The sequence below is a fragment of the Physella acuta genome, unplaced genomic scaffold, assembly GCF_028476545.2.
Source record: "Physella acuta isolate Inbredline_101_S28 unplaced genomic scaffold, ASM2847654v3 ptg000135l, whole genome shotgun sequence".
Lineage (NCBI taxonomy): Eukaryota > Metazoa > Mollusca > Gastropoda > Physidae > Physella > Physella acuta.
In genome coordinates, this window is record NW_026731654.1 from 6,370 (window position 1) to 78,458 (window position 72,089).

At 34.8% G+C, this 72,089-nt stretch overlaps 1 protein-coding gene, 2 long non-coding RNA genes and 1 pseudogene across 3 annotated transcripts; all 4 read right to left on the bottom strand.

Annotated features, from left to right (window-relative positions):
• Positions 1-4,778: 4,778 nt before the first annotated feature.
• LOC131935197 (uncharacterized) lies at positions 4,779-20,174 on the bottom strand. The gene is made up of 7 exons (XM_059291571.1): positions 20,047-20,174; positions 13,573-13,629; positions 12,478-12,632; positions 8,949-9,070; positions 6,296-6,455; positions 5,506-5,600; positions 4,779-5,095 (listed from the first exon to the last, which is right to left on the bottom strand). The coding sequence occupies exons 2-7, from the start codon at positions 13,622-13,624 to the stop codon at positions 5,029-5,031; spliced, it is 651 nt and encodes a 216-aa protein (XP_059147554.1). The 5' UTR covers positions 13,625-13,629; positions 20,047-20,174; the 3' UTR covers positions 4,779-5,028.
• A 7,230-nt stretch (positions 20,175-27,404) lies between these two features.
• On the bottom strand, positions 27,405-30,548 carry LOC131935192 (uncharacterized). Its single transcript, XR_009385908.1, has 3 exons — positions 30,398-30,548; positions 29,275-29,378; positions 27,405-27,688 (listed from the first exon to the last, which is right to left on the bottom strand). It is a non-coding gene; the product is annotated as an uncharacterized LOC131935192 (long non-coding RNA).
• A 2,252-nt stretch (positions 30,549-32,800) lies between these two features.
• Positions 32,801-42,063, bottom strand: LOC131935193 (uncharacterized). The gene is made up of 4 exons (XR_009385909.1): positions 41,923-42,063; positions 37,310-37,375; positions 36,327-36,493; positions 32,801-32,925 (listed from the first exon to the last, which is right to left on the bottom strand). It is a non-coding gene; the product is annotated as an uncharacterized LOC131935193 (long non-coding RNA).
• Positions 42,064-58,115: 16,052 nt separating this feature from the next.
• LOC131935198 (large ribosomal subunit protein uL1-like) lies at positions 58,116-58,746 on the bottom strand (annotated as a pseudogene).
• Between the last annotated feature and the right edge of the window lie 13,343 nt (positions 58,747-72,089).

Sequence of the window (72,089 nt, forward strand, 5' to 3'; positions counted from 1 at the left end):
AGAGGAAAGCAGGTAGGCAAAAAAAAAAAACAACTTGTAAATGGTCAGCAGAGCCCCCCCCCCCCCCCCAGAAGAGATGCCTGGAAGAAATTCTGGCCAAAATGTCGTGGACCCAAAACCGAGAGACATCGGAAGGTGTGGTTGCATCCCTTTGATTAACAAGAGATCCACAAAAATGATGATGTTGATGATGATGAGAATGATGATAATGATGACGATGATGATGATCGTAGAATGAAAACAATATTTAGTAAAGTAAAATTTGTTACACGATGTTGTAAGAATGGAGAAATAAGTTGTACTGAGAGGCAGTGGCGTAGCGAGGTCGGGTGTCACCCGGTGCGGCACTTAATGGTGTCACCCCGCAGAACGTAGCGACCCTCCCTTCCCAGCGCCCGGGGACAAACTTTCAATTTTAGATTTGCACCCTCCCCCTCAAACTTTCGATTTGCACCCTCCTCCAACTTTCGATTTGCACCCCCCTCAAACTTTCGATTTGCACCCCCCCTCTCTCCACCCTTGTCGGGATTTGTCAAATTTGCTCTTAAAAGACTTTTTAACACTCCAATTAATCACTTAATTAAGTGGAATTATCATTTTTCTCCATATATTTTGCTATTTTTTGGCCTTGTTGTCATCCCCCCCCCCCCTAAATGGTGTCACCCGGTGCGGTCCGCACCCCCACCTTCCCCTCGCTATGCCACTGCTGAGAGGAGTTTCTCTGCTCTGCAACATAAAATTAACACACACAATTATTGATAAGGTTATAATTATACTTTGTACATTTTCTAATTTTTTAAATGTACATCTGCATATGTTGTTATAGTTTGTTATAATACAGTGTATTTTATAATCAATAATTTAGGGAAACAGCTTCACACACAACATTCAATTTTTCATCAGCTTATCTAGGGATAAGTAATGCGGGTTAATAAAGAAAGAATTTGCGTATGACCTTTTGCTGAACTTGTCCATATGGTCCCTGTAGAGCTGAGATATGCTCTGAAATATATAGCGACGTGGCAGATATAAAGCCAATGAATTACTTCTTTTTCTAACTATATTAATTATTGTCAATTTTGCAGTGTTTACATTGTATGTTAAAACTTTGTTTTTTTTCTTCCAAATTTATCTCACGTTGTTAGATTTATTTACCTTAGATGCAAGCATTGCCTAAAATAATATATCTACACATGTAAAACGTCCATGAGTCTACCCAGCTCTGAAAGTAAAAATTTGGGAAAGTAAATGCGGCTGGTCATAGTGCTGACCACACTATCTCTTTATGTGCCGAATCACAGAAACAGGTGAACTCTACTTCACTAGCCCCATACACCGTCATGTTTGGAAGGGAAACATTTCTTACTTAACTTACACATGCAGAGGTGAAACTATTATGACGCCATCGAGAGATTGAAAAAGGTGTGGGTGTTGTCGTTTAGCATGCCCTAAAAGTTCGGTCTTAAAATCCAATGTACATAGTGCCATATTTTAGAAGGAGGACTGTAGAGGAAGCACCATGGGTTGCCGAGCTTACATGGTCACATATAAAGAGAGCTGCCCGAAAACTGAGTCCGGTGGAGTGGTGTGGCTGCAGCATTTTGCTACCCAGGGGCCAGAAAGGAGTAATAATATGAGGGAATGGTAGTGTGTTCGTCTGCTGATCCGGAAGTCTCGAGTTCAGATCCATGGCTAGAGACGTAGCACTTTCCAAAGTCCACCCAATTCTGATAGGTACCCTTGGTAAGGGAAGTAAAGTTAGCTGGGCATAGTGCAGACTACACTATCCCTTTTTATGTCGATGCCACAGAAACAGTTGAACTCTACCTTACCTGCAGGTTCAAAAAGGGTAGTTGACTTTCTTACTTTATAGATTTGGAAGCAGATGGAAAAAAATCATCAGAAAGACCAATACCAACGGTGTTTATTTAATACGATTTGTTTTTAAAATGCCGCTTTGTTAATTAGGGGAAAGATCTGCTTAAAACATTATTCGTATTCCAGTGTTATGCCTAGCTGTACAGTGTGGTCGATTTGAAGAGTGTACGATTGTAAACCCGAAAGTCCCGAGTTCCACCATTAGGCTCGTCAGGATGGGACAAAACCTATCTAGTTGAGGAAAAACCCAAAAGTAAAACTACTGCCTTGCAGATTGTATTTGATTGTATTTGATTGAACCAAGGCTATGGAACAAACTCCAGAAAGAAAAGTCCAATGAAGTCGTAGCCAACGATCCATTTGGCACATAACACAGTGATACAGCTATTGGGCCTTTTCTGCCCGTGGTCCGAACTCAGGACTATCGATGTTAGCAACCAATCATTCTTCTTCCCGACCACGCCGTCCCCCTTGTTTTCAAACTGGCTAACTAACTGGCGAGAAATAATTAAAATATTTAATCTTCCAGACTTAACCATACAGGTAATCATACATGAAAAAAGGATTATAATTATAATGCAAAAGACAACACCTGTTACATACTAACCGTCGTATATCCGATGAACGCAATTGAACACATAAGTATATCACGTAAACCTTTACTACCATACATAACACTCAGCATATTAAAAAATCTTGATTAAAAACAGAACATAATTTATTGATCGTCTGAGTGGGCTACAATTAGTCATGGTGGACCACTGGACCACTGGTGGACCACTGGACCACTCGTGGACCACGGGACATATAAATCAAAGCACCGTTTTAATTCTCCACCGAATGGGATTGGAGTCCCATCAGAACAGATGCACTTATTTTCAAATTACTAGTTATACCAAAGATGTTTTTTTTTTTAGGAATACGACTTGAATTTATCAAGCAACATTTGACAGTAGTTGTTCCCTTCCATACCTGTAGGAAACATTTGATAAATCGCTGACTCCTTACCCCCACCACACAACCTTAAGAAACATTTGACAGGAGTTTTCCCCCTTTCTCCTAGCACCGACGGTAACATTTAATATTTTTCTAATAACTTTGCTGTGATGTACGTTTTTTTTTATCAGTGAATTTTTATTTTTGACCTCATTTTATTTATTTTGTCCTATTTGTCTTGCAGTGTGTTTTACAAGCTTTTAATTAACTCACCAAGTCAGTTTGTTTGTGGTGTTGTGGTAAATCTTGTAATCCAACTTTGACGGAGTTCTAATGCAGCAATTTCGTTTAAACTTTCTATATAAAATCTTCTTTGCTGACAAGCCAAGAATATCTAATTGTTATGTTATTGAATAGACAATTTAATTTAAAAACTACTATATTCAAAAATAATAATGGAAAGAACAATATAAAAATACTAGCAATCACGTGACTATGGGCCGTCAAGGGTGAACTGTTTGTCACGGTTGGCTGAGTTATTCCCTGATCGCCGACCATGAGCGAAGTAGGGTCAGATAAATGACCTTCAGATACCGCAAACCACTGGTCGGGTCTTAACGCAAATATTTTTACTTTCTCGTAAATACTAAGTACTAAGTACTAATAATATTGCGCACTATTATGAACATTTTGTTTTGGCGTTCGCTTGGTGCGCTATTCTTTTTTCTATGAGATTCTATTCTATTTTTAAAAGTTTAAGTAATTAAAAATCATGTCTATATTCCAAGTTATATAAGAATATTCGAGAAAGTTTAGGGGAGTTTATTCGTCTTAGCTGTAGTAGCAACAATTGTTTCGAATGACGAAGCAATGGAAACAAAAAACAAAGATAAAAAGCTTTATACTAACATTGAAAATAGGAAAATGATTATCGGGTATTTGGTTCCTTTAATAAAAGCTGGCGTAGCTCATGGGATCTTTTACATATTTTAGTTTTAGAGATATAATGTAAAAGTTTTAAATTAAATAAAGCAAATTCGTTTTATTTTCAAATTTTCAGTGCATTTAAAAAATGAAAATTATTAAGTTTTTTTAAATTATTTTTTTTTCTTAAATTAAACTAGGGTGCAGTTTGTGTACAATTTGAAGTTTTGACATTATATTATTCTGAAATATTGATCAGTGCTGTTAAAACGAGACCGAAGATAATTATTAGTCTGAGGAATTAAGTCCTATATATCATGTATATTCTCATAAGACATTTTTACCACATCTTTAATAGTTTACCAGACCGAAGATAATTATTAGTCTGAGGAATTAAGTCCTATATATCATGTATATTCTCATAAGACATTTTTACCACATCTTTAATAGTTTACCTGTTCAGCTGCAATTTACATACTTATACAGGTCTGTGTTCATCCATGTAATTAGAGCAAATCCTTGTTTTTGACTTTATTATCAGCATGTAAGATTTCTGCCCGATTTTCGTCGAGAATGTATTTATTTGAAAATAAAGATTTATCGTTGAATTGTACGCATATATCAAGACATCGAGGTTATTTTCTTTTTTTTTTTTACATAATCTGTATCAACTTTTCAGCAATTTCCGGTAACCGAAAGTGGAAATTATTCTACTTTTGGATTTTCAAAAGCCCATATTTTGAGTACTGTTTAAGGTAGATAAAAATTGGTAAAATATCTAATTTTCTGCCTTCTTTCAAATGAGTAATTTCCTTTTGACCGGAAGTAGTACTTTACGCTATTTCCGATTTTTCAAAAAGCGCAAGTGAATTTATAAGGTACTAGTGTTCCACACTATTATAAACATGTTGTTTGCCGTTCACTTTGTGCGCAATTCTTTTTCTAACTCGATAATATCAAAATTATACAAAAGTAGAATTTTACAAGACACGCCACACTAACACAGCTTACTTGCTTGAAAATACAAAACAATGTGCAGATTTTAAAAACTTTTTTTTAATCATAGAACAAAACAATCAGCACACATTTTCAATTCCTATGATAATTACTTGACAATTTACATGTACTTTAACATTTTATTTATTCACAAACTTTATTTTTTATTTCTGTAAAAAAAAAAATCAACAACTTCAAATAGTAGGCCCTATTTATTTTTTCCGGTGCTTTTTTTTAAAAACATGCGCCAATAAAAATTCTGCCAAAACCTCTGAGATTACAGATTAAAGTCTTCTATTGGTATCTGCAGGGTTTTCGTTTCATTATGTAAGCGTGAAAGGTATCTGGCCATGTAAGACTCCTGTGTAACAGAAAAAATGTTTGTTAATTGTAGATTCAATTATTATGAAGTTTTTTGCTAAAAATATATTTAGTATATTGTTTTAAACTAAACGAGGGTAGTAAAAAAAATTAAATTCCAAAACACTTAAAATTTATAACGGTTCTTAGCAACACTTGAATAATTATCCCTTAAGCGCACCGCGTTGCATATATGCAACACTCAAATATACAGAAAATTAAAGAACATAAAGCATGGAGTTCTAGATATTACCATCCGTCCACATGCCTAGCATAACTTCATGTTAATATGAGACAAACTATACACTATGTAGTTAATTTAAGACATGCATACTATAAAAAAAATCACGCATGCACTAAAGGGTTAGAATCAACTTTATGTTAAAAGTTAAGTGAAAATCAAGTTATTACGACAGTGGCGTTTTATTTGCTTTGAACACAACTCCATCGGGCAGATGTAAAGAAAATCCGGTGCAACTGAATTCGGCTTTTAGATGAGGCGGGGCCTAGTGAAAAAACAGACTTATTATAGCAGTAAGTACAAATAAATATCATATATATATATATATAACTCTCTTCTTGGAGACAATAGAAAACACCAAGCTGTAAGCGCGCTCCCTAACACCCCCACCCCTACATTGTCTGGTGAGCTGTGGTTAACGCTAAATGTTTACAATCGTAGAGCCGGGTTTAGTGACGTCTAATAGGGGCAGATAATTTAGTATGAAACGATTTTAAACTTAGGGGAGGTAACTAAGAGGAGTTTACTTTCACGGGGGGTGGGGGTGGGGTTGGGGAAAGGAAGGGGGGGGGGGGGTTCGTCCTTAACAGCTACTGACAGTGTTTTATAGCAAATATTTTCAGTGGCAGCGTTGGTACTGTCGAATCCACAAATTATGAATTACTGAAAAGTAGAAAATAAAACAACTAAATAGCGGCGTATGAAATGCCGCGGGTCGGCTCGTTATTATATCATTAAAGAGTATCATTGATGCAAATATATATATATATATATATATATATATATATATATATATATATATATATATATATATATATATATATATATATATATATATATATATATATATATATATTTATCTTTCCATTATTGCGGTTATTGGGAATAGAAACGGCGGTGTTGAGTGACAAAAATGTTAAAGTTAAGTGAGGTAAATAAAAAGATTCATAATCATTTTACCGGACTTTTTGTTATTGTGCACCCCGGCCATGAGCCTCTGAATATATCGTCAAAGTGATCTTTCCGAGAGAATATACGAGTGCACTCAGGTTCGTGATTAAGCGAACTTGCTACCAGTGTGTCTTTGAAATATCGCTCCAGTTGTGTACGGCTGGTTGGGCTTTTTTAAAAACATTTATAAATATATATATATACATACATACATACATACATACATACATACATACATACATACATACATACATACATACATACATACATACATACATACATACATACATACATACATACATACATACATACATACATACATACATACATACATACATACATACATACATACATACATACATACATACATACATACATACATACATACATACATACATACATACATACATACATACATACATACATACATACATACATACATACATACATACATACATACATACATACATACATACATACATACATACATACATACATACATACATACATACATACATACATACATACATACATACATACATACATACATACATACATACATACATACATACATACATACATACATACATACATACATACATACATACATACATACATACATACATACATACATACATACATACATACATACATACATACATACATACATACATACATACATACATACATACATACATACATACATACATACATACATACATACATACATACATACATACATACATACATACATACATACATACATACATACATACATACATACATACATACATACATACATACATACATACATACATACATACATACATACATACATACATACATACATACATACATACATACATACATACATACATACATACATACATACATACATACATACATACATACATACATACATACATACATACATACATACATACATACATACATACATACATACATACATACATACATACATACATACATACATACATACATACATACATACATACATACATACATACATACATACATACATACATACATACATACATACATACATACATACATACATACATACATACATACATACATACATACATACATACATACATACATACATACATACATACATACATACATACATACATACATACATACATACATACATACATACATACATACATACATACATACATACATACATACATACATACATACATACATACATACATACATACATACATACATACATACATACATACATACATACATACATACATACATACATACATACATACATACATACATACATACATACATACATACATACATACATACATACATACATACATACATACATACATACATACATACATACATACATACATACATACATACATACATACATACATACATACATACATACATACATACATACATACATACATACATACATACATACATACATACATACATACATACATACATACATACATACATACATACATACATACATACATACATACATACATACATACATACATACATACATACATACATACATACATACATACATACATACATACATACATACATACATACATACATACATACATACATACATACATACATACATACATACATACATACATACATACATACATACATACATACATACATACATACATACATACATACATACATACATACATACATACATACATACATACATACATACATACATACATACATACATACATACATACATACATACATACATACATACATACATACATACATACATACATACATACATACATACATACATACATACATACATACATACATACATACATACATACATACATACATACATACATACATACATACATACATACATACATACATACATACATACATACACACATACATACATACACACATACACACATACACACATACATACACACATACATACATACACACATACACACATACACACATACACACATACACACATACACACATACACACATACACACATACACACATACACACATACACACATACACACATACACACATACACACATACACACATACACACATACACACATACACACATACACACATACACACACATACACACATACACACATACACACACATACACACATACACACGTACACACATACACACATACACACATACATACATACATGCACTTATACACATGTACACACGTACACACATACATACATACATACACACATACACACGTACACACGTACACACGTACACACGTACACACGTACACACGTACACACGTACACACGTACACGTACACACGTACACACGTACACACGTACTCACGTACGCGCGTAAACATGTACACACGTACATACATACATACGCACATACGGACTTACGCACATAAGCACATACGCATATACGCAGATACGTACATACGTACATACTCACATACACACATACGTACATACGCACATACGTACATACGCACATACGTATATACGTACATACGCACATACGTACACACGCACATACGCAGATACGTACATACGTAAATACTTTTATGGGAGATCACTCCCGGTTTATTTTTTATTTAATTCCTGTTCACCGGCTATTATGAGACTTACAAATTTGTAGCTGTAATGTTGTACACATTCGCGTAGATTCTTCCTAACCATGAACTGAGGCCAATTAACGTTTTTCGAACTCGAGTCCCATGTAGATATTCATCAAAAAACAGCACGATACTCTAATTTATCACAAGCATTTACAAATGTAAGTATGTATATGTAAGGATATATATATATATATATATATATATATATATATATATATATATATATATATATATATATATATATATATATATATATATATATAAATATGTGTGTGTGTGTGTGTATATTTTATTATTTATTTTTGTGTGTGTGTATATATATATATATATACATATATATTTATATTTATATATATATATATATATATATATATATATATATATATATATATATATATATATATATATATATATATATATATATATATATATATATATATATATACATTCATGAAAATAAATTTGTGAGTGGTACATCTCACAATTTCTAGCATTTAGCTTGTGACAGTCTGACGTTTGATAGACTGTCGTTGACTCCACAATGTAAGGTTACAGTTGTGGTGCTAGAGTCACGTGATCGGCTACTAATAACGTCCCTAAAATTTTCAAAATTTGCCCCAGGCAGCGCTATTACCGATACACGCTCGTAATGATCCGTGGCCATTATATCAGGATGGAGACATTTAAGTGTAGAGTCACCAAGGATCAAATGGTGTTTCGTTGTTTGGTTGGTGTAGGGGGCGGCGGCATGTTGTGTGCTATCTCTATTAGTGCCGTAGTGAGTAGAGCGTTTGACAACTGGTGCTAGGACAGCCTTGACCGTTGGGGCGCTGTATTGTGTAGAATCACTTTTAGTGCGTGGTCGTTGCAGGGTGCTGGGAGTCGAATGTTCCGATGGTTTGGATAAACGCACTCTGTCTTCACGTTGTGTTATTTTGACAGGGATTGGGAACGGAGCTTCTTGCAGTATGCTTCATTTATTAGTGGTTGATTATCCTCATATGTTGAGGTGGATATTGTGCTGCAAGAGGGTTTCTTGGTTGTGAGGTGTTTCTTTAGTGACTCAGAATTATTTTCTTGATCAATCAAACGCTTCTTAAGGTTGACGTGTATATCTTTGTAGCTATGCACTTCATTAGATAGTCTCTTGACTTCGTCCCTTAAGAAAGCGTTTTCGACTCGGAGTTGTTCTAGTTGGCTGTTAAACTGCAATTTCTCCGCTTTAAAAGATTTTTTAACACAGGTGATCTCATTCAGAATAAACGATCTGAAGTTATTTTCCAGTTGTGTGGTTTGATGAAATGATATTTTTGGACTATGCAAATCAGTTGGTTGAGATAGGTTTTAAGAAAATGTATAGTTTTTTATAGGTGTTACACAATCTAACGAATTGGTATTGATCGTAACCTCTGCACATTGATTGACACTGTTGGAAGCGGGCATAATCATGGGCGGTGAAATGGGTAGCTCCAATACATGGGTGGGGACAGTGAAGGTGGTGGTGACAGTGACAGTGGCGGCGACATGGGTAGAGGCATGTCAATAGCTTTGTCTGTTATAATGAGGATATTTAAAATACTGCAAAATTCCGTATCCACCCAAACAGACAAAACGTTAGATTTTCCATGTACCATAATCTTGTTATTCGTGTGTTATAGATGGATAGACAGCCCTGGTAATTTATAACATTGGCGCCATCTTCATCTCTTCTTTCCTCAACAACATCAGCATATTTTGTTTTGATCATTTTTTTTATAGCTAATTGAGTTTTTAAAAGCAATAATAACGCATTGCCCTCCATCTTTCTTTTGAATATGAATATCATCTGCTGCATAAATGTTAACAATCTTTTTTGATATAGCTTTTTCTTTATTTGAACAATACTTCTTAGCCCTGCTGCTCCTGGTGACAACACCAGTCCCTAACATTTTCACCTACCAGTAAAATTAAAATATCATGCTGACATCAGTAGAAATAGATTAAATTGAAAACGAATCATCAGTAGATCTACAACAACTAAGAACATAGATATCCGGTTTACATTTTAACAATGGATGAGACAATAAAATCAAAACATAAGATATCACAATAAGAACCGGCTAGTAAATTGGTACTAAACAACATACTCTACCCCAGGGGTCGGCAACCTTTTGAAGCAGAAGAGCCAAAAGTTACAATTTTCAAAATTTCTCTGTTTTTAAAGAGCCACTAACATTTGTTTTATTTCAAATATTTTATTTTTTTATTAAGAGCCGCATCTTGATATCAAAAGAGCCGCATGCGGCTCGCGAGCCGCAGGTTGCCGACCCCTGCTCTACCCTATTGGATGAGTATTACTTCCCTTAGATTATTTTAGATTTAAAAGTGAATAAAAACACTAAAAACTATGAAAGAAAGTTGACTAAAATTCCTGAAGTTAACAAGCCGACGCCATTTTTTAATAGATCTCCATTAATTCTCCATAGAGAAAAATCACACCTCCCGAGGCGCCGCCATTGCGAAATTAAAAAAGTTTTTTTTTTAACAGAAACCTCACCTGGAGTGTTATAATCAACTCCCCAAAGTTTGATGGCGATCGGACGAACTGGGTGAAACCGCATTCGACTTTTATTTTTATATACCGTATACAGAGAAAAAACAAATCGCGCCCTGTTGGGGCGCCACCCCTGCGAATTCGATTTTTTTTTCACAGAAACCTCCCAAGGAATATTCTCAACAACATCCCAAAGTTTCACGGCGATGTGATGAGAGGTGTAGTAATACATTAATGCATAAAAGACAAACAAACATACATTTCTTTTAATATATATAGATTGCTTTATATATATATATATATATATATATATATATATATATATATATATATATATATGTATATATATATATATATATATATATATATGTATGTATATATATATATAAGCACGCATAATGTATATATATATATATATATATATATATATATATATATATATATATATATATATATATATATAGATATATATATATATATATATATATATATATATATATATATATATATATATATATATATATAATTCTAAATACTTTAAATACTTTGCCCGGTTATAATGATTTGAATTTATAATTTGCTGAAAATGAAAATTGATTTTATAATATAATTATGCTTACGCATACACATACATAGACACATACATTTACACATGGAATACACACATACACCCAATTACACTTCAACTAATCAATCAAACATCCTTTGTGTTGTTGAGGGACTAAAGCTGTCTTTCTAAAAAAAAAAATAATTGGCCAACTTTCTTCATCCTCTGCTGCTTAGTGTATACCTGCTACAGGCAGCCCAGTCCAATCTATCATGTCATCCATCCATGGACGTTTTGGCTTATACTTTAGCCAGCGCAGCTGGGTGCGTATAATCATATGCCTCTCGCATACTCATTTTCATTCGCTAAAGGGCATGCTTGCATGTGTATTTTATTATTTATGCTTTCAAATTTTGAACATAATTTTAGAAACAAGCAAGAAATGCCTCACTCACTGACCGTGTTCAGAGTGTTAACTCGCCCGAGCTTCACAGGACTAAGTATACCGGTGAAGTGTATGTGCGTGTTTGAATAGTTTCCGACAAGTATTTCGATAAAGTTGGAAAAAGCTTGTCCGTCATGGCTGTTACATTGGCTTAATGAAGCTTCTAGAACTAAAGTGGATAGAAAATTGTTTAGTAAGTCTTTATAATATTAGATTTATTACAATTAATTATGAAAAATAATTACAGTATTAAAATCCTATTATTTGAAAAAAAAAATATGTAGAAAAACATGTAATATTGCATTTATACATGAAAAAAGCAAACAAATCAGATTTTTAAAGAGGAAATACGTTTTCTAAGCATCTATTCTTAGACTAGCAGAACAAAAGGGAAAAAAAGTGAGCTCCCATGAATGTGTCAATAAATTCGAATTTAATTGCAATGGTTCGGTCGCACTTTTCTTAAAAAGTGTACGTTAATTGTGACAAAAACAAGTTATTTTACAATTTCGAGATGGTTCAAAAGTTGACACACCTAACTCATTTTGAAACATGATATGTGTGTCAAGACTTAAAATGAAATTTAATATTAAATTACTTTAAGAAAAACGGGATTAAACTCCCCTAAAAATCCTGATAAATTGCTATAAAAAGAGGGGGTGATGGCCCTTCAATTTCACTCGGTTAAAGAAATATAGAAGTTTGTGAGAAAATTGCAGCTTGCTTTTTTAAGGAGACACGCAGAGGCGAAATAAATTAAGAATAAATTTAAGTTTTATCTGAATATTCCATAACGTTATCAAACTCTAAAAGTTTTTGAGAAACCAGAAATAAAGAACCACTACTTTTACCGAAAGCGCTCAAAAGTACGTCAATCCGAAACGGAACTTTACTTCCGGTTAACGGAAATTTCTCAAAAGTTGATAGAAAACAATTGTATATAACACATATATGACAATTTTACAACCAGAGTGAAACGGTACTCAAGTTGTCGAGTTTAATTAAGTACATTAGATTGATCAAAATCTCGATATTTTTTGTTTTTACAATCACACCACTTCCCCAAAACTCTATACGCAAGAAAGTAAACAGCAGTAGAAAATACTTACATTCCGTTCCAAAACCAAGGACTAGTGTTAGACAAATCAGTGCGGTCTTCATGATCACTTTTCAATAGATCAGAAACAATTGATAAAAGAAGATACACTTTTATTAAAGAAACTTTTAATAAAGAAACTTTTATTAAAGAAACTTTTATTAAAGAAACTTTTATTAAAGAAACTTTTATTAAAGAAACTTTTATTAAAGAAACTTTTATCAAAGAAACGTTTATTAAAGAAACTTTTATTAAAGAAACTTTTATTAAAGAAACTTTTATTAAAGAAACTTTTATTAAAGAAACTTTCATTAAAGAAACTTTTATTAAAGAAACTTTTATTAAAGAAACTTTTATTAAAGAAACTTTTATTAAAGAAACTTTTATTAAAGAAACTTTTATTAGAGAAGCTTTTATTAAAGAAACTTTTATTAAAGAAACTTTTATCAAAGAAACGTTTATTAAAGAAACTTTTATTAAAGAAACTTTTATTAAAGAAACTTTTATTAAAGAAACTTTTATTAAAGAAACTTTTATTAAAGAAACTTTTATTAAAGAAACTTTCATTAAAGAAACTTTTATTAAAGAAACTTTTATTAAAGAAACTTTTATTAAAGAAACTTTTATTAAAGAAACTTTTATTAAAGAAACTTTTATTAGAGAAGCTTTTATTAAAGAAACTTTTATTAAAGAAACTTTTATTAGAGAAACTTTTATTAAAGAAACTTTTATTAAAGAAACTTTTATTAAAGAAAATTTTATTAAAAAAACTTTTATTAAAGAAACTTTTATCAAAGAACCTTTTATTAAAGAAACTTTTATTAAAGGAACTTTTATTTAAGAACTTTTATTAAAGAAAATTTTATTAAAGAATGGAAACTTTTAGTAAAGAAACTTTTATGAAACAAGAAAGATAAAAACTACAAAATGCATAAAAAATAAATAAGATATTTAAGTGTAGTGTACAATACCGTCATTTACTAAACTCTGGCTTATCTGCGTTTTAATGTATTAAATGTTTGGTTCTGTATTAAGTGTTGTTTTAATGTGTACTGTATTTTACTGCACAGTAATGCAGATAAGTTAAATTGAACTATAATTTTCTGGATGAAAGGGGTAGGCTCTGGATTTTTTTTTATTATGAATAATTTTCTTTGCAATTTAAAACAAGTACATCAACATAACATTCTTTACATAATATTATATATAATCTTGAGCAGCTTACTTAATAAATAATGGTCACAAACATTACCATGCTCATCTAAATCCTCAGTTTAAGTGCCTAACATCACGGTTAAAATCATAATGTCTGTTGCAAAATCTCAACAGTTTCTTTTAAAAATTCGTAATTTTATCTTCTTATAAACGTATTTAAAATGTGCAAGCTAACTAATGACAATATGCTTTGACAGTAATTAAAAAAAAAACACCCACTTTAATAAATAAATAAATGAATAAGTAAATAAATATAAATCTCTCTCTCTCTCTCTCTCTCTCTATATATATATATATATATATATATATATATATATATATATGTATTATATATACATATATATATATATATATATATATATATATATATATATATATATATATATATATATATATATAAATTATATATATATAATTTTTTTTTTTTTTTATTTATTTATTTTTTATTTATTTTTTTCTTTTTTTTAATATATATTTATATTAAATATATATATATATATATATATATATATATATATATATATATATATATATATATATATATATATATATATTTTTTTTTTTTGCCTCAGACATGTAATTTACAGCGTCAGTTGTGTGTGTTCGCTTTAGTATTACAGTTTTCATCACCGGCTTGTGAGGACTGACACAGATTTACAATAGTAATATTTCTTTCTTACTTGTAGCCTACTTTCATTCATTTAAGATGGTTTACTTATACATAGATCTAATACAAAACGTCTAAATATAAAGAAAAAATTAAAATTAAAAACCAACCTGAAACTGAAAATGCAAATGTGTAATTAAATGATGATTCAAGGGATTTTTTTTCCATCAGCGTGGTGGGCTGAGGGGACGAGAAGGGGGGGGAGAGGGTTGAATTTTTTTTTTTTTTTTTTTTTTTTTTAAATAGAGCTGAAATGAATTTGGGATTACAGAGAATTAAAATGATACAAATTTTAAGCAATCGGAAAAGTTATGTTATTACAACGAGACACGTAAAAGCAAACACTCTTCCCTTTCAAACATCTATATCTATACAGTCCTCAATTAGTTTTTTTTTTTTTTTTTTTTTTTCTTTTTTTTTTTTATTATTATTAATTCAATTGTTTTAAACCTTTAAATCAGTAATAATAATTTATTTGATAGATTTTACACAGCATCAAAGACATGAACATCAATTGCATATATAATAATCAAATGGAGAAAATTAAATGGCATAAGAACTAGACTAAAATAAGGTGTGCAAACTAGGTTTCTCTTGACTGCTTAGTTTACTGTGCGCTGTCCTTAGCTGAGGAGTCAAAAGTTCACATCGTAGACAGAAATAGAAACCACCGTGGGAGAAGTGTCTCTGTAATACACATTACTGATCTATCATTCCAAAACTTTCCATGACATACAATTGACCCTTGGCAAAGAGGGCACGCTACCTTGAAAAATCCGCCAGTCCGGTTGAGTGGAGGGAAGTGTGTGTGTGGGGGGGGGGGGGGGGGGGGGAGGGTGAGGTGTGTATCTCTTTCTACCATTCAGATTGTGCACTTTTAAAAACCTGGGAAACAGAAGACTGTTCTAATGTTAAATTACTTGGGGGCTGATCGAGTGATGTTTTGCTTGAGACTGTCGATATTAATTATGCATCTAGTTTATTTGCTTCTTCTGTAGTTCCAATTTTCGTTTCCTGTAAAAGTAGGATGTCAATATTGTGTTTATTTATTATGTTGTTTATATAATGTGTTTTGTCCCTAGCCCCCCTGATGTTCAATGTTGCCAGAGTTAGCATGAATTATTTGAGGTTTTCTTTCGAACATCTGTTTCTGGAGGGCTGGATGGTGGTGGTCTTTTAATTCCAAACCTTCCAGCCGTTGGTTTGCTATCCCGTTGGGCCCTGGTCACGAACCTTTGAGGTGGCTTTACTATAGGTAATTGATTTTTACTTGAACTGATTGCTTGACTATATGACAGTTGACCTGATACCTTTGTTGCTGACATACTTTGTGAGCTTTTAATTTCCTTTAGCGGTTTCGTTATGTTTTCTGAACTAGAGTTATCTTGAAGAATATTAGTTATTGTTTCGTCGACAGCCTCCAAATTTTCGTGATTCCCATCTTTTTGAGACCCGGTTACTATGGAATTCCTGGTTGCTATTGTCTCCATGGCTTCGGCCTCTATGGTGGTTTCTGTTACGCTTTCGTTAACTTGCTGCCGTGCTACAGTAGTATGATGTGCTTCAGTTTGGCCATCTACTTCAAAGGCATCTTGTACCTCTCTGTGCCTTGCTTCTCTAAGCATTTCATTTTGTCTTTCTCCGTCAACATCATAACTGTCCCAATGCTTTAAGAAATTTCTATTGTTACTTAGATGCTCCCTAACTTCTTCTTTATCATTTGCATCCCAAGGCTCAATTGCCCTGTACTGTCCATCTACTAGCTGGACGCCGTCAAGAGCGCGAGTCCTCAAATGCTCACACATTTTAGGCAGGTGCCTGTCTGTGTTGCAGTGGCAACATTGCATCCTCCTCCCATTGAGGATTATAAGGACTCTGCTCTCCTTGTTGGCCTCATTTGTAAGTATAATATAGTGTGGGACACTCTCCACATCTTCTGCTCTCCTTGTTGGCCTCATTTGTAAGTATAATATAGTGTGGGACACTCTCCACATCTTCTTTCTCCAGAGAGATGGTGAATTGGACCACATTTGATTGGTCTATTCTCTTAAATGTTGGTTTTGAGTCCTGACTGCTTATAGATTTCAGAATCGTCATTATATCATCGTCACTTGTCTTGGAAGGCAGCCATTTCAGCATGCCCCTTTGCCCAGATTTATCGGCGTGGGTTATTGATATTCTCTGCACTCTGTATCTGGATGTTACTCCAGGTGGCAAATCTCTGTGAAATTCTTTTAGGTGCATTTTCTCATATAGTTCCTTTGATCTAATGGTGACATACCATTTACGCAGTGTCCCATAGTTATACAGACCTTCAAATTCAGCTGGTGATAGGCTACATAACATACATAGCATTCTTTTTAGTTCGTCAGCTGTGAGAGTAGCTAAAGAAAAACCCTCTTCTATGAAAATCTCTAGAGTTTTTGGCGCATGTCCTGCCATGCCGAACTTAGGCAGGAATAGCCGTTTGATGTATTTTTCCGACATAGTTGTGCGTGAGGCCCACCCGGGGCCAGGCAACACACACACGAAATAAAAAAGAAAAAAGTACTTACAATGTATAAAATGTGAAGAAAAAAAAATAACACACACACAATGTTCCAAATGGAAATACACACGAGTTTAAATAAGTAGAGATGAAATTAATCCAAAGTCACTGATTATATAATCTTTAGAAAATAGGTAAATTCTTCAACATCCAAGTTCGTGATAGATTTATATTTTCATAGCCTACCGGAAATTGTGAATACCCTTCAATGAAAGTTTGTGATTAAGCTCAAATGAAAAGAGGACATGACCAGGCATATTAAGGAACCATATATATATATATATATATATTTTAAGTTTCCTGAAGAACAAGATGGGTTTTTAAGTTAAAATGTAAATTAGAACATTGCTATATATATATATTTAAAGTTAAATTCTGTATGTGCAGGAGGACGGATTTCGGGTGGACAGCGGATTCCAAAGATATATATTAAAAAATTAAAGATTTCATTGTCATAGTGTTATACATCTAAAGTGCTTATCGTCTAAATTAATGATTTAAACATTAATATTGAAGGTGTTGCAAAACAATTTTCATTTTTCAAACTTAAAATGATAATTGTCGGCACGTCCATCAAACACAATTTAAAAAATGTATCACCTTTCACAAAATTTTTAATTCTATCTGAAAATTATTTCTATTTAGTTCTTTAGCACTCATTACGTCCCTTGATAAATTAGGGAAACACAATTACTTCCCTTTACAAAAAAATTACATCGAGAAGGAAAATGTATTTTTATTACTTTGTTTTGGTGTTGGGAAAAAATTACATTATTAATTGTTATATATTATGCAATGATGTAGGTATTTTAAATACTGTCTTTTATTTATTTTATACACTGAACGTACGGTTTACTAATTATTTTAAAAAAATCAAGAACAGTTAAGAAGCCAGCTCCTAAATGTTCTCTATGTTTAACTAGCCATCTGTACCGTTTCACGTGAATTATAGGCCTATATATTTTAAAATGTTGTACATGTTTGAGAAAAATAATGAATGAAATATTTCATTTCTTTATTTTATTCTAAACTCGGAAGATGACGTCATTAGTTTCGTGCTCTTTCCTTTGTGAAAATATTAAGCGACGTCATTGTTAAATGCGTTCTTGTCCCAAGTTTCCGGTTGCATAATTAAAATTGTTTTTTTACATTCGAATACGCCTTTATTTTTTATTTTTCTTCTTTAAATAAAATGTTGGTTATACATTTAAAATATCTACCAAATTTTTTTCAACAAAATTCCGTATCAAGTTCTCCATATATCGCTAAAGATTATGATGTGATATCCTGCGAAAATATTTTTCGGACAGAGAGAGAGAAGTGCGCACTTTGGCTTTTATATATTAGGATTCTTTCCGTTTGTGGATAAGCTTGGGTTATTACATGGTTCGATTTGGCGCCCTGGACTATCCTGTGAGCGCTATGGTGCATAATTTTGTTTTAAACAGTACGATAGACTATTGATATGAAAGGTTATTCTAGCCTTTAACTGAATCGAATCCGGGCGTCTTCCTGCGTCACGACAGGGAGCTATTTGGCACCCCGGGCCTTCCCGTGTTAGCTATGGCGCCTACGTTCGTTTAAGTGAATGCAAAAGACTATAAATATGTTAGGGTACTATAGTCATTTATTCAGTTGAATCAGGCGGTTTTTGCGGCGCCACATTATGGTGCAGTTTGGCGCCCCGGGCTAGACTGTCAACATTTTGCGTTTATGTTTGCGTTTGTGTTTTCTTTTGTGTTTGTGTTGGGTTTGCGTTTGTGGTTGGGTTTGTATTTGTGTTTTCGTTTGTGGTTTGTATTTGTATTTTTATTTGTATTGCTTTTATATTAAGTTTTTTGTGTTTTGGTTTTGGTTGGTTGTGGTTAGGGTGGGCAAGACCGAGTATATGCTCATAACTAAACACACAAGTCATGGTCCAGTGCTGGGCCTGGCCGGGACGGCTAGTGTATTTATAATATATATATATATATATATATATATATATATTATATATATATATATATATATATATATACATGTACATATTTTAGGTAGATAAATAAAAACAAACTCACAGTGTTGAATCAGTAAAGTTTTCAGATAAACTCTGCTTAACGTTGGTGAATGTTCTGCTATGAATCAACACATTGTCTACCCAACCATCGAGGAGCTGCCCTTAACGACTGCGTACCACGCCCACAAGATGAGCAGCGAAGATAGACTGTGCAGCTATCCAATGGCATGGAATCATTTACAAAATTAGATTCAGAATACAGCTTGCCTTAGGCCGCGGATTGCGATTGTAGCTTCATCGTTCGACATTTACAGTGTCGCTACATATCACGTATTCTTTCCGTTAGCACCCAGTGCCCGCCCATCCCTAGGGCCCCACCCACTTACATGAACGTATTCAATTCACTCTCGTTCACCTCCCGTCTTCATCCTCTCTCTGTTCCAAGGTGGGAATGCATGCACGCGTCATCTTGATGAAAATTAAGAAATTTGCAATGATTATGTAAATCAGTTACCCTTTTCATAGTTGAGAAGTTACACTTCTAACGCCTTGTCGTAAACCTAAACCTAAACCTAAACCTAAACCTAAACCTAAACCTAAACCTAAACCTAAACCTAAACCTAAACCTAAACCTAAACCTAAACCTAAACCTAAACCTAAACCTAAACCTAAACCTAAACCTAAACCTAAACCTAAACCTAAACCTAAACCTAGACCTAAACCTAAACCTAAACCTAAACCTAAACCTAAACCTAAACCTAAACCTAAACCTAAACCTAAACCTAAACCTAAACCTAAACCTAAACCTAAACCTAAACCTAAACCTAAACCTAAACCTAAACCTAAACCTAAACCTAAACCTAAACCTAAACCTAAACCTAAACCTAAACCTAAACCTAAACCTAAACCTAAACCTAAACCTAAACCTAAACCTAAACCTAAACCTAAACCTAAACCTAAACCTAAACCTAAACCTAAACCTAAACCTAAACCTAAACCTAAACCTAAACCTAAACCTAAACCTAAACCTAAACCTAAACCTAAACCTAAACCTAAACCTAAACCTAAACCTAAACCTAAACCTAAGCATAAGCCTAAACCTAAGCCTAAGCCTAAACCTAAACCTAAACCTAATCCTTCACCTACACCTACACCTACACCTACACCTACACCTACACCTACACCTACACCTACACCTACACCTACACCTACACCTACACCTACACCTACACCTACACCTACACCTACACCTACACCTACACCTACACCTACACCTACACCTACACCTACACCTACACCTACACCTACACCTACACCTACACCTACACCTACACCTACACCTACACCTACACCTACACCTACACCTACACCTACACCTACACCTACACCTACACCTACACCTACACCTACACCTACACCTACACCTACACCTACACCTACACCTACACCTACACCTACACCTACACCTACACCTACACCTACACCTACACCTACACCTACACCTACACCTACACCTACACCTACACCTACACCTACACCTACACCTACGCCTGAACCTGAACCTGAACCTGAAAATGAACCAAAACCAAAACCAAAACCCTAACCCTAAACCTAAACCTTAACCTAAACCTAAACCTAATTCTGAATTTGACGATAAACCTGACCCCAAACTTAATATTAACAAACACCATTTTAATTATACATGTTTGCTTATGCCGGTTTAAGCCCTTTTAAGACTACAACGGATCCAAAGACTGTAATATTAGAGTAGAACAAAATTAAATATTCCAATACTTGTTAGTGTAGACCTGTATTATTCGCGGCTTATCGTTATGTTGAATAATTTTAGAAAAACATAATCCCCAGCAATATTATCTCTCTAAATTAACTTAGTTGAAAATGTCATTCATGTTATTACTCTAGCGGGTATTTTTTTGGACATTATTTTTCTGCCTACTTTTAATTTAGAATTGGAATATCTGAGACTAACTCCACAGGATAATAATGTACACAATTGTTTCATTGTGAATTAACTCTATGGTTGTGTACATGTGATGATAGATCTGTCAAGAGATAAGTTTACCTGTATGAAATACCTACGTGGCAAACACTATTTTTACTTAGAGCCCACACCCCACACACGTGTCGGCCTCACCAAACATTGATCTCCCTCCCTAAACACGGACAAGCCTCCCCAAACAATGACCTCCCCAAAAATGACCTCCCCCACTCCAAACACTGACCTCCCTCCCCGAACAATGACCTCCATCCTCCCCAAACACTGACCCGCCTCCCCAAACAATGGCGTCCCCCTCTCCACATACTGACCCACATACTGACCCACATACTGACCCACATACTGACCCACACTGACCTCCCTACCCAAACACTGACCCCCCTCCCCAAACACTGACCCCCCTCCCTACACACTGACCTCCCTTCCCAAACACTGACCCCCCCCCCCCTCCCTACTCACTGACCTCCCTCCCCAAACACTGACCCCCCCTCCCCAAACACTGACCCCCCCTCCCTACACACTGACCTCCCTTCCCAAACACTGACCCCCCCCCCCTCCCTACACACTGACCTCCCTCCCCAAACACTGACCCCCCCCTCCCTACACACTGACCTCCCTTCCCAAACACTGACCCCCCCCCCCTCCCTACTCACTGACCTCCCTACCCAAACACTGACCCCCCCTCCCTACTCACTGACCTCCCTCCCCAAACACTGACCTCCCTACTCAAACACTGACCCGCCTCCCAACACACTGACCTCCCTCCCCAAACACTGACCCGCCTCCCTACACACTGACCTCCCTCCCCAAACACGCCTCCAAAATACTGAGGTCCCATCCTCTATATTTATGTGATATAGCTATAGGGGACGATGTGGTCGGATTGTAGAGTATTCGGCTGCTAAACCTCGAGTTCGAATCTTCATGTCAGGTCATGCCTGAGTCCACCCTTCTCTGGTGGGACTACGGTTAGGGAAAGTAAAGGCGGCTGGGCATAGTGTTGGCCACACTATCTCTTCATATGCCGATGTCACTTAAGCAAGTAAACTCTACTTAACCTGCCAGATGGACTTCCAAGTTAACCATAGCTTAGTTCTTTATTGTATCGGTGCATTTGATCAATGACAAAAATCTAACACAAATTTTGAAAGGGACTATTTTTTGAGGGGATGGTGTGGTCGAATGGTAGAGCGTTGGTTCGGATCTGGGTTGGGACTTGTAACCTTAGAAAGTCTCCGAGTCCAACCAGCTCTGCTGGAATACTCACATACGCTGGGGTAAGTAAAGGCAGTTTGGCATAGTACTGACCACACAATCCCTTCATATACCGAGATCAAGAAACATACATACGCACTTGTTTTTCCCCAGGGATAGCTAGGTCAAAAGGGGAATCTCTTCTTTATGTTTCTTAGTTCTTCATTGTATTGGTTCATTTGAGCAATGACACTATCGAACACATTTTTTAGCCGGGCTAATTTATTCTAGTTACTTGTTACATCATTTAATCAGGAGCCGGACGTTTTCCCGAAAGACACTTGCTTGAATGCAGTTTGCATGAAGGCCGATTTCTCGAATGGACACTTGCCCGAATGCGTTAAATGTCCGAATGGACACTTGCCCGAATGGGACAAATGCCCGAATGGACACTTGCCCGAATGCGTTAAATGTCCGAATGGACACTTGCCCGAATGGGACAAATGCCCGAATGGACACTTGCCCGAATGCGTTAAATGTCCTAATGGACACTTGCCCGAATGCGACAAATGCACGAATTGGCACTTGCCCGATTGCGACAAATGCCCGAATGGGCACTTGCCCGAATGCGACAAATGCCCGAATGGACACTTGCTCGAATGCACTAAATGCCTAAATGGACACTTGCCTGAATGCTTCAAATGTCCAAATGGACACTTGCCTGAATGCTTTAAATGTCCAAATGGACACTTGCCTGAATGCGACAAATGCTCGAATGGACACATTTACCCAAATACGACAAAGGCCCGAAAACTACTTGCCCGACGGCTGTTTGCCCGAAAAAAATGCATTTAGGCAAGTGGCTTTCGAGTGTTTAAAGTAGACATCTTTTAATCAAAGGCCCAGATCTAGAAGAAGCAACACGCAGGACCTTCTTGTTTTTGTACACACCAATGTGCTCGTGATGAACGATCCAATGCTTCTTGAAGATATTTTTATCCAGAGGTGGCGTCCAGTGTTTCTTTTAGACTTTTTTCTTCCGGTGGGTACTTTAAATTTATTTTATTTGGGGGGGGGGGGGGGGGGGCGGACACGTAAAAGTATATCTTTTCTTTTCGTTCGGGGGGGGGGGGGGGGGGGTTGTAAAAAAAATTTGGGTGGGGGGGGGGCGAAGAGATGCATGGAAGAAACGCTGGTGATGAACCGGGCTTTTGAAACTTTCTGGGAAGGGGGGGGGGCAGAAGATGAGTGAGGAGTTATAAGTCTGGATTAAAAAATTACTTTCTGTTTAAAATATAAAAAATAATTATCTCGGGAGACGATGGGGGAGGGGGTTAAAGGGGTTTGAGGGGCGGACATTCTCCTGAATTAGCCATGCTCCCCTCTTCCTCCCACCCCTAGGAGAGATGCTTGAAACGAAACCCTTATACTGTTTTTTTCCCGTATCATCTTAGCTAAACTCCTTCATATTGTTGGCCTATCTCTAAAATGAACAAAGCTTCCTTCCTAAGTAATGCCCAACACAGTAAACTTCAGTCACCATAGCCGCACCTTGTTCACCGATTCACATTGTAACCTTATGGACAGCTTAAAATTGCCACGTCGCTATATTAGATACATTGACATGCGGGGCAGAATTTTGTAATAAATAATGTTTAGTTAACCCACAAATTTAATTAAACCCGTATACATCGTACACAGGCAGTGCTTAAAATTGTGTTCTCGAAGATAATTAAGATATTATATCCAAACACAGTATATCCTGTAAACAAAACAATCACACATTTTTACTTTTCACATAGCTGGATATGTATACGTTAAACCAATACCTTAGGTAATGCTATCCATTAATTGAGCATATACATGTTGGTAACAATTTTACAGCATTCTGTAAAATGAAACAATATCCTGATTTATTTATTTTTTCGCTTGAAAACAACAGATTGCCTTATTAATACGAAACAAGAAAAAAATAATATTCAACCGTATGAGAAATACATTTACAGATTTTTGTTTAAATCTTGAAGGGTGAAATCTAAATGACATGTATATTGTAAAGATCTCACATTTAAAACGTAAACGATATCTATCCCGTCTACAGAGGCGTAGCGATGGGGGGCAGGGAGGGACATATGTCCCCGGGCGCCGAACTTAGGGGGCGCCAAAATGGGTTGTAAAAAGAAATTAAAATGTCAATTTAGCTGCATTTTTGCAGTTTGAGGGGAGGGGGTGCAAATCGAAAAGTTGAGGGGGGGGGTTGCAAATTGAAAATTTGCTCCCTAGGGGGGCGCTAGATTAAAAGTTTGTCCCCGGGCGCCGGGAAGGGTCGCTTCGCCTCTGCCCGTCTATCCCACTTGTCTGTCTTTCTTTATGTAAATGACCGGTGTTGGCCTTAAACGTAAAAAAATGTTTTCAAGTACTCTACATTCGCAATTTTTAAAACATTAATTCTTAAAATTTAAAATTTTGAATTCTTAAAATTTTAAAATTATTTTTTTTAGTGCCGGTATGAAGGCGAAATTGACAAAAACATGATTTTTTTCCCCTTGTCAACGATAATGATGGAATGATTTCTCAACTCGGTGATGTCCATTTCGTATTGCCCGTCATAATGCTTTTCTGGATTCGAATTCAATTTGCGTTATATACATATATATGTATATGTATATATATATATATATATATGTATATATATATATATATATATATATATATATATATATATATATATATATATATATATATATATATATATATATATATATATATATATGTATGTATGTATATATATATGTATATATATATATATATATATATATATATATATATATATATATATGTGTATGTATATATATATATACATATACATATATATATATATATATATATATATATATATATATATATATATATATATATATATATATATACATATATATACATACATATATATATATATATATATATATATATATATATATATATATATATATATATATATATATATCGAAAACCGTCTAACTCTGAAAATGTAAATTTTACAGGAGAGACAAAAATAATAATCGCCATACATATTTCTCTATCGCGCCGTAGTATTTTCATAAGACAATAATGTCTTTTTGTTTTAGATACAGAGTTTTTTTTTTGCAGCATTACAGTTTCTGATACAATGGTGAAGATCTTTACAATGAGATTTTTTTTAAGCAAGCTATTTTTATGTAGGTAGCCAACCTACGTTTTGGACCTCGCTGTCCTTGAGGGAGATGAAGTAGAGTTGATATTTTTCTGTGGGCACGGCATATTAAGAGGGAGATTGCTAAGTGCTGGTAACAGTTATTTCACTTTCTGTAAATTATCTCGGGCACTCATCAGAGCTGGGTTGACTCAGAGACATACGAAATCATATTTTGGATTCTTCTTCTTCGTTCTCAATTTTAGAGCTTGAAGGGATTCCCCCCAACACAAGAATACGTGTCAACTGGCTAAGCGCCATTGAGGCCATTGACTATGATTTCAGCCTGCTTTTCTTTTTGGATTTGCTTCCATAGCCTTTGTCCAACCAAGAACAAAATACAAGGCAGCAGTTGTTTGATTTTGGAGCTGTCTCTCCTAGAAGGGTGGCTGTTCCCAGCTAACGAACCTCATCTGCCCGAGGGTTCGAATTAGAGACTCTTCGGTTTAACAACCATGAGCTTTACCGACTCGACCACACCAACCCAAGTTGGGATTCGAACACCAGCCATTCGGAGTTACAAACAGCGTGTGTTATCTTCCTATCTCATCGTCCTATATGTTTTGTAATTCGTGTAAGCAACACATTCATGCCTTTGTTACATTTGTCTTTTTGAGCATTGTGGATGATATCGATTTTTAAAACACGCATTTTTGCACATTCAATTCAATTTTGTGAACAGACATCAGCTTATGAAATCAACATTTTAAGACTCAGTTAATTCTCAAATAGGTAACAAATGATACTATCTCTACGATTAAATTAAAATATCTTATAGACAACATACGACAGCGAACTACTTTTAATCTGTTTTTAGACCATGAAAAACTCAATGTGTTGTATTTGCAATTATTATCGGATCAAAATATTCGAATTTCCAACTTTATGAAATATAACAACATCTCACAAAGTACTTAACTAAAAGAATAATTACAATATTTTAAAATATCTTTATTGATGAAAACAACGCACAAAATAAATGAAATACTTTATTTTCAACGATTTTTTTTATTCATTGGAAGTTTTCGTAAATATCAAATTTTCATCAAGTTAGTCATTCTCTTTCTTTGAACTCTACATTTTATCTTTTAATAAATGTGCACATTTTATTTGCCAAAGATCTAACATTAAAATGCTTTTGTTGTTTCTTTGTTTTGATTTTCCATACACTTGGATAGCCAGAATGTTCAGGCGCTTAGCGTATATCCACAAGGCGCACGCTTCACTAGAACCCCAAGAAAACCTGCGGGCCAATCCGATCTGTAGAATTTAAGTCAAAATTACAATGTAGAAAATATTTCAACCAAGAACAAACTACAAGGCAGCAGTTGTTTGATTTTGGAGTTGTCTCTCCTTGAAGAGAGGCTGTCCCCAGCTAACGAGCCGACCCCCTATTATTACCTTGCTATGGAGAAATTAATTAGGGATAAAGACAAGTCAGGAGCCTATGACTGCAAATAAGAAGGAGCAAGTGGCGCTGGGTGGAACACACACTGCAGAAGGCTCGGCCAAATGTGACACGCCAGGGCGCTTGAGTGGAACCCCCATGAAAAGCGGAATAAATGGCGCCCAAGGCAGACCTGGAAGTATAGTGTTCTTGAATAACTGAAGCCAGCAGCTATGTCTTGGATATGGTGGAGGCCATATGTCTTATAAGGAACAAAGAGGACTAAAGAAGAAGAAGAAGGAGAACAACTTGCTATAGGAGTGAAAACGCTACTCAGCAAACATTGGAATGAAACTCTCAGGGAAAAAGTGGGAAGATCAAGAACAGTGGTTCTTAATCTGGGTTCGATCGAACCCCAGGGGTTCGTCGAGACAGTCCGAGGAGGTCAAGACAACACCCGACTCGCATGAGCCATGATCGGATTTTGTTAGTGCGAACGATAGAGCTATTAAGAATGGTTCGTTGAATACGAATATGAAACTGGTGGGGGTTCGATACACCAAAAAAAATATTAAGAACCACTGTACTTGAACTTCATATATAACTACTGTTACATTCGAAGCAAGTTTTGGGTTGAAACCCACAGTGAAAGAGAAACGTGGACAGAAATCTCGGAGAAGGACTGTTGAAAGGGAAACAAGGGATGCGGGATTTAAAATGGACCAAGTATTTAGGGCCGCCCAAAATACGTGTACCTGTAGCCCTTTGCTCCTCGATGCTTCATGGGAATAAGTCTAAGTCTATTATATTGTGGTTTTTTTGTGTAAATAAACTAACCAAATTTGTTTACAATAACAAATGTATTTATAAATAAAAAAATAAATTTAAAAAGAAATGAAACAATATTATTCTCTTTTAAAAATAAAGTATATTAGTATTAAGGATACAATATTGTTTGTATAACTATAAAGAGAAGCAATGTTTACTATATAAATTACTGATTGCCCATGCTTATTATGTTTTAGTTAGTTATATAAATCATTTCCATTTATTTTTAATTTTTTTATTCCTTTATCTAAACTCTTTTTTTATTTTCACTCAAATTAAATATCACAACTAAAACACATTCCCAGTAAATGAACGCTGGGTATTATGTGCAATGAGACTAAAAGAATCATGCTCTATTTAGAAATCTTAAAGTAATCGTTTAAAAATTTATTAAACGTTCCATTATCTTAAAATTCACATGCGATTCATAGTCATCTAGTCTAGACCTTTTTGTAAAGTTTAAAACGAACCAGCTAGAAAGAATTGGGTGATATTTTATTTTTTTCATCCACGATGTAGAAAAATAGTCAAAAGAACGAGCAATTAAGTAAATCACAAGCTTGTAATACAATTGGAATGATGCAATTTAAAAAAAAATAGCTTCCAACAATTATTTCTTGTAAGTACTGACTTTTTATCAAAGTGATTTGTTTTCAACGTTTTGAACACGGTTCCACTGGCGAGTTTGATTTTGAATCCTTCGCACGACCACTCGGCAGTCAAGTCTTGTGGTGCCTAATGTAAACAAACAAAGAGATTTATAATTTTATACATAACATTGGCACACATAGTTTCTGAAGTAACAAAGATAAATATGTTGTGATCTTTGAAATTATTCAAAAGGCATGTATATATTGATCTGCTTGCAATACATTTTGCCGCCATGTTGATTGTATTCTAGCAGAAAATATCGCTTCCTTAAAACCAGACTGTTCTGACTCTACTTGTCGAAAATGTTCACAACAAGGTTTTTAAGTTTTATTCCCCTATTAGTAATGTATTAAGGACTTGGTGTTTAATAATGGAGAAAAAAATGGCTTCGAAATTTTTTTATTATGATGCCTTGGAGGATAAAAAAAATACGTGTATAAATCTATAAAACAAATTGGAGTTAAAACAGTGTATTGGTGTGACGTGTATGAAAGGTGTATTTATGTACGTGGGAAGGATCACTGCATGTGTGGTTGGTAAAGTTTGTTGTATTGATGTGTGTGTTGTTGTACGGAGTGAACGAGGGTAACAAGGGAAGCGACTGGTCGAGTGACAGCGTTGTGTTGGCTCGGCAACTCGGTATATAGACATGATTTTTTAAATCAATGTTTAATTACTTAAACTTTTAAAAATAGTATAGAATCACGTAGAAAAAATAAATTGCGCACCAAATGAACAGCAAACATGAATAGTGTGGAATATTAGTACTTTATAAATTCATGTATTTTAAATTTTTTTTTGAGAAATCGGAAATAGTCAAAAGTAATACTACCGGTAAACGGAAATTACTCAAAATTTTACAGAGGGCAGCATAGAATTAAATCTTTTACTTATATGTGTGATTTCGCCTATCTATCTGAAACAGTACTCACGTTTTGAAAAACCAAAAGTAGAATAAGTAAACGAAAGTAAAAAAAGCATGACGTCATTTATGGATTTATGAAAATCTGTAGAAAAGTTCTTACAAAAGAGTATATATACATGGTCATTTAGTTTGTAAAAGAACTGTTAGAAAACAAGTTGTAATATTATTCTATACATACGGGAAATTTCCGTGTGCATCCTGGGTACAAGCCCTTAAATATGTCATCATAGTAGTTATACCGAGAAAATATTCGAGTACAACGTCCTTTGTGAATAAGCTTATTTTTAGTCAGTCGATCTTTAAAAAAGTTTACTCGTTGTGAGTGGCTGTTTGGGCTATGAGAAAACATATACAATTATATTAAGACTCCGGGGAAAGAATAGGGCTGGTAAGTAGGTCACCAACCAGTTCTATGTCTCAATAAAACCTGCATGAGCCATAGAACTGGTTGGTGACCTACTTAACAGCCCTATTAGGGAAAACAACTTTTGTTTAAAGTTAATAAGCCTTCTTTTTATTTATTTGTGCGTATGTAAGTTAAGGTATTTATGGAAAAAAATATTTGCATGCATCAGGGACTCTTCATAATATATGGTCGCCATGGAAACGGAGGCCATTTTGAAAAATAAAGATCTTTTTTGTGGAAGTCCTAGGGTTTGAAAACTAACAAAAATATTGATCATGTGATCGTTGATCCTTCTTTAACTAACTCTAATGGAATCAGCTAACTAGTTTATGTAACAAAAAACACTCAAGGTGTATCTTTTTTCGAATATTTAAAAGTTTTGAAATACCATTACATTTATTATTTATTTTAATAGTGTTTCACAATAGCAAATTTTGAAAATTTGAAAAAAAATATTTCTAGAGTGTTCTTTTTTAACCTTGAGACCTTTACAAAAACGCTGTTTTTTTCAAGATGGTGGCCGTTGCCATGCAAATATTTTCATCTAAGTACTCTAACTTAGATAGTCACAAATATATAAGTAAAGCTTATTATTAAAGAAGGTTTTTTTCTGAAGCCGAATCACTTAAAAATTATTTTATCGTAAAAAAACTCATTAAAAAGGTTTAAAACAACAATTTTTTGTGTAGATTAACGCACAATTTTTTTTTTAAATTTGATTTTCCAAAATATATAATGATGCACTACTACATAAATATCTATAAGAAATGCATGCACAGCAATATTATTTTTTATTAATATTATATATTGAAAACCCATTTCTAAAGTTTTTTTTGGGTGACCCACGTCTTTATTTATAAATATATTATAAAGTGCTGCATATATTATACATTTCTAAACATACTTTTCTTTTCTTCCTTTTGTTCATGAAAACATGAGTCCTATTTTACAAGATTCGTTGGAATTAAATGTTTCTTTCTGCTTGACATGGTAATGCTATACTCGTATTTTACCGAAACTAAGATGTCGATAAAAACATAACCAACATGTTTTTAATTAACAAATGAGGAAGTATTAATATCGATCTACATTAAACAGTGTCTGAGCTAGAAATAAAGACCCCCTTCCCCAGCATAAAACGTTTTCGGGGCCCTCTCCTATATATAGTTATACATATATATATATATAATATATCGTGTGCAAGTATACACCTTATAAAGTAGTGCTAATACATGATTTTTAATGAATCGAAATAAAAGGGCATGGAGTTGCCCCGTGTTACCCTATATATATATATATATATATATATATATATATATATATATATATATATATATATATATATATATAGGCCCCTATATAACCAAAAATTAATAATTTATATTGTGGTTTTGTACAATTTCAAAGACATGATCATAAAGTATCATGGAAGTGATCTAAACATTTGCCCATTTTTCACAATACAATTTTCATAGTTTGTTAGCTTTCTTCAATTTATCTAAGTGTATTAACTAATTTAGAATAATCTCCGCTGAAGTAGATTGGTTCTTTCTGTTTGCAAAACCATTATCAAGGTGCACAATTTTTTTCTGATATTGAGCTCTCTAAACTACTTGAAATCTCCAATCCTTTCCCCTAATTTCGGTGTCTGGACGGTATGGTAGTTCTGCCCCTGACTACAAGTAAAATAATCTTCTCAAAAAATTATCATTCCAATTTTTTAAATTGTTTACAACATTTTTAATAACCGGTATTTTTGAAATTACCATCAGTTAATTAATCTTAACACAACTTCATAAAAGTGGACTGGACAAATAGATTTCTAAAACATAAATAATTTCACTAATTTCAATAAACTAAATGTTATTAAAACGTGAAATGTTTCATTAATTTGATAGACTAAATGTTATTTAAACGTAAAATATGTTACTAATTTGAATAAACTCAAACGTTAAATATTTCACTAATTTGAATAAACTAAATGGTATAAAACATTAATTATTTCAGTAATTTGAACCAACTAAATGTTATTAAAACGTAAAATTTTTCACTAATTTGAATAAACTAAATGCTATTAAAACGTGAAACATTTCACAAATTAAAATAGCTAGTGAATATTAAAACGTGAAATATTACAGTAATTGTACTTCGTTTGAGCTTAATTAATGAACCTACATCCTGACTCCCGATGTAAAGTTGTGAGCCTTTACGAATATTCGACCACTGTTTAGCGCAACACCAAGCAGAGATTTCCGTACCTGCCGACCACCTTCCCATTCATCGAAATAGAACATCAGGTCCTAAACCAAAATTTTATATCAATATATATATATATATATATATATATATATATATATATATATATATATATATATATATATATATATATATATATATATATATATATATATATATATATATGTATATATATATATAAATATAAATATAAATATATATATGTATATATATATATATATATATATATATATATATATATATATATATATATATATATATATACATATATACAGCAATGTATGTGTATGTGTGTGTGTCTGTATGCCTGTGTGTCTGTCTTTTATGCAGGACTGCACCTTTCATCCGGTTGCCGTGAAACTTTGGAAAGTTGTTGAGAATATTTATGGGGAGGTTTCTGCGAAAAAAATATTTACAAAATCGCAGTGGTGGCGCCCCGGAAGTCCGCGATTTGTTTTTTCTCTATATACGGTTTATAAAAAATAATAGTCGATTGCGGTTCGACACCTTTCACCCGATTGCCATGAAACTTTGTTGAGCTCATAAGAACACCCCCCGAAAGGGTTCTGTAAAAAAATCCTTTTTAATTTCAAAAGGGAGGGTGCGATTTTTCTCTATACATGGTATGTAAAAACAAAATGGGCGGCCCCCGGCAGGATGCGATTTTGCGCCCTGGTCTTTCAAGTGGGCGCTATGACGACTACGTTCGATCTAAACAGTGTGATAGACATAAGAAGGTGCTTTAAAGTCGCTCAGGTGTGTACGCCGGCACCCTGGTAGGGTGCGATTTGGCTGAAAAGTTGATACGGATCTACAAATTTGATACAATACTCATATATGAAATTTCATCAACCTAGCTGTGTTAGCGTGTTTACAGACACACACACATACACACACATACACAGACAAGTTTGCAAAACTATGTTTTTCCGACTCAGGGAGGTGTAAAACGTCGAGATTTGCAAAAATCTCGTTTTTTTTTTTTTGCACGATTACAATATACTCTATACTTTCTCTATACTTTGTATACGAGAAAGTAAAAAAAAATCAAATTCGCAGTGGTGGCGCCTCGATAGGGTGCAATGTTTCTTTTTTCCCGGTATGTAAAAAAAAAATACGGTCTGACACCATTCATCCGAGTGCTATGAAACTTAGGGGAGTTGATTAGAAAACTAGAGGGGAGGTTTCGGTAAAAAAAATATTTTTTTAAATTTTGCAAGGGCGGCGTCCCAGGAGGTTGTGATCTTCGTAAATACACGGTTAGCATAAGGCATCCGTTATTCAGGCGTCCTGCATAGCGGGTAAAAGGTTCTACTATATTTCGTTGTAAAACTGCAACAGGCGCAACTGCCGGCTTCCGTCGCTAGCTCGACTCGAAGCGCCATGCGAGCACTGTGTCGCCTATGTTCGTTTTTTTTTTTTTTAAACCCGTTGTACACTAAAGACACGATGGGCAACAATACTAAAGATACAATGGACAACAATGATTGTTGACCATATCGAATAAGACGCGTCCCTCGGCGCCCGTGCAGGGTTCGATTTGGCGCCCTTGGCTTTCCCGTGAGTAATATGGCGACTACGTTCGTCCTAAACAGTCCTATAGACAATGGATAAAATGGGGCGTTATTGTTGTCACTAAATTGAATCAGGCGCGTTCGCATGAGCCCGGCAGAGTGCAATTAGGCACCCCGGGCTATCATGTGAGCTCTATGGCGATCATATTCGTTTTAAGGAGCCAGAGGCCGTGGGCGGCGCCCCTGCGATAGTGTAATTTGGGGCTCCCGAGAGCACCCCTCAACTTCACTGACACCTGCGCGATCACCAAAGTGTGTTTTACCTCACTGCTACTGCTAATGATTGACGTACACTCAAGGCTTTCATGCGGTAGTGTATGTAAACCCATGCCCCAATAGATATGAACCAAACGCAGGCATTGTTTACATCTAAATAACTCAGTTTTAGAAAACAATGTCACACGTCTAAGAATAGAATATAAGCTAGTATATATATATATATATATATATATATATATATATATATATATATATATATATATATATATATATATATATATATATATATGTGTGTGTGTGTGTGTGCGTATGTATATATGTAAGTGGAATAGGATCTAACTAGAAACCGACATTTAATCGGAAACTGAACTTAAACCGGAATCTGAAATTTAGCCGGAAACGTTATTTAAAACGGAAACAAATATTAAATTCCAAAGTGCATTAGACCAGAGTCATAACTTTACCCTGACTGAAATCTAAACATAAATCTACGCAAAATCCGAAAACTAAACTTCTAAACCGGACTCTTTTTTTTTAACCGGTAGCTAAATTGAACCCGAATACAAAATTTCAATGGAAATAAAACATCATTGTATCCGGATAAGGAATTCGAACCGAGAATGAAAATAAAATTGGAACAGGAACTTTATTCGGATCCAAAAATTCAATCCAACTCGAATCAGGATATTAAAACCGGATTTTGAAATTTAGGCGAGCGTAATTTTTAAAGGAATCAGAACATTTATCTAAAAATTATATTTTACTCTGACCAAAGGAAGAGAGGATAGTGTCGAATTCACAAATTATGAATTACTGAAAAGTAGAAAATAAAACAACTAAATAGCGGCGTATGCTTACGGCGCGGGTCAGCTCGTATCTATCTATATATATAATTCTCTTCTTCGAGCCGTTAGAAAACAAGCTGCAAGCGCGCTCCCTAACATCCCCACCCCTACATGATCTTAGTGAGCTGTGGTTCACGCTATGTTTACCTTCGTGGAGTTGGGTTTAGTGACGGCTATTAGGGGCAGATAATTTAGTTTGAAACGATTTTAAACGTGTGGGGGGGGGGGGGGGGAAGGAAGGGGGGGGGGGTTATGGTCCTTAACGAGCTACTTATAGTGTTTTAAAGAAATATTTTCAGTGTCAGCGTTGGTACTGTCGAATTCACAAATTATGAATTACTGAAAAGTAGAAAAAACAACAACTAAATAGCGGCGTATGTTATGCCGCGGGCCGGCTCGTATATATATAATTCTCTTCTGGGAGACGCTAGAAAACAAGCTGTAAGCGCGCTCCCTACCACCCCCACCCCTACATGGTCTGGTGAACTGTGGTTCACGCTGTTTACAAGCAGAGCCGGGTTTAGTGACGACTATTAGGGGTAGATAATTTAGTTTGAAACGATTTTAAACGTAGGGGGGGAGGGGGAGGGGGGGTAACTAAGTGGAGTTTACTTTAACGGAGAGGGGGGTTATCGTCCTTAACGAGCTACTTATAGTGTTTTAAAGAAATATTTTCAGTGGCAGCGTTGGTACTGTCGAATTCACAAATTATGAATTACTGAAAAGTAGAAAATAAAACAACTAAATAGCGGCGTATGCTTACGGCGCGGGTCAGCTCGTGTTTATATAAAACTGAAAACTACTCACAGTGTTTCCGTTCAATTCTGTTTTATAAGGTGTTATGCTAGCGTTGTAGTCGAACGGTATCACAGTCCCACTTTCAGTGGTTAACGTTGAATTGCCGTAATGCCCGGCAAAAATCAACAAGAAGTTGGAGAACCACTGCTCATAATGTTCACACTCACCGCTAGTTGCTTTTCCGTTGACATTTCAAGCAGACGATGTATGAAAGGTTGTAGCAAATGTTGGATTAGAAGGTTGATTAAAAAATGAAACGCGAGAAATAAGGAAAGGTGGCTTATAATTTTTTTTAATGTGAATTAAATAAATTCGTAAATAAATAAAGCGAGAGTGATCTTCTTTAAAGTTTATCGAATATACTTTTATAACACTACGGAAGATGGCAACTCGGGATATAGACATGATTTTTAATTAAATTTTAATTTCTTAAACTTTTTAAAATAGCATAGTATCTCGTAGAAAAAAAGCATTGCGCACCAAGTGAACAGCAAACAAGGTGTGATAATAGTGCATGATATTATTCGTAATTTATAAATTCATTTTCGTTTTTTTTTTTTTTTTGAGAAATTGGAAACAGCGTAAAGTACTACTTCCGGTAAATGGAAATTACTCAAAATGTTATAGAAGGCAGATATCAGATATTTTACTTATATGTGAAATTTCGTCTATCTATCTGAAACAGTACTCAAGTTATAGGCTTTTGAAAAACCAAAAGTAGTGTAAGTTCCACTTCCGGTTACCGGAAATCGCTGAAAAGTTGACAAAGAACTACAAATGTTATACAGTATTTGTATATGAAATTTCATCAACCAATCTGTAAGAGACACACATCCACACATACGCACACACACACACACGGACAAAATTGCAAATTTTTTTCCGGCTTAGTGAGGTCTATAAATTATATTTTTCGCACGATTACAATACTTCCTGTATAGACCTAATTCGAATACGAGAAAGTAAAAAACGAATAAGAGAGTTGTACTCACAACGAACACTTAGACCAATCAAAAGCGATAAACTAATCAAGGCTGTCTTTACCATCTTTCTTCAAGCTATAAAATTCGAAAAAATATATCTGTGATATATGTTAATTATCAAAGCTGAAATGTAGTGATTTACAATACAATAGTGGGTTTTTTTCCCAATAAAAGCCGCGCCAAAAAAAGTTCACCCCATCACACAAAAAATATTTTAAAAAGAGGATATGGAACGCGTACTTTTAGTTTTAAACCCTAACTCCAACCCCAACCCCAACCCTAACCCTGACCCCAACACAAACCCCAAATTCAGATTCATCAATATAGTCTAATGGTAATATATAATATTGAACTTTTTCGGATAAACAACCTTCTTGTGTTTGTCCCATTCGGGCAAGTGTTCATTTACAAAAACAGCATTCGGGCAAATGTCCATTCGGGTAAACGGCATTCGGGTAAATGTCCATTCGAGAAAACGGAATTCGGGCCAAATATCTTTCGGGAAAAAGTCCGGCTCCCCTAAGGGACAAGAGAAATTTTACAAGTTGCCCCCAAATCAAGATAAACAAAAATTATTGCGCATTCCCCCCCTTTCTCCCTCCCCCCCCCCCAGTGGCGGAACTAGAAAAAATGGGCCACCCCGCAAAAAAATTTTTTGGGCCCCCCATATATATATATATATATATATATATATATATATATATATATATATATATATATATATATATATATATACATACACACACATACAAACACAATACGAATATAGGATACTCCTTTCTAGCCTGATCGGGTTTTGAAAAAAAAATTCAATTAAATCTAATCACAACAGCATGTCATGTGTATGAGTGCATTGGTCTGTTTTGCAAATCTCTGTTTTCATTTATGATAAATACTTCTAATCATTAAGTCGGTTAAAAGTATATGAAGCTTTGTATAAGTAATGGTGTCTCGTGTTATGTTTATTTTTATGTTATTTTTTGTATTTATATTATTAACTTTAACTACGTTTCATTTTTATACTATACCATTCTTTAGTACTTATTTTTTTTAAAATAATAATTAAGATAAGTAATTGCTTTTTAATTTGATTATTAAAAATCTATTAAAAAGAGCTTTTGAGCACCCCTATTTTACTATTTGAAAAAGGGAAATAATTAATGGAAATGGTTTGAACGTTTGCCTATCTTTCACACTACAGCTGTGTTTATTATTTTTTTATTTTTTTACGCAACAGCATGTCTTAGCTACTATATAACATCACTACTGTATTAGATCTGTATTCTGTTTGTTACTTACAAAACCACTATCAAGTTGCCAGTGACGAAACTAATATATATATATATATATATATATATATATATATATATATATATATATATATATATATATATATATATATAATCTGTATCTAAACAGAGTAATTTAGTCTACTTCATTGCAATATATAACCATTCTTTTTTTTTTTTTTTTTTTTTTTTTTTTTTTTTTTTTTTTATAAATAAATACTTTTATTTGCAATTTGCAATTTAAAACAAGTACATCAACATCAAATTCTTACATAATTTCGAACATCAAATGAAAACGAAATAGTAATACAATATATTACAATATATTACAATAGTAATATTTCTTTCTTACTTGTAGCCTGCTTTCATTCATTTAAGATGGTTTACATATACATAGATGTAATACAAAACGTCTAAATATAAAGAAAAATTAAAAATTAAAAACCATCCTGAAACTGAAAATGCAAATATGTAATTAAATGATGATTCAAGGGATTTTTTTTCTCGGCGTGGTGGGCTGAGGGGACGAGGGGGGAAAGGGGGAATTTGTTTTTGTTTTAAAGTAGAGCTGAAATGAATTTGGGATTACAGAGAATTAAAATGATATAAATTTTAAGCAATCGGAAAAGTTATGTTATTACAATGAGACACGTAAAAGCAAGCACTCTTCCCTTTCAAACATCTATATCTATACAGTCCTCAATTAGTTTTTTTTTCTTTTTTCTTTTTTTATTGTTTTATTAATTCAATTGTTTTAAACATTTAAATCAGTAATAATTATTTATTTGATAGATTTTACACAGCATCAAAGACATGAACATCAATTGCATATATAATAATCAAATGGAGAAAATAAAATGGCATAAGAACTAGACTAAAATAAGGTGTGCAAACTAGGTTTCTCTTGACTGCTTAGTTTACTGTGCTTTGTCCTTAGCTGAGGAGTCAAAAGTTCACATTGTAGCCGCCCATGGACAGAAATAGAAACGACCTTGGGAGAAGTGTCTCTGCAGTACACATACTGATCCATCACTCCAAAACTTTCCATGACATAAAATTGACCCTTGGCAAAGAGGTCACGCTACCTTGAAAAATCTTAATATATAACCATTCTGAGAGAACAAACTAGACACATTTTCTTTATTCTCTTCCCTTTCATTTATAACTGGTCAAAAATATATAAAGACGTAAGCTTAATTCGTGAATGGTTTCTCGCGTTATGTTTATTTTTTTCATTTTTGGCTTTTATAATATCAATTTTGAAAACATTGATTTTTATATCTATACCATTGTTTAGTACGTCTTATTTAAATAACAATTCAGAGAATCAATTGCTTTTTACTATACATAGTACAAAACTATGTAAATGAGATTCGTGGGCATCCCTATTTTAAAGAAGGGCAGTAAGTCATGGAAGTTGTGTGAATGTTTGCCTACCTTTCAGACTATAGCCCTTGGAGATTTTAAAATATTTTTCTACGCAACAATCTCTGCTATAGTAGACCTGTTTTTTTTTTTTTTTTTTACAAAACCACTTTTAAGATGCATGGAAAACATAATTTTTGAAAAAAAAATTCATTGTTTTTTGGTCGGAAATGGGCCCCTAAACGTCCTGGGCCACCCCGCACTGCGGGGTCTGGCGGTATGGTAGTTCCGCCCCTGCCCCCCCCCCCACCCCAATAATCATCCTCAGCTTAATGGCTAACCACGCGACACATTTGTATTATAAAAAAAAAATCAAAAGTACTTATGGCCCTAGTAAACAGAGGCGTAGCAAGGGGAGGGCGGGAGGGGCGTCCGCCGCGAGCGCCTACCTTAAAGTTGCGCCGAATCGGGTAAAAAATAAAATAATAAGCTTATTCCGAGCTGCATTACAGTCGAATTTTAAAAAAATATAAAGCTTCTTGTTGGTTATATGGACGGTTTTCTACGTTGCTTGTGTGATACGGGAAAAAACTATTAACGGTGACTGGTGAGTGTGTAGTCGAGGGGGGGGGGGTTCCCTCACGTGAATAAATATATAAATATTGGGGTGGGGGCAAAAAATTAATTTTTCGCCCCGGGCACCAAAATGGGTTGCTACGCCTCTGCTAGTACAGAACCGTTCTCGGTATTTCTTCCAGACTTTTTTTCTCCGGGAGGGGGAAATGGCGGGGGGGGGGGGGGGGCACTTGAAATTTTCGGGAGGAGTGGACTTAAATTTTCGGGAGGGGGAGGGGGGCGGACGCTGTTAAATATATATATATATTATATTCATAAATTCCATTTTGTTCGGGGGGGGGGGGGAGGTTGACTTTCCCCGTGGAGATGCCTGGCTGAAACGCTGACCGTTTTTGTGGGGTCCACCGATATTTTTTTTTGGAAGCCATCGAGATATTTCCCGTCAGGCCGGCGGGCCAGACCATATCTGAATACCGGTATTATTAATATACAATGGGAATAAACCACTGTTTGGTATATGTGACAACACTATTGGCTTGGCGTTGTACAGGTAGGCAGTAGCGTAGCGAGGGGGGGGGGGGCGGGGGGGGGACATATGTCCACGGGCGTCGACCTTAGGGGGCGCCAAAATAGGTTGGAAAAATATATTGAAAGGTTGACGTGGGTGCAAATCGAAAGTTTGAGGGGGGGGTGCAAATCGAAATCTTGATGGGGGGGGGGTGCAAATCGAAAGATTGAGTGCGTGGGGGGGGGGTGCAAATCGAAAGATTGAGTGGGGGGTGCAAATCGAAAAGACTGTCCCCGGGCGCCGGGAAGAGTCGCTACGCCTCTGCAGGTAGGTCATGCGCTACTACATTAGTGAAGTAAGATCGGAGTCGTGTATTGACATTGAGTTGACGTCCACTTTAGGGTGAGAAGAGACGGGGGGGGGGGGGGCTTGTTCAAACTGGGTGGGGTGTGGGGTGGAAGGGGTTGTTGCCTAAAACTCATATTTGTGTGTGTACAAGATAGACGAGCGATACTCCATTGGATTTTTCGGACTTTTTTCTCAAGGTGGTTGGGGTGGAGAGCACTTGAAACTATAGGGGAGGGGGAGGGTTGAGTCAAGATTTCGGGAGGGGGGTGGCACTGGTTGAAGTATATATGTTGTATAATTAACTTTTTGGAATGGGAGTGGGGGGGGGTAGACGTGCTTCGGAGATGCATGAAAAAATCCTCCCTAGTTAAGTAAATATAGTTTTAAAAAGCCTATCCAATTTTGCGCCTAAAGCTGATGTATAAATAAAATGAATAAAGTGAAGCTTGCAATTTGAGAAAAAGAATATTATGAATATACAGATATATACAGATATATACAGATATGAATATACAGATAAATAAAAACTGACTTACGGCGTACGAATCAGCAATCTTTAAATGGCCGATGCTGGGTTTAGTTTGTATGAAATGAAGCGTCTGATATCAGCCAGACAATGGCTACATCGAATTTAGAAGCATTCACCTAAAGAGTGATTTTATACGTGATAGACACTTCGCCAGGTGAGCCGAGAGTATTGTTGTGACCCAATCCAATGAGAGTAAGTTAATTGTATACTCAACCGTCCAATAGCTGAGTTTCCTTTTGGAATTGCCACGCCCACACAAGTCAAAACATCTTTGTGTTTATATGTTTATATATATATATATATATATATATATATATATATATATATATATATATATATATATATATATATATATATATATACATATATATATATATATATATATATATATATATATATATATATATATATATATAAATATATATATATATATATATATATATATATATATATATATATTTCTACAAGGGGAAACATTTAATTTTACAGTAAACAGTATACATTCTATTTTAATTAAAAATAACCAATCATTGTTTGTAAATTTTTAGATCCACGTCAAACGACAGTTACAGGTTAGTCTGTACTCAACTATTGGGGTCTGTAATTCACCACCTGCTATGTCCTACAGACTAACCCCCCCCCCCCCCCCCCCCCACACACACACACACCTTAACCTGGTGACTTTGAAAGGTTGGAGTTGTAGTGGTTGCGGTTGACGTTATTATGAAGAGTGTTGATAGTGTTAGGGGGGGGGGTGGATAATGGTAGCTGTAAAAGTGTTGAGGGAGTGTTTATCACATGGTAGGACATTGGTTTATAACATGATAGGACACTATATCAATAATAGAACAATGGTATATCACTATCAATGGTATAAAACATAATAGGACAATGGTATATTACATGATAGGGCATTCAATACGTGGCATAGAAGAGCGGTGCAATGGTGTATCACAAGATAGGACATTGGTACATCACATGATAGCACAATGGTATATCATATGATAGAACAGGGGACAACGTGGTCGAGTCGGTAACGCTCATGGTTGCTAAACCGAAAAATCTCGAGTTCGAACCCTCGGGCAGATGAGGCTCGTTAGCTGGGGACAGCCACTCTTCTAGGAGAGACAACTCCTAAATTAAAACAACTGCTGCCTTGTAGTTTGTTCTTGGTTGGACAAAGGCTATGGAAGCAAATCCAAAAAGAAAAGCAGGCTGAAATCGGAGTCAATGGCCTCAATGGCCCATAACCAGTTGACACGTAACGCTAAATTGTGTTGGATGCGTGGTCGAGTCGGCAAAAAGCTCATGGTTGATAAATTCGAACAAAGTCTCGAGTTCAAACCCACTGGCAGATAAATCTCGATCCCCTAAAACACTAATAATTAAGAACGAAGAAGAAGAAGAAGATATGATAGGACAATCGTATATCACATGATAGGAGATTGTTGTATCACATGATAAGACAATTGTATATCACAAAACATAATAGGACATTGGTATATCACATGATAGCACAATGGTTTATCACATATTAGGACAATGGTATATCACATGATAGGACATTCAATACGTGGCATAGAAGAGCGGTACAATGGTATATTACATGATATCCCTCCACAGAGGAAAAACAACAAAAGACATTGTCGTCATTAGGTTTCATTTATTGATTTAAAAAAAAAATATGTTATCAAGAATAATCTCCCATTGTTTTGTACGGTATTCTATTAATATAACTGTACCACAGAGGCAATCCTTGCCGCCTAAGTAATCGGCTAAACCGTACAGTAATCCAGTGGTTGTTACCTTTTTATGAGGTACCGAACCCCACATTATTCACTGAACCATTCTTAATAGTTCTATCGTCGACACTTATAAAATACTATTATGAATTATATGCGTCGGATGTGTTTCTAGATCTGCGACGAAACCCGAGACCGACTCACCGAACCCTGGGGTTCGATTGAACCCAGGTTAAGAACCACTGCTGTTACCGAACCAGGCAATGCGGTATAAGTAAAATGAGAAACTAGGCAATGATATTACCTCGGCAAAATGCATAAAATATTTAATCATAACATTTATTTAATGCAATAAAAATAATAAATACACATATATTTGAAACGTTCTATAATACAAGCCTTCGCTTAATTTTAATTAAAAGATACAAGATACCCACAAAGCAAATTTAACTAAGCGAGTCTAATATCTATTATAGGGTTGTCATTCTCTATACGTTTCCAACTAGCAAATAAACACATTCTTTACTTTAATGACCAGTATGGCTGGTCTTAGATACGGGAGTGTTTAATAAAGTTTAAGCTGATATCAGTTTACAACGAATTTACTTGGTTTAGGGATGGTAATTTAGAAATACATAATTCAAAAGTGTTGTATGTTATACAAATACGAGATCTTAGCTCAACAATGCAGATGTTGTATGTGGAATATGTAGGTGTAGGTGTAGGTATATCAGTGTCGTCGCTAGGTCTGGTATCACCCGGTGCGGCACTTCGTGATGTCACCCCCCCTTACATATATATATATATATATATATATATATATATATATATATATATATATATATATATATATATATATATATATATATATGGGGTGGGGGTGTATCTGTTGTCGAGATGGTCAATGTGTACTTATACGTTTTAAAACACTAATTATTCATTAACTGAACAGGCAAAAAGCATTTTTCTTCTATATAGTTTGCAATTTTACATCTTGGCGTCACCCCCCCCCTTCCCAAATGGTGTCACCCGGCGCTGACCGCACCCCCCCCGCCCCGCCTCGCGACGTCTCAGAGGTATATGCGTAAGTATGGATACAACTGAACATTTAGGTGCTATTGTAATTTGGAAACTGATAAAATTTTTAAGAAAGATTGTATCTATGCTTAACTGATGGTGTAATACAGTTGAGTGTTGAATAATATGTGTTTTAGTAACATTCTAAAGGTTTTAAAAAACATAGGTTGAATTATCTATTAAGACATATTTTGTAACAATCTGAGGTATTATAAAACAGAGGCTGAAGTATCTGTTAAAATAGATTTTGTAACAATTTGAAGGTTTTATAAAACAGAGGCTAAAGCATATGTTAAGATAGATTTTGTTTTAAAGCTGTTATAAAAACAGACTTGAGCATTTTGCATATTGAATTTCTGTCTGTAACTTTTTTGTAACGTTTATCCTTATTAAAGGTTCAACATAAACATAATATTTTTACTCTGATAAACTCAAGAAAGTCTCATAAAGTGGCAAAAGTTGGTACTATAATGTTAAATAGATAGATGATACAAGATGTTCGCAGATAAACATGACATATAATTTCTAATATGTGTAGTACTCTGTACGATGGAATATATATATATATATATATATAGTATATATATATATATATATATATATATATATATATATATATATATCAACAGCAAACTAATTTCGAACGTTACACTCCGTGTTGCAGGTGAGGTAGAGTTGACCTGTTTCAGTGACCTCGGCATATAACGAGTCGGTGTATTGATAACTATTCTTTACCTTTCCTTTCAGGATCCGAACTCGAGGATTTCGAATCGAACTCTCTACCATTCGACCACGCCGTCCCTGGTTGAAACTCCAACTTATAAAACGCACCATGTGTGTATCTTTACTGCTTCTGTATCGTCCATAAAATATCACCCAATTTTTTATAGGCTTAAGTGGGCTTTGGAAGACAGTTATGTTACTTTCTTACATTTTATGTTCTTTATTCTTATAATGTAGATACTGTAATGATGAAAATTTCCTATTTTTAATCGATAATATATTTAACGGTTGTAATTCACATTTCTTAGGTTTTTTTTTGGTCATATTTAATGGCACTAGTTTTGGGGGGGGGGGGGGGGGGGGGGGGAGGTTAAGTGATGCGTCAAAACGGCTATAACCTAGGGGTGGAACAATAGTGCCCCCAGACCCGCAAGGCGGGGGGGGGGGCAGGGCCGTTTAGGGGCCCATAGCCGACCATAATTAATATTTTTTTTTAAATTTAGAATTTAATTTTCGTGCATTTTTGCCTTTATATATGGTTTGTAAAAGAAAAATACTGTAGCTGCGGTACGATTATCTTGATTTTACACTCACTATACTACGTTCTTCTGCAAAAAAAAAAAATCCATTACACAAATTACAGTTTAAATAAAAAAATATGCCGAACTTCAAATTTTAATGACTGACCGATCCTCTAAAGAGTACTGTGGCGTAAGGGGCAGGGGATGGGGACCAAATACGGGGCTCCAAAATTGTCGTCAAATTTATTTGTATATTAAAAAAAAGGCAGAACTCGGCCTTGACGATGGTTAAAAAAATACAATCTCTATATATAATTCTCTACTTGGGGACTATGCCAGACACCACCACGTAAGGGCTAAGCCGTTCCTACCCCGCGTTCTAGGCATATCGATACCACCCCACCAGTCTAGTGAGCTGTGGTTCACCCCGAATGTTTACAATGTGACGGCTATTAGGGGCAGATAATTTAGCTTTTAAAAATTTTGAAACTAATGAGAGGTAAGAAGTTCTGCTTGATCTTTTCATTGTCGTCTGTAAACTGTGGTCTCGGACGGCTGTTTTCACGGGAGGGGAGGGGGAAGTAGGGGGGGGGGGAGAGGGTAGTGTTGAATAAATAAATTATGAATTACTGAAAAGAAAAAAAAGAAAATAACTAAATAGCGGCGTATGCTACGGCGCGGGTCAGCTTGTTATAAATATTTCCCTACAATCAAACACACGCTGTCGCCGGCAGAATTCTTTTTTTTTAAAAGTCCAAGCCCGAGAAGTCACTTCATATGGAGTTGGCTTTAATGATGCGCGGTTCTTATTTGCGGCATTGGTAAGGGACCCGAAATCCATTGTACATTTTTCAATGTTAATATGAGTCTGTGAAATTGGTAGAATTTCTATCCTGTACTATCCTCTCTTCTATAAATAATAAAAAATAATATAATAATATAAACTTCGGTTTTATATAGTTAACTTGTTTTTTGCTTTTACAAGAAATGTCATTGTAAACTTTTAGGGCCTATACTTTAAATTATCTCCCATGAGTAAGTTTTATACTGGGCGATGCTGAAGTACAAAGGCGTTTCGTTGTCTCTTTCAAGTTTTTTCCCGAGCCGATTCCCATCCCACCTCAGTTTCTCAGCCTCGCAAGTATCGAATAGATAAATGTATCGTTTATGAACTACTTCCTAACTGTACATTCACCACTTCAGTACCTTTTGTCAGACACTAGACAGCACGTGTCTCGTCAGTAGTGTGGACACACCCGCGCCACAGAAACTAAGATCCAAGAAATGTACTGCCGACATTGTTCACATTATATTAAACTTCTGGAAAAAAGGGCACGCGTCTAAATATACATATATATGTTAAAGAAAAAAAAACTGTTGATTTGTGTCACTTTAGCGAATGACACAATCTGCATCATTGTTTCAGGATGGAATGTTTATATATGGAATGTTTATGTTTGTATATATATATATATATATATATAAATATATATATATATATATATATATATATATATATATATATATATATATATATATATATATATATATATAAATGAAAAAAAAAGAACTGTGTAGAACAAACGTAGTCGCCATAGCGCTTACCGGAAAGACCAGGGCGCCAAATCGCATCCTGCCTGGGGCCGATTTGCGAAATTCCCCCCCCCCCCCCCCCCCCCCACAGAAAAAACCATCTCAGGAGTATTCATCATTTCCCTAAAGTTTTATGGCCCTCTCATAAACGGTGTCGAACCGCTTCGGACTTTCTTTTTTTTTCATTTTTCGTATATAGAGAAAAATTGCACCCTGCCGGGGCGCCGCCCTTGCGAAATTAAAAATGACTTTTATAGAAACCTTAGCTGGAGTGTTCCAATCAACTCCCCAAAGTTTGATGGTGATCGGATAAACGGTGTCAAACCGCAATCGACTTTTATTCTCAACTAAATACCATTTGTACATAGATTTTTCTAAGATTTTTTAAAATAAGAAAACGTAGATTTAATGTTTGAATTAAAACATATCTTGTTAACATATCCCATGATGAAGAAAATTAATGGTAGTTATTTTAAAAACCAAACAACTTACGGCAGCATTTGTATTGATAGATTGAACGTTAGTAGCTTACACTATGCCACGGGTTCCCAACCTGGGGGTCGCGACCCCCTTGGGGGTCACGAAGGGCTTTCTGGGGGGTCGCCAACTGGTATACTAAACCTTAGTAATTTGAAACAAAACATAAATATGTAGATGAATTTTTGAAATTCGGCTTTACTAACATCACTGGAAAGGGAATAGAGAAGAAGCAAAGCGTACGGCACAAAGTTGTTCTCAGTCACGAGTTTATAAAATCTTCAAAACTAAAACGTCTTTTGAGACGAGTCATTCGGAACACAGCAAAAAATATATGGAGTTCTTTCGTCGGTATGAAGCTAGTTGCAAACGTGAGAGACTTGATCGAACAGGAAATTTTCACCAAGGAAACACAGCATTAGTGCAAGCATTACATGAAGTCGCGACAGAAAATGCCAAGCAAAAAAAAAACACAATAGGAGAAAATCTCATCAAACGCTGCATGTTGAAGATAAATAGGTTGTTTTTTTTTTAAATTGGATGATTAAAATGGGTTAAAACGGCTGTGAGTGTTTGTAGGGATGGTGCACCATCTATGTTTAGGTCAAAATCGGGCTTTCAGAAAACAGAAAAGATTTAGCTCCCTAACCACTGCCCTAACCAATGGACATCAAGAGTCCATTGCTAGTATAAGTCGTAAATTATATAAAATCTGGAGCCTTCAAAGAACTGAGCAAAAACATTAATATAGATCACGAGGTTCTGCTCTTCTACACTACAGTACGCTGGCTGTCAAACGAATTGTTGTGAATCGTGTTTTTGAATTGAAATCTGAAATCAAATTGTTCTTGGAAGTGCAAAGGAAACAAGACTTTTTGGTATGCTTAAAACGACATAGAGTGGTTGGAGAGAGTATCATATCTAGCAGATGTGTTCGAACATCAACATAAGCATAACCTGAAGCTTCAGGGAAAATGAACGAATATTATAACTTTCCATGAATATCTCGGGGCATTTTTATCAAAGTTGCAAAATAGGCGAAGAAAATAAATCTTGGAAATATTGTAAATTTGAGAAACTCTGCAGTGTGGTACATGAATCTAATTGTGAGATAATTAAAATTTTGAAAGAAGAAATTTCTGGGCATCTTGATTAAAGTGAAAACGAACTGCAACGCTATTTCTCTGAGCTGAAATGCATTTACGCATTACCCATTCTCTACTTCCCTTGATGTTGCCAGCATTCACGATGAATTGCAAGATGAATTCTTTGATTTGTAAAATGATTCCGCGTAAGATAAAAAACTGCACACTCAATTTTTGGTGTAGTATTCACCATTCATACCCAAACGTAAAATTGATTGACTTTTCGAGAATAGATTTTCAACACTATTTTTCGATTAAAAACAAAATTAAGATAATGATAATTGTAATAGATTCAACCACAAGAAGAGGAAGTTTAACACTTTGACCATTATAACTTACATGAACCATACACTCTCCTATCACCGGAACATTGTCACCAGTGTATGTTGTTAGACACTTGTGACATGGTTGTAGAGGCACTGATCCTCCTGTGACAGCGTCAAAGTCCTTCTTTGTGATGACTGTTAGAGATGCTCCAGTGTCAAGTTGGAAGCTGATGCTCTTACCGTTGATATTAACTAGTACATTGATGGGAGCATTACTTATTGATTTCACAGAGAACAGGTTGAAATCCGGCTGCGAATCAGTTTGATCATTTTCACAGGTAGAGTGGTTCATTGGTTGGGTTAGGTAGTCTTGGTGAGAGTTAACATAGTGCTTTCTTTGGTTGCGGTACTGTCTTGACTGGCTAGATTTAGCAACAGACGAAGACTTTGCAAAGCAGGCCTTGGCAATGTGACCTTGCTTACTGCACTTATAACAAGTAGCTGACTTGAACTTGCATCGATGAGATGCATGGGGACCTTTGCATCGATGACATTTTTGATAATTATTACTAGATTTAGATCTAGGATTTGAACGTGCAGGCTGTTTAGCATAAGTTGAAATGCTCTGATGGGGTTGGTGTTTGTTGACTAACCTGCTGTTTACTGAATGGATCTCTGAAGGTGCTAGAGATCTCGCCGCATCGGATGACTGCTGGAATGAAGTTGCAAGTTGTATTGCTTTTTCTAATGTTAGATCTGACTCGAGCAGCAACTTTCTTTGAACATCAGGACTGTTTACACCTGTCACAAACTTTTCACATAGTCTGTCAGACAGCGTGTCTCCGAATTCACAAAATTCACTTAAATGACGTAAAGCAGCAACATATTCTGATATTGACTCGTTTGGTTGACGAGTCCTACCGTCAAATCTAGCTCTACATAGAAACTTTGATGGTACAGGCGCATGGTGGTCTGTTAGCAATTTGCTCAGCTCGTTAAAGCTCTTGGTATCTGGACTAGCTGGTGCGCATAAGTCCTTTAATAGCCTAAATTGTTGAGGCCCTATGACTGTTAACAAAACAGCTCTCTTTTTGGCTTCTATCATCACGTCGTTAGCTTCAAGGTAAAAGCTTAACCTATCTAGATAATCATGAATGGTTTCATCATTCGAATCAAATTCTTTTATTTGGCCATACAGCGCCATTATCCTAGAAATACTTAGCCAATATGCTCTAGCAAGCTCCTTTTTAAGTAAGCATATGCTCTTTCTAGTGGATTATTTATCCTCGTCGCCAGATGTAATAGATTGACGATAGAAGCATGTGATTGTATATAAAACGTTTATTGGCCTTAACTACATGATGGAACGAGAGAGAGGGCGGAAGTGACGAGACACCAAAATATATACACATATAAGGGACATCACTCAAGATAACAGTATAAATATAATACTAATACAAGAAGAGTGAGTTCCCTTGACTTCACAATTCTCACTATATTACAATAATGACATAGGTTGGCGTTAACAAAAAAAAACACTTTAAAAAAATTAACCGCGAATGTTTAGTGAATAGTATGCAATTTTACTCATGGTATTAAAACAGTTATCAAGAGTTGTTCATATTAAAAGTCTACTAGAAAATGTTATTTTAGTGCTTATTAATTTCCATAATAATTTCGGCTTTTTAATTCTATGGGGGTCGCGGGTCACTTAATTTTTATAAAAGGGGGTCGCCACTCGAAAAAGGTTGGGAACCACTGCACTATGCGCTATAATGAATAGTCTCGTTTATTGATTTTTACTTTCTCGTATATACGAAGTATAGAGAAAGTCTTGTAATCGTGCACAAAAAATAACATGAAATTTTGACAGTTTTCACCGTTTTACACCTCATGCGGAGTATAGAGGATTTATTTTAATCAGGCAAAAATTATAAATACAAATATATAAACGTTTAGGCGTTTTATGCGTTATCGAGTCGTAAAAACTGGACTTTGCAATTCTCTCCGTATATCTGTGTGTCTGTGTGTCTGTCAGTGTGTAAACACGATAACTTAAGTACCGTTACAGCTAGGTTGATGAAATTTCATATATAAGTATTATATCAAAATCGTAGATCCTGTTCAGCTTTTGAACGATTTCCGATAACCGGAAGTGGTACTTTTTCTACTTTGAATTTTAGTAAAGGTATCAAATAGGTACTAAAGTACTAAAGTGACCCACGCTTTTCTTTATAGTAATTTAAATAGTAGTGTATAATTTATTTTCTACTTTTTAGTGCATCATTACATAAAAGATTGTTATTAAAACGTTTTTTATGAAATTTTTAAAACTTTAAGTATTTAAAATGGATTAAAAATCATGTCTATAGCCCGAGATCCCATCCCCTCTTATTTTATAGAAGAATATTCGAGAAAGTTTTGGGGAGATCACTCCCGGTTTATTTTTCTTAATTCACAAATGGACAAAGTATTCAAAAGTGCAAGAAACTAAGTATGACGATAAAACAGGATTTTGGAAAAAAAAATTCTGCACATATTCCCCTTAAATATTGTTTTTTAATTTTCTTGTGAACCAATTATTTTTTATTGGTGGAAACTAAGTTTTGGGAAAATTTCTGTTAAAAATCGAATACAAATATTGTCTAAAATTAGAATTGAGCGTAATGTACACAATAATGTTACTGGCACAGCAAATTGTGCTGAAGATGTAGGACACCTCCCACATAACCGTTGAAAGATTAGCGTACGCACCTATTAGAATACCAGGCAGTAGAAGATACACCCCTGTGGCAAAAAATCTGGGGATGTTACAAACCGTTTGAATAACTGCAAGTAGAATAACGACTTTGACTAGACGTCTTTCTCGCGCTGAAAGATTGTCCGTACTTTTCTTATTTTGAGCAACTGAATGTTTCCTGACTCTTGAAGACGCTTTGAGCGAGAAGACCATCCAGAAACTACAGAGTAGTATCAAAACTTGGGAGGGTGCCGACAAAACAGCACCATCCACCACATCTATAATAAATTCCCAATTCGCGCCTTCTTTAGTGAAAATCAACTGAAACTGCTTGAAATAAATTAGACTACCGTTTTCGTCTTTCTCTAAGAAAGTACGCGATGCCCAATCCATAGGCTCAAAAGCATATATAGGTACAAGAATACCTACATGAATAAGGTAGATCAATAATATAGCTGAAATACACCTTCTTTTTGTAAACACCTGCTTTACACGAAAAGGTGCAACGACACAATAACACCTTTCTAAAGCTATGATTGTGGTTATCCAGCATGAAGCTAAATACCCTATATACCTTGCCCAGCCAAAAACAAATGTACCAATAGACCATGCGTCGATTGGGTCTTTAGGATGGATGAAAGCAATTAGATAACATACACACGCTGTAAGTTGAAATGCGGAGACTGCTAGATCTGTGAAAGATAACGCCCAGAGTCCAACACTCATGCTATCCTTGAGACCAAGTCTAATATAGACCAGCACGTTGACGCTGTTGGTCAAGACGCCTGCTAGAGATATTAATCCATGTACGATCACGCTTAGTGCAATGATTATGATTCGTAGTAAGGAATCCGATATTATGAATTCTCGTGTCTCGTCTACAAATTTCTTCACTTTTTCGTCGTAGTCCATGTAATCTTCATCTGCCATTCTGATGTCGGTAATTGCTTATAAGGAAATAGTCCGTATTATAAATACAGAAGGCAGATTCTTGATGTATAAAATATATTGCTGATTTAATCCTGAGTAACAGAAAATTCACTACATAAAATTTGATTTTGACGTCATTTTAATAATGGATATCCATTAGCTCCTTCTCCTGAAACGAAAATAAATTAGTCAGTAATATTTCAGATCTAAGTAAAATAAAAACTATTTTATTAATCGCACATGTTAAACACAAATACGTGTAGGCCCTTATAAGAATCAAACTAATACCAGATTAGGGTTCAGGTTATCACAATTGCATGCTAGTCAAAGTGTTAAAAAAAGGTCCCTTATTACGATTTTTCATCACAATAAGACATATTATCTGATGTCTTCACAATACGTGTTTTTACTGAAACATAAATAAAACTATAACATCTAGAAAACATATTTTTAAATTGAGTATTGTATGTTCTTAAAAGTTAATGTAAATATACAAAATAGTGTGAACTCTCTTCAAAAATTATAAATGAAACTTGCAGTATGTGTAAAACGAAGTTTAACTATAATGCCTAGTTGTTGTCTCGAAACAAAATGTTTTCTTCATGGATTATTTCATTCAACAAAAAAGTTATATATAAAACTAGCCGTCCCGGCTCAGCCCTGCAGTTTCCTCTGTAAACTAATCTATCTGTAGAGGACCATGACTTCTGTGTTTATTAAGCCGCGTATACCAGGCATTGCCCGGGTTTAGGAAATATATTACATTTCCAAATAACTTTAATCAAAAAGAAACAAAATCAAAACACAAATGTAAACACAACCAAAACAAAAACAAAAATGCAAACACAAGCAAAAACGCAAAACAAGAAAGAAAACACAAACCAAAACGCAAAAACAAAAGTAGTCTAGTATACTACTAAAACTCAAGTTTGTTTACACGTTTGAATATTTTTGTTTGTTTGTCTGATTTGGTACTGTAAGGAAACTGCTCTATATGGGTTGCTGTAAAATAGTATGTAGGTAGAGAACAATTTTTGATTGCAGACAGACTGTTAATCACACATTTAGTTAAAGACGTTAATTAATTTCTTGATTTATTCATAGGTAGATTAACCACATTAATTTTAAAGTTTAGAACAATGGCTTAACTTTGACTGAATAGTGACGTTTGATAACTCATTTTTTTATTTGTTTTTTTTTTAATTTGTTATTGGGGAGAATCTACATTATGTGTAGAGCTGTAAAATAGGATTTTGGGTGATAAATATTGTTCCTTCTTAAACACACTGTTAAATACAAACTAATTCAAAGCCGTTAATTAATTTATTGATATATTCATTGGTAGAGTAACCACATTAATTATAAAAGTTTAGAACAACGACTTTAGTAATAGTAAATAAAAATTTTTTACAACAATGTTTTCAATTATGTTTTCTTAAGGCCTATATGTGAATGATAAGGTTGACCATCAGGAGCTCGCGGGGCACAGGGCAGGCGAAGTAGAGTTCACCTGTTTCTAGGTTCTCAGCATATAAAGGGATAGTGTGGTCAGAGCCATGCTCGGCCGGAATCATTTTTTTTAATACAAACATGTCTGAGACTTGGCGGGGCACTGGGTAAGTGAAGTAGAGTTTAGTAGAGTTTTTAAAATATAAAAAACGTCTTTTTGAATGTGGGGTCTGGTTATTTTGGGATGATAAGTACTGGCAGACGTGATGTCATTTATGGATGATCCCCCGAAACCCACAGTTATCTCACTAGATAACGGGTAGTCTAGTTGAAAATGGAATCAACATCAAGTTTCCTGTTAGGTTTAAATCAAACGTTCAAATTCAAATGAAAATAGTCAAAAGTACTTGCGCTGTAACACGTCGCCTAACACGATATGCAATTGGAATCTAGACGCGATCCCACAGAAGAAAAATAGCAACCCATTCCTAAGACACGGGTTAACTGTCAATTTTGCGCAACCTCTTCCCCCCCCTCCCCCCCCCCCCCAACAATATTTATTTTTTTCTAACAAAAGAAAAACACCCTCACCAAAATTAAATGTCTTGGCGCTTTTACCAATGTCACTTAACCCTTTTTATTTCTGGTGCCACACAATAGGCTTGAAAAGTGTATGTAATCATACACAAAATGTAAAATTTTTAAAAATATGGCAAGTGGTAAAATTATAGTTACATTTTAAAAAGTTTTTTAGATATTTTGCAAACATCGATTACACTCATTTTCATATAAATTTATATTGACGATAAAAAGCCTTTGAAATTAATTTTAGAATTATTTTATCAATTCAAATATTTTTTTTAAATCGTCCTCAACCTCTTCTTGGAGTCAACCGGAATGGCCAAGGAGAGTACTACAATGAAAGTCAGCACAGTTGTTTTTCTAGATAAAGTTTTGTATGGTGTGTCGAGTAGTATTGTATTTATATTAAATAATAAAACATCCCCTATCAACTCAACATCCTCACTCTACTAACCCAAATTAAAAATATAAGTGTTTGCTAAACTACTATAATATAACTAGTAGTTATTTGTTAGAGGATTTCCAGCCTTAATAAAACCGGAAGCCATTGTGTAGTTACTACACATATGTTATAAACTATTCAATTTTGGTTAAAGAATATTCTTTCCGGCAACAACAATTTGGAAACAGCTTTTCAAGCCTATTGATGCAGAATATAAGTCAGTAAGGGCATGTATCAGACGTGTTTATTTGACTGTGTCTAATCTAGAAATGCAGCTGAATATAACAATTTTATTTTTTCCTATCCTGTTTAGCACCCCCGAGGGTCGGCCTCACCAGCCGCCCTCCCATAACCACAACTCTACTACACGGTACTTGATGGATTTTTTTAAAATTTATATATTTCTGTTTTAAAAATATCATTGTCCAAAATATGTAAATCATCTGCATGATAGTAAAAATAAACGATTAGACTTCGCATGCAAATACAACCCAACACAAGACAAATACGTATGCAATCATCTGCACAATCAACCACGCAGTTAGAACACGTATATTTATTCTGTTAGCGTTTAAATTACCGTATGTAGACTGGCAGTATACAAACCTAAATAAGGATTGTCGTGTGCGATACACATTTAAATTCTACAGCCAGCCAAAAAAAAATTATGTATCTTGCTCACTGGTTGAGATCTACCTACTGCTTATGTAGTAACTAAGCCCTCCAATTTAATGGAAAACTTTAAGAATAATAAAGAAATTTTCAATAAACTGTGAACAAAAATAATTTCAATAAAATGCTATTTTCTTTGACAAGAAATTATTGTTGGAGATTCGAGTTACAACAATTTATACAACAAAAATTATTTCGTAGTTTCCAACAAAATTATGATGAAAAATGAGAACACTTTGTAAATCGGTAGAAAATAACGGTAACTTGATACACCTATGGCCTAAGGCAATGCAACAACAACTCAGGGTAATGACATCTCATCGTCCATTTTAGAACTCAGAAATTCAATTAAAGTCACTAGAGCCGAGGTTCTGAAATAATATAAACGGGGCAAAATACGACCTCTAAATTGTAGAGTTAAACATTCATCATTTAAAAAAAAAATTGAATTACGTTTTCTGGAAAATGTATTTTTTTTTCGGTAAACTAATTAGATACAGTGTTTGTTTCCTAAAGCAAGTGTTTTTATTTACAAACGTTTTAGCTATCTTCGATTTCATAATTGACGTATTCGTTCTGGTCGGGTAAACGAGTAAAATTGACAAATTCACCGTTCTGGAAAAAAATAAAAATTGACATGTTTATTATGTATCAAAACTCCGATCCTTAAATTGCGTCGCATAAAAACAAAAATTGTAATATTATATAATAAACTATCGAACATTTTAAAACATTTTCTTGATAGCAAAGCTATATTGTTGACACATGTTTAAAAAATATATATCGTAGCATTTTTACATTTATTTTTAGACCAATAAGATACGTATTTTTAAAAAATTGATGTTGAACAACATTTTATCCTGCAAAACCAATTACCAACATTTATAAGCCATATTACTATTGATCACAAACAATTGCGTCAGATGAAGATTGTTGATTTGTCATTTTTTGGATAGCTCGCCTAGACGTCTACGCTGCAGACATTTCATTTAACCGATGCCAATTGCCATCAAAGATTCCTATTAAAAAAAAACGTTTTATTTAGAACGCAAACATACCCATGATTTACCTCAGTGTGAATATACTGAGCTACATAAGAAATGCGATGTTCTTATCCTGGACAATATCATCTTCGATTCAGAAACCTCTATTGGCTGTGGGTTGCTGAACCCAGACAGAAATGATATTGATATGGTTTGTGTTCTTGGTAAAAGAAAAGGAACCATAGTTTTAAGTTAAATGCGTAAGAAAATGCTAGCTGACACTTTAGGATGGCGAACTTTAAAACAAAACCCAGTCATTACAACAGGCACAGAAGGTACATTTGGAAAAGAATACATGAAATTCAAATAAGTAAATTGTTTTTCCCCTTATCAAAGAACATCTAAACTGTGTTGATTCAGAGACGGAACTAGAAAAAGGGCCAAAATTTGTTTATGTATATATATATATATATGTATATATATATATATATATATATATATATATATATATATATATATGTATATATATATATATATATATATATATATATATATATATATATATATATATATATATACATATGTACATATATAAATATACATATATATATATATATATATATATATATATATATATATATATATATATATATATATATATATATATATATATATATATATTCACAAAATACGAACATAGAATATTAATTTCGGGGCTGATCGAGTTTTGAAAATTGAAACAAATTTCAACAAAATGTCACGTGTGTGAGTGCATTAGTTTCTTTTTTTTTATTTTTTTCTTTAATTTAAATATTTTATTGCACAATCGTGCTCTCAGAATTAGTAGATCTTTTAGGCTTAACCCATAGTGCACTTGATATACAATGCTCTCTCATTCTGCCAATTTTTCTTCAAGGGGGACACCAGAAAGTTGATAGCCATAGTAACATTTTGCTACAGCTTCTCTGGATTCATATTGACATGTCCAATGCAAACAGCCAAACAAACAACCTTTTTCATCTGAAATTTGATGGTGGCTTTGGTCTCCTCAATCTTTGCATTAAGACTGTCATGGTGTGTAATTGGTGCGGGGAACTTGCCAGCCTTGTTCAAACCCGGCCCTAGAACTCTGGGAATTTGACTGATCAGAGACTCAGATGCAAGGAAAGACATCATAATTCTTGGCTTTTTTCATGTTTTTTTATCTCTTTATTGAGTTTCTTTAGAGCTTTAACATCCAAATGAGGCAAGTCGTTTGCCTTAGCCTAATCACACTGGACTTGATCACAAAGAACACAGACCTTCATCATGGGCTTGGGGATATTACGTAATTTGTTCCAGCAAAACGTTTGTCCTTCTGGGGATCATAGTTCTTCAAGGAAATCTGTAGCTCAATGGATTCCGTGAACTTGCGTTTCTTGGTTTCTTTAGAATACTTGAATACAGCGTCAATTGGCTCACTAGGTGAGTCTCTGTTGATTTTACTCATCTTGGAAGAGCTGTCTGTTTTGAAAATCTGTGTTTCATTTTATGCCTGGCATATTGCTTCCTGTTCGCGAGCCCGTCATAAGTATATGAAACATGAAAGCTTTATATGTGTAATGGTTTCTCGTGTTATGTTTATTTTTGTATTTTGTATTTATATTATTTTTTCAAAATACTTTTCCGTTTTATACTATGTAATTCTATGTAATTTAGTATGTATTTTTTTTAAATGAAGAGAAGTAACTGCTTTTTAATTTGTTTAGTACAAATATATTAAAAGGTGCTATGAGCACCCCTATTTGACTATTTAAAAAGGGAAATAAGTCATGGAAGTGATTTTAACTTTTGCCTATCTTTTACCCTAGTGTTCATGTATACTTATTTTTCCCCTGAAAAAAAAAATTGGGCCCATATATATTTAATTTATTTATTTATATATACATATATATATATATATATATATATATATATATATATATATATATATATATATATATATATATATATATATATATATATATATATACGTCAATGCTGCGACTATGGAAGAAAACAAATTCAAAAAGGACACTTGTTATTATAACATTCAATTTACATTGTAGTCATTTATTTTGTTTATTATGGCAAAGATTTTTTAAAGTGTAGCTCTAATTGTTCATTTTTATTCGAGGGCTTGTGGATTCATGTTATTTTTTGTTCTTCTGTGATCTTGTCACATAAATGTATTCAAGTGAGAAGCACCGACTCTCGGAATCTAGTCCTACCCACCAAACTAACGCGGCATTTTTAATGAGGTTTTCACCAACACGTGACTATTCGTGTATTTATTATAGACGTTTGCTTTGTTTTCTAGAACAGCGGTTATTAAATGTAAACAATGTCGGCGCTTTATTTCTTGGATCTTAGTTGTTGGGGCGCTAGTTTGTCCACACTACCACAGAGACGCCCAGCTTACTTGTTGGGGCGTTAGTTTGTCCACACTACCACAGAGACACCCAGCTTACTTGTTGGGGAGCTAGTTTGCCCACACTACCACAGAGACGCCCAGCTTACTTGTTGGGGCGCTAGTTTGTCCACACTACGACAGACGCGGTTTACGATGATGGTGGAAGAAACACCACTCGGTGGAGCCCCTCTCGAAGAGAGAAAACTGAAAGAAACTCTGGTAGTCACCCTAATCCCCCCCCCTGTACAATCCACCCAATAAGCAGACCCCTGGTGCTAATATAGCCGCTGGGGATCTTGGCGCGCTCAACTACATATTCCCATAGAAAGCCGTCACTCTAATATTTTTAAAGAAATGTTAGGCCTTTGACAGAAACCTATCGGGGGTTTACTCAAAGGCTTCCCAGATTTTCATTGTGATAGCATGAATGGTGTAGTAATGCATAAAAGACAGATACACGATGTTCACGTATACAGCTGTATGTGCCCAGCTCACGCGGAGGAAAACCTTTAATTTAAGGGACATCCCCAATGGTTTAAAAACAAAAGGAAAAAGAATATATTAGAGCGTGGGATGGTGTCTATAAAATAAAGATAATCCAACCGTAGCTACAGTATTCTTTTTTACAAAACAACCATGAAGTAAAAAAACAAAATTCTTTTTGTTAATATTGAGTATGGTCGGCTGTGGGCCCCCTAAACGGTCTGTCCCCCCCTCCCCGCATTGCGATGTCTGTCGGCATTGTAGTTCCGCCCCTGTATTGATTATGTTGTTTATATTTGATTATGTTGATTGTTTGATTATATTCATTATGTTTATTATGTTCATTATGTTTATTATGTTCATTATGTTGATCTAATGTACTTGTAGTTTCCGATGCTGAAAATATTAACTTGGTCGAAACAATCTGTGTTAAACCAAACTTATCCAAATAAATTTGGTCAAAATGTTCATGTTTGAAATCAACCTATATCACAACACTTATATTCTGATTGGAATGTTAGACATGGGTGGACTGGCTCTGTTCAAACGGACCGGGAAGTAAATAAAAGCAAACACAACTTCAAATTTTCATAGACCCCGACTCATGAAACCATCACATACATGTTTCCCTTCTTGTGTAGGTCTCTGGTAACGTTCTTTGCAGTTCTCCAAGATAGTCCTGCTCTTTTAAGTTTTCTGTTCTGTTGCTCCACATTTCGGCCTTCCATTTTAAGCGCCATTCCTGTGATATCATCTGATTTCATCCGATACATTTGAAATTACAATATACATCTATATCATCGTAATAAGTCAGTCTAGAAACTGCAGAAGTGTGTAGACTCTTGAGAGGGTAAACCAGAGGCGGCGCGACGAGGGGGTGGGGGTTGCTGACTGTTATGATGCATGTTATAATCTATGCTATAGATTGGCGCGAATGAATGTTGGTGCGAAAGGTATGTTGAACGCAAGGAATGATGACGCGTATGGTGCGACAGTGACGTTTTGGTGTAGAGACTGGTTACTAGGTATTGTGCGTGAGTTAGTATGATTTTCTTCGTCTTGGTGGAAGGATGTATGTGAGTTGAGAGTACAGAATTAAAGATAAGAAAAGAAGCCTGAGTTCCTCTCATTGATTGTTGGTCGTCCACGTCGTCTTAGTGAATGATGGTACAATGTATGTCTGTGAACACATCTCCACATGGTAGTGGTTAAGACAAAAATGGTATTGGATCAATAACCAAAGACACTCACTCAGCAGTTATAACATGGTGGAGTAGCCAACAACGTATACCTGATATAACAAGAGTATAACACGGTGAAGCAGCTTAAAAGAATGTGATATACGGACTGCTATTCTGAAACCCGTGTGTGAAGATCCTGGCGTGAAAAACCGTGTAGAGTATTCGTATCTACCTTTGAAAACCCATCTGGATAAGAGGAATCGGTTGTTGCAGTTTCGAGCTGGGAGGATCAGCGGAAGTATAAACACCGGAGAATTAACTTTCTATATCGTGGAACATACCAGTACAGCACATTCTACTGATAGAACATACCTCTGGAGCGTACAGCGAATTGTTCAACAACGGACATTTCTCACCAGCTGTTTTCCCATCCTACGTCAGCCGTGTATGTAACATTAACACAACCTTCATCGTGAATCGTCAGCAACATGGCACCGAAAATACGAGATTGAAAACTCGAAGACTTGTTGAACCTCATAAACATTGGGTCAGGAATAATCGCGGAACACCTCGGGACATTTGTTGGGAACTACACTACAAGGGGATCTGTATGTCGGGACGAGCTGGACAAGTCAAGGGGATCCGTGTGTCGGGACCAGTGTGTGAATTCGTTAATTAAGATAAGTACCACCATTTTTAAATTTTATTAGCACATTTGTGGTAGGTTCATAATTTTATTGTAATAATTGATCCAGAAGTTGCCATAGTGTATAGATCTAGATCTGGCATACACTAGTGAACCAGGATTGTAGCTAACCTGGCTTAATACAATTGTTCAAAAGAAACAAAAATGAGTGCCGAGCAAACAAAGAAGCTGCGTGAATTGGGGCAAAGTTTAGATTATAGGGGTGAAGAACTAGAAACATGGGTAAGGGAACAATTAAGGTTGTTAGAAAAATTATCCCTGATTCCCAGTGAATTGGAAGCTTCAAAATTAGAAGTAGAGAAGGCTAAAGCCCAAACTGCAGATCTAGATAGAATTAGAATACAGGCTGAGGAGCAAATGAAACTAAACGTAGCAAGGGTCATAACGCAGGTTGAAGAACAGGCTAGAGTAGGCATGGAACAAATGAAATTAGATTACCAAGCAAAACTGGAATCGGGCCAATTAGGAATTAGTAAAACAGCAATTAACATGGACAGGACCCATACTAGTGACGCAAATATATTGGGGAAAATACCTAAATTTGATGAGCATAGAGATAATCTTGACTCCTATATTAAACGATTTGAGACCATAGCAAAAACCACCAACATTCATGAGTCTCAATGGGGCACACACCTACTAATACTGATCGGAGGGAAGGGTTTGCATGCCTGCCAGTGCCTAAATGAGGAGGAAATGAAGAATTATCGGACCTTGAAACAGACACTATTGGAATTTTACCATCTGACCGAGGAGGCGTATCGAATTAAATTTCAGGACTTACTCCCTGAGAATAATGAGGACTTCAAAATATACAGCAACAACATCAGGACAGCTTTCGATAAGTGGTTCGAAGCATCCGGGCTGGAGCCGACTATGCAAAATTTAAAGGAATTGATCCTAGTTAATAAGGTCCTGACTTCGGTGGACAAAGATCTGTTCAGCTACCTGCAAGAACGGAAACCTAGAACCCTGGATACTGTGACAGACCTATGTCAAAAATATCAGGCGGCTCACCCCGACAGACCTATTGGGAGAATGCAGGACCATAATATCTTTACTGCACAAGCTCAGAATGGTAACAGGGACAGATGGTCCTTTGGAGAGGGTAACCGTCACATGGAGTCTAACATAGATAGAAGGAACCCTATACCAGGACAGAGATATTGTTTCCGATGTGGACAGTCAGGGCACACAACTACAAGCTGCAGATACAGAGGGGCAAATATGGACAGGACCATTCAATGTTTTGAGTGTCAAGGATTTGGTCACTTTAAGAGAGACTGTCCAAGTGGGAAGGGGGTTATGTCCTCCAGGGGGATCAATCACCTTAATAGTGGTAGATGACTATCATTGGTTCTAAACAGTAGTACAAATACTAGATTTGGTACAATACAGTGCTGGGTAGGAGATAGACTTGTTAAAACACTTAGGGATACTGGAGCAAATGTTTGTGGAGTTAGAAGAAATTTTGTACAATCACATCAATATACAGGGGGCAGAGTAAGGGTAGAAGGGTTCGGGGGAATCGTTCACTCGTGGCCCATCGCAATTATCAATATAAAGACACCTTACTTTACGGGCAGTGTTAGGGCTGCAGTCTTCACTAAAGGACCATACGATTTTATTCTGGGGAACATAAAAGGGATATCGAATCCATCTGATAACCAGATTTCAGAGTGGATGACTAGACATCACATAAACATGGTACAGACTAGGAGACAATCTAAGGAGGAAATTATAAAGGAAATGGGAGCCATGAAAATTGAGGGCGGCCTAAGTGAGGAAAAGATAAAAGAAGAATCGTCAACCGTTCAGGAATCATTGAATAATACTAGTCTGTGGACCCCTACACAATTTCAAGAGGAACAGAGAAAAGACCATAGTTTAGAAAAAATATTTAAACTAGCTAAGAAAAACTCGAGAACGTTCTCTAAAACAACAGAACATGGATTTATTGTTAAAGATAACACGTTAATGAGAATCTTTAGAGACCATACCAAGGAATACAAACAATTGGTGATACCACACAGATATAGGAACATTATACTCAGTCAGGCTCACGATCTGTGTCTTGCTGGACACATGGGTAGAAGGAAAACAAAGCAGAGAATTCAGTCAGCCTTTTATTGGCCTGGAATGGATAGGGATATATCAAAATATATACAATCTTGTAAGCTATGCATGAACAAAACTAGGACGCCCCAGTTGGCACCTATACAGAAAACTGATTTGGTTTGCAGACCATTCGAAAAGATAGCAATAGATATAATTGGACCGTTACAACCAACGTCCGCAAGGGGACATAGGTTTGTCTTGACCGTTGTCGATCTCGCTACGAGATGGCCTGAGGCATTCCCTCTCAAAAATACAACTTCTGAGGACATTGTGAACTGTTTGATACAGGTGTTTTCAAGAACGGGATTCCCCGATACAATACTCTCTGATAGAGGACCCCAGTTCACATCAGAAATTACTCGGCAAATTTCGTGCTTGTTGGGGATCAAACAGACCTTTACATCTCCATACCATCCTCAAAGCAATGGTATATGTGAACGCCTGAATGGCACGATTAAGACAATGATGGGAAAAATTCCTAAGAGGAATGCTAACGAATGGGACTTATATCTACCTTGCCTATTATTCGCATACAGAGAAGTGCCTCACTCTATAACTGGCTTCTCTCCATTTGAACTGGTTTTTGGTGCCAACCCAAAAGGTCCTATGGATATCATGAAATCTTTACTTGTGGATGACCGACTGAACCCTGAGATGAAGTCTACATATGAACGAGTGATAAATCTGAGACATCAAATTATTGGGTCATGTGAGATATCACACCGGGTGACACCATTTAGGTCGGTGACACCAAGACAAATCTTTTTTTTCCATATTTATAGAATAAATAGTTTTTTTTTGCCATTTCAATGATTGGTTAATTAGTTAAAAAGTATTTTAAGTACAAGGTAGGGGTGGGTGACACCATGACGTAAACATGCAAACTATAGAGTAAACAATGCAACACCCAGCTGTATTAACAACCGACTATAGATAAGCATCATTTGTATTAAATGTGAACACTGTAAAGCTTTTATCTGTGGGGGGGGGGGGGAGACACCAACCGCATTAGGTGCTGCATCTGGTGACACCCGACCTAGCGACGCCGTTGAGATAAACGCAGAATCACAGTCAACATTACATTTAATTTAAAAAAAATAATTCCTAGTGGACGCCCTTTGATGTGAATGCTATCTGGAGTTGGATAATGTAATTAAGGTATACATTTTCCCCAGTTACGCTTAAAGTACATAGCACCGAATCAAACGGTTCATACAAATAAATAGGTCTAAGAACACCGATATGAATCAGGTAGATTATACATTCTGAGCACGCGCAACTTGATTTTGACAACTGGACCAGAAATTCTAGATCTGTAAACGACAACGCCCAAAGTCCAACACTCATGCTGTCCTTGAGACCAAGTCTAATGAAGACGAGCACGTTGACGCTGTTGGACAAGACGCCTGCTAGAGAAATCACGGTGTGGAGGAACACACTTAATGACAGTATAAACACTTGCAGTAGTGAGTTCGATATCAAATCGTCATTAGATTCTTCAACTAATGCTTTTACTTCCGCTTTACATATGCAACTACTTGTGCTAGCCATACCGAACTGATTAATTTATTTTGTTTCAAATTCGTCAGTTTTATAACAACAGGTGATGTTCTAACTAATATGGTGAACACATCTGAAAGCTGTAACGAGCTAATAATGGAAATGATCGTAGCTTTTCTCCATGGTGTGCCTGCCGATTAGAATAGAAGAAAAAATTTAAAGCTTACTTTATTTTAAAAACTGTATCACTGTTTTTTAAATAAGAATTTTACACGCACACACCTAGAAAATAATTTCCTTTTAGTAGCAACATTTTCAGAATGTTAACATTTATTAATTAAGGTAAACGAAGAATTTCTAAATTGTAATTTTACTCATGAATATAATGTTTTAAATCAAACACTTATGTATTACTCTGTTGGACGTCAATGATGGTAAACAAAACAAAAATTGTCAGATGTTCTAATGTTTTAAATAACAAAAAAAAAAACAATCAGAAATCATGATTCATATAACTTAAGCACCTGAAAATTTCTTCTGCAATGATTAATATCTAGATATTCATGGTTTTACTTTTGGGTATTTTCGTAAATATGAGAGAAATTAAAATATTTTCAAAAATTTTATAATTTACCACACTTTACTACTTTTTAGACTCTACTTTGTGTAAGTAAAACCTGTTACTTCGAACTAACGCCTTCATCGGTATGGCTTTCGTTTCTATAGAGCCAAAGAGCTAGACATAATTTCTTAAAACAAAGCACAACTCGCGGTTACCTCAACTTTAGGATAAAACTTTCCATAGTTACACGTTCTTTTAACATACATTCAACAAGTAACTCTCATTTATCCATCGCTAATGTTATGTTAACTCAAGGATTCATATTTTTACTGTTCCTCTTTATTTTAAAATACAAATAAGAAATGTTTTGCAGCTTTAATTTGTCCAACGCTAATATTATCTAAATTTAAAGATTAATATTTCCATTATTAAGCGTCATTTAAAACATGTACATCAATCCTGTTACGTGAATCAAAGCTTATATTATCTAAACTTTGAACAAGAAAATCAAAACATACACAAAGAGATATAATAGATTATCAAAAGAAATGCATATGTACCTTGCTCAAAAGACGGTAACGGATTAAATTTAAATAGTATGCTTACTATTGTTTAATGCTTTTTCTACGATTGTATAGTTTGTTGTGTAAAAACTAAAAGTCCCCTTCCAAACCTGTCTATGGGGCAAATAAAGTAAAGTTCGCCTGTTCCTGTGACCTCGGCATATGAAGGGATAATGTGGTCAGCACTATGCCCAGCCGCCTTTAATTTCCTTAACGTGAGTTAGTTAGACCTACCCATCAGAGCTGGGTGGACTCAGGGACGACCTACTAATTTGAACCAGGATTAGAACTCGAGGCTCACGGGTTAGCAGTCTAGTTGCTGGGTACTGAATTACAAATGACGGTGCTGGAACAAGCAATGGCTTGTGTTTTTTGATATTCATTTTATTACAAGCTTTAACCAAGAAAGACGTACAGTTACACTTCACTCACATTTACAAGTTCAAAAAGTAAAATTGTTTTAAAAACCATGAATATCCAGATATGTATTATTAGGACAGATATTATCAAGTGCTTAGTTTATTTTAATAATGATTTGTGATTTATTTATTTTTTTAATTTAAAACAGACTGGAGTTAAAACTGGTATTATGTATTTAAAATTCCATTATCTTATTGTTTGTTTCAAATTAACTCTTGTTTATATGTCGAAGTTTTTTTTATAATGGTATTTCAAATATATGATTGTTATAACAAATCTTTTGTTATCTTATATCAAAATATATATAACTTTTGTAATTCTATATATTTTAATCCAGATTCTACACAAATTTTACATGTTATGTTTCACTAAAGCGCATTCATCATGTTTCTGACCCGTTTAACTATGAACTAGACTACCCGTTATCTAGTTAGATAACTGTGGGTTTCGGGGGGGGGGGGGGAGGGGTCATCCATAAATGACATCACGTCTGCCAGCACTTATCATCCCAAAATAACCAGACCCCACATTCAAAAAGACGTTTTTTATATTTTAAAAACTCTACTAAACTCTACTTCACCTGCCCAGTGCCCCGCCAAGTCTCAGACATGTTTGTATTAAAAAAAAAACGATTCCGGTCGAGCATGGCTCTGACCACACTATCCCTTCATATGCTGAGAACATAGAAACAGGTGAACTCTACTTCACCTGCCCTGTGCCCCGCGAGGTCCTCATACTCAACCTTATCATTCACATATAAGCCTTAAGAAAATAATTGAAAACATTGTTGTAATCAAAAAACAATTTTTTAATAATAACTAAAGTCATTGTTCTAAACTTTTATAATTAATGTGGTTAATCTACCAATGAATATATCAATAAATTAATTAACGGCTTTAAATTAGTTTGTAATTAACAGTGTGTTTAAGAAAGAACAATATTTACCACCCAAAATCCTATTTTACAGCTCTACGCAAAATGCAGATTATCCCCAATAACAAATAAAAAAAACAAACAAACAAAAAAATGAGTTATCAAACGTCACTATTCAGTCGAAGTTTAGCCATTGTTCTAAAACTTTAAAATTAATGTGGTTAATCTACCTATGAATAAATCAATAAATTAATTAACGTCTTTAAATAAATGTGTGATTAACAGTCTGTCTGCAATCAAAAATTATTCTCTATCTACATACTATTTTACAGGCCCCCATATAGAGCAGTTTTCTTACAGTACCAAATCAGACAAAAAAAAAATTCAAACATGTAAACAAACTTGAGTTTTAGTAGTATATAGCTAGATTTAGAGGTCTAATATAGATAAAGACGACCATAGTAAACAACTCTACTAATCTATTATTTTAACGTCTTTCTTCTTTTAGCTTTTTATTATAATTTAGAAATCGATTTTTTTGTTCGAAATGTTTCTAAAAAATAACATCCGTTTCTAATAAAAATAAATATTTAAAAATGAACTATATATTGATCTGGTAACATAAAAGAAATACAATTTGCTAAATCTTTCAAAATATTGAATATTCTGTTTTAAGTGGTGGTACTTTACAAACAAAATTTACGTTACAACAAACGCAAATCGCCTAAAGCAAAAAAAAAACTGAATTGACAACACTTGAATTATATACCTAAATTTTCTAGACAAAAAAAAATGATAAATTATATTCCCGGAGGCGATATAACTAAAATTTACAATATTGACGTATGAAATCAATTTGTCAAGCTGGAAGAAATTCGAAATTACATCGTGACTACGAAATATTAAATGTACCCCTAAAACCATCATACACAATTAAATATTTACATTTCATTTTTAGAAAAAATTGTTTTCGTATCGTTTACAAGTGTTTTGGATATTATTTCGATATAGGAATAGAGTAAAAGGTAATTGTTTTGTGATTGCCTGCACGGCCGACATCAAGCGAAAATAAAATGACTTAATTACAGTCGAAACCGGAGGGCGACTCATTGATGTATATTGATAAAAAAGAAGCGCCATAAAAGTTCATAACTTGCATTTAAACAAGACTTTTGATATTTCTTATGTTCCATTCCAATGTCTTCATACGGCACTTGATTAAAGTTTTAAACTTATCAGTCAGTGTCTAATTTACATACAGATACATATATATGATTTTACAAATGCAATATGACAGTATATAAAGCTATTTTTCTACTTATGCCTGCCATCATTATAAGCAATGTTCTTTCCTGTCGCCTGTGTAAATATCAATATTGTATGATAAGAAAAAAAAAGCAGAACTTCAAATTAATCTAATCTAACCGTGTTAGTATACTTTTCGAATACAATATAACTATTTTTAAAATCGTGTTCGATGTTACTAAACGTATTTTAGCAGAAAGTTGAGTATAAAAAGCAACTCAATTATTGGTGTCTTGTTTAGCTTGTGAAGGTTTAAATTGTCTACAACCGTCTGTACTTGTTGTGTACCAATCGGTTGTCTAGAGTTTAATTAGCGTAAATAAAAAGAATGTAAATGAAACCAGAGAAATCATAGACCTCATGAAGTCGTGTAAGTGTTCAGAATGTCATCTCGATTTACCGAGACTTGATATTATAGGCTTCACGATTATTATTTTTTTTGCAGCATTTTTACAAGAAAAATAAACAGGGAATGATCTCCCCTAAACTTTCTCGAATATTCTTATATAAAACAACAGGGGGTGGCAACTCAGGATATTGACATGGTTTTAAATCCATTTTTAATTACTTAAACTTTTAAAAATAGAATAAAATCTCATAGAAAAAAGACCTGCACACCAAGTGAACGCCAAACAAAATGTGTATAATAGTGCGGAATATTATTAGTACTTTATAAATTCACATGCGTTTTTTGAGAAATCGAAAATAGCGTAAATTACTACTACCGGCAAACGTAAATTACTCAAAATTTGACAGAAGGCAGATAATTAGATCTTTTACTTTTATGTGAAATTTCAGTTATCTATCTGAAATAGTACTCAAGTTATAGGCTTTTGAAAAATTGAAAGTAGAAAAAGTTCCACTGAAAAGTTGAAACGGATCTACGATTTTGATATAATACTTATATATAAAATTTCATCAACCTAGCTGTAACACTACCTAAGATATCGTGTTTACAGACATACACACGCACACACAGACATACGGAAAAGATTGCAAAACTATGTTTTCCGACTCATGGAGGTGTAAAAGATTTTTTTTTTGCAAGATTACTAGACTTTATCTATACTTCGTATATACGAGAAATTAAAAAGAAGTATCATATTTCATACATTTTTTTTTACCTTGGCACATGATTGGAATGGTGTGGTCAGAAATGTGCCCCAGTCGACATTTTAGCTTTCTAGTATACGAAGTATAGATGAATTATTGCGATCGTGCAAAAAATCGAAACAAGATTTTCAGAAATGTCGAAATTTTACATTTCCCTGATTCGGAAATACATAGTTTTGCAGTTGTGTTTGTATGGCTCTATGTATGTGTCTGTGTGTATGTGTATATGTGTGTGAACACGATAACTGGAGTGTCGTTAAATAGGTTGTAGAAATTTCAAATATAAGTGTGTATAAATATAAATATAAATGTGTAGTTCTTTATCCACTTTTCAGCGAGTTACGGTAACCGGAAGTAGAACTCATTGTATATTTTATTTTGAAAAAAACCTATATATTGAGTACTGTTTCAGATAGATAAGCAATATTTCACAGATAAGAAAAAGATCTGATTCTCTGCCTTCTGTCAAATTTTGAGTAATTTCCGTTGAACGGAAGTAGCACTTTACGCTATTTCTGATTTCTCAAAAAACGAATATGAATTTTTAAAGTACTAACATTTCGCACTTATATACACATGTTGTTTGCAGTTCACTTGGTAAGCAATTCTTATTTCTATGATATTCTACTCTATTTTTTAAAGTTTAGGTAATTAAAATAGATTAAAATATTGTCTATATCCCGAATTGCCATCCCCCCTTAGTGTTTAATTCGAGAAAGTTTAGGGGAGATCACTCCAACTTTATTTCAAAATATATTTTGTTCGAAACTAATTTTTCCTTATATATTTTGTCCTGAGATAATGTGTCTGTCTTTTATTGTATCTGTGTTACGCTTTATCTGGAATCATCTGTCTTGAGGTCGGGTTATGAAGCAATAATTAAAAGTCATTTAGTATTTAGTGCAAATTATTATAGTCTTCCATAATGAAATAATTAAAAAATGAAAATTGTTACTCTTGTTTCGTTTACAGGAAACACTGAATGACACCCAATCTTACAGCTATTATTCCGTTTTAATTAGTGAGTAACCATTGTTAAAGTTTTAGCTCAACACCCAAATGATTATCTTTAGTGTTAGGATTAACTGTCAACTTGGAGAAATCATTCTTTCTTTTTTAAATTTTTGATTGATTCTTCAGGAATTAGCTCTTTTTTGTCAACTAGATGATTTCCTAGTAGATACCATAGCAATGGCTGACTACGCCCCAAAAGATTTTGACGAGAAATTCAGAAGATTTGCTGCTGAGACAAAAGAATTCCTGATATCGGAATCCTTGCGGCTGGAACTACTGCTTGGATTAAGTGTAATCCTCCACGGGGTGATATCTCTAGCAGGCGTCTTGTCCAACAGCGTCAACGTGCTCGTCTTCATTAGACTTGGTCTCAAGGACAGCATGAGTGTTGGACTTTGGGCGCTGTCGTTTACAGATTTGGTAGTGGCGGTGCTTCAGCTAGCGGGGTGTGTGTCTTACCTCGTGGCTTACGCTTACCCGGACGCTCCAATAGATCCTTGGACTATGGGGTCCTTTGTATTAGGTTGGGCAATGTATGTTGTATATTTAGCTTCCTGTTGGAT

What these genes read in the sequence shown, in the direction of transcription:
- LOC131935197 (XM_059291571.1), bottom strand. Translation starts at nt 13,624, where the DNA reads ATGAAGACCGCACTGATTTGTCTAACACTAGTCCTTGGTTTTGGAACG. An exon ending in GCACAATAACAAAAAGTCCG is followed by an intron (nt 5,601 to 6,295) that starts GTAAAATGATTA and finishes TTTTTTCACTAG; the next exon opens with GCCCCGCCTCATCTAAAAGC. An exon ending in GCAAATAAAACGCCACTGTC is followed by an intron (nt 5,096 to 5,505) that starts GTAATAACTTGA and finishes TCTGTTACACAG; the next exon opens with GAGTCTTACATGGCCAGATA.